Source organism: Hordeum vulgare, chromosome 3H, assembly GCF_904849725.1.
Source record: "Hordeum vulgare subsp. vulgare chromosome 3H, MorexV3_pseudomolecules_assembly, whole genome shotgun sequence".
NCBI classification, from domain to species: domain Eukaryota; kingdom Viridiplantae; phylum Streptophyta; class Magnoliopsida; order Poales; family Poaceae; genus Hordeum; species Hordeum vulgare.
In genome coordinates, this window is record NC_058520.1 from 60257331 (window position 1) to 60329419 (window position 72089).

General features: G+C 44.7%; 2 protein-coding genes and 1 pseudogene across 2 annotated transcripts; 1 reads left to right on the forward strand and 2 right to left on the reverse strand.

The window, feature by feature from the left end:
• Positions 1-9754: 9754 nt before the first annotated feature.
• Positions 9755-10407, reverse strand: LOC123441482 (annotated as a pseudogene).
• Positions 10408-20937: 10530 nt separating this feature from the next.
• On the reverse strand, positions 20938-29661 carry LOC123442968. The gene is made up of 19 exons (XM_045119164.1): positions 29576-29661; positions 26876-27026; positions 26540-26611; positions 26253-26468; positions 25985-26169; positions 25820-25904; positions 25535-25703; positions 25283-25426; positions 24925-25190; positions 24488-24657; positions 23615-24395; positions 23335-23521; positions 23131-23244; positions 22898-23044; positions 22374-22784; positions 21823-22264; positions 21612-21743; positions 21276-21515; positions 20938-21116 (listed from the first exon to the last, which is right to left on the reverse strand). The coding sequence occupies exons 5-15, from the start codon at positions 26043-26045 to the stop codon at positions 22749-22751; spliced, it is 2160 nt and encodes a 719-aa protein (XP_044975099.1). The 5' UTR covers positions 26046-26169; positions 26253-26468; positions 26540-26611; positions 26876-27026; positions 29576-29661; the 3' UTR covers positions 20938-21116; positions 21276-21515; positions 21612-21743; positions 21823-22264; positions 22374-22748.
• On the forward strand, positions 28212-38081 carry LOC123442967 (DNA mismatch repair protein MSH7). The gene is made up of 17 exons (XM_045119163.1): positions 28212-28570; positions 29532-30624; positions 31119-31214; positions 31869-31924; positions 32706-32772; positions 33198-33293; positions 33838-33966; positions 34045-34078; positions 34145-34192; positions 34273-34469; positions 34981-35107; positions 35230-35507; positions 35690-35875; positions 35996-36382; positions 36476-36572; positions 36995-37122; positions 37401-38081. The coding sequence occupies exons 1-17, from the start codon at positions 28398-28400 to the stop codon at positions 37869-37871; spliced, it is 3663 nt and encodes a 1220-aa protein (XP_044975098.1). The 5' UTR covers positions 28212-28397; the 3' UTR covers positions 37872-38081.
• The last annotated feature ends 34008 nt before the right edge of the window (positions 38082-72089 follow it).

Genomic DNA, 72089 nt, shown 5'->3' on the forward strand with positions numbered 1-72089 from the left:
CTCCTCCGCCTGCATCTGCCGTATAACTCGTCGGTTGGCCTCCACTTCAGCCTCATCCTGGATGGGCTCCATGATGGCTTGTTGCTCCACAATCATCTCGACTACGGTGAATGACTCCTCCATTTCGTCCTCTTCCTCATCTTGTGTCTGCTCCTCCTCCTCATCTTTCGTCTGCTCCTCCTCCTCATCTTCCTTCATTAGATCCGGCAGGTGCCCTCCTTCCTCGTCTTCTGTCTGCTCCTCCTCCTCATCTTTCGTCTGCTCCTGCTCCTCCTCCTCGTCTTCCGTTTGCTCCTCCTCCTCCTCCTTGTCTTCCGGTAGCTGCCTTTCTTCCTCGTCTTCCTTGGACTATTTCGTCTGATCCTTCTCATCCTCCTCGTGCTCCGACAAGTCCGGAGGCAAGCCGGCAGTGATCCGGGCGGCGCGCCTAGATTGGATATCCGCCTCAATCTGCATCCGACGCTCAGGGGTAAGCATGGTGTAGGTGGTGATCTTACGCGGACCATGACGATGCTCGGGGGGGTGGCCGGAGAGGAAACGAAATCTTAGATATAGAAGATTTTAGGAAGGGCTTGGGTGGAGGGGCGGAGAGGAAACAGGTAGGCTTAAATAACGGGACTTGCTTTTGGTCGGCGAGCCAGACGGGTGACACGCGGCGTTCGCACCACGGCGACGAGGGTGGCGGCGCATAGATGCATTTTTTAAAGGGTCGTGTACATGAACAGTCACAAGAAACAAAAACTGCCTCTCCACGCATTTACACAGAGTTACTGTTAACCTACTTAAATGTGGCAACCCCACCCCCACCCCTCCACACACCCTCACTACCACTCCACCGCTCCACGCACCCCACTACCCCACTACTCACGGTTCAGAGTCCCTTGTAATTCCAACTGTTTCTCCTTTCCTCGGCTTCTCCTAACCTCCATTCCCAATCTCTGTGCTCGGCGTCTCCTCTCATACTCTTTTATAATTCACTTGGTCTGTAGGATATTTCGACTGGGTCTGATCCTTTTTTTTATTCATTGGGTTGTTTTGTTCCGTCACTTCATTGAGGTCTGCGGTGGTTTCATCTTCCTTTGTATTTATTGTTATTTGTTTACACATTTTTTATGAAAGGTTTCATGCGTCACTGGTGTAAATCTTCATTTTCTATACCATTAATATGATTCTCTGTGCGATAAATTTCATGTGGTGATTCATTTGCTGTACACTAGTTTGGTTTTTCTGACTGAAACCCTGAAATAACCATTTGTTCATGATTTTTTTTCTTTTTATCTTTGTGTTGTTTTCCTGTGTAGTTGTTATGCCTTCAATTAGAGAAAGCGTCCCTTTAGATCCTGATAGTCTTTTTGTAGAAACCGTTATCAATCAAATAGACGTTGTTATTTTTCTATATGTGATTTATTTTGGATTCTCAATTCTTGTAGATGGACACATATGGTTCTGCATCATCAAAGAAAGAAGGGGATCTGGTTAAGGTCAGAAATTTGCTTTATAATAACTGTACCAATATGCTTATGTTTTCATATTATTTGTCTACTGTAGGCCAAGAGGCCCAGGGTTGATTGTGATGAAGTTGATGCTGACACTCGTGTTGTAAGTTGATTTTTTATTTATTTTTTTGCCACTCAAGTTTGTAATAGCTTTCTTGATACTATAGACTATTAATAGCTTTATGTAATAATACTATTTATATGTTTAAAACTTACATACTATTAGTTACTACTTTTTTGTTCATATTTTTAACTGTTTATGTGCTTAAAAACGATTGTTTAATTGTCTTCTTCATTATCTATTTGTCAAGTTAATAATTTATTTATTTATTTTATCATTTTCGTAGTTGTATGATCGAGCACCAAAGGTCCTAGAGATTGCCCTTTCAACGAAGGAGCAGCTAGGCCTAGAATACGGTCTGGTTGACAATGTTGTTGTATTCTCAGTGTCCCGCAGCTTGTTCTCAGCATCATTCTGTGTTGCTTATGCACTTCATGACTATCTTGGCGATTGGTCATTTAAGGTAGCAGACCATTACATCAAAGATGAGGTTGTTGTCAAGTTTGACAACATGTTCTCTGTGAATGTTGTGCATGAAAAAAAATTCAAGCAAGGTGCAACCTCCAACAATTATGCAGTTATGATGGCTACCAAAGTTGTGGAGCTGAAGCCTTGCAAGCCTGATTGGTTTGGTCTTACAAAGACTCAGATCATTCGACCTGCCACTTGCTCAGACGGTGCCTCTACTGTCAATGCTGGTGCTGCTGAAGCTGCCAAACCTGGTGGAAGTGGGTCTGTTTGAGGAAAGACAACACTTTATATGTTTTATGACTAATTATCTATCTATTTGTAAGGTTTATAAATTAGTGAACTACGAGCTACCTCTTGTTTTCTTGTTATTAAATGTAATGACAGATGTTCCGAGCCTTGTTTGAATGGAGTGTGTGTAAACTATGTTTTCATCAACATGGTCTTTTGAAGTTTGTAATGTTCCTGATTTCTTTCTTATTTTTAGTTATTTTTTTCAAACATGAAACACATGTGTGTTCGTAGGAACTAATGAGTCATCTAATGTGACCAGTTTACTTATCTAATGTGCTTCGTGGATGAAAGTTATCTAATGTGACCAGTTTACTTATCTAATGTGACCAGTCTACTTATCTAAAGTGCTCCTACCTCGCACGCAGCCGTGCATCTATCTGGAGTACATCCGTGGTTTTCGTTTGATGGTTGCACTCCCGTGGTTGTACAGGTTAGGGGCTGGACTCCTGTGCATATAAGGGATGCACTCCCGTGCCTGTTAGTGGCTGCACTCCCGTAGTTGTACAGGTTGTCCTCCCGTGCCTATAGTGGTTGTGGCTCCGTGCCTGTAGGGGCTGGACTCCCGTGCCTATAAGGGATGCACTCCCGTGCCTGTTAGCGCCTGCACTGCCGTGGCTATAGAGGTTGTCCTCCCGTGCCTATAGGGGCTGCACTTCGGTGCCTGTTAGCGGTTGCACTCCCATGCCTATAAGGGATGCACTGTCGTGCGTGTTAGTGGCTGCACTCCCGTGGCTGTAGAGGTTGTCCTCCCGTGCCTATAGGGGTTGTGGCTCCGTGCCTGTAGGGACAGGACTCCCGTGCCTATAAGGGATGCACTCCCGTGTCTGTTAGCGGCTGCACTCCCGTGGATGTAGAGGCTGTCCTCCCGAGCCTATAGGGGTTGTACTCCCGTGCCTGTTAGCGGCTGCACACCCGTGCCTATAAAGGATGCACTGTCGTGCCTGTTAGTCGCCGCACTCCCGTGGCTGTAGAGGCTGTCCTCCCGTGCCTATAGGGGTTGTGGCTCCGCGCCTGTAGGGGCTGGACTCCCGTACCTATAGGGGCTGCACTCCCGTGCCTGTTAGCGGCTGCACTGTCGTGCCTGTAGAGGTTGCACTCCCGTGGCTGTACAGGCTGCACTCCAGTGCTTATAGGGGCTGCGGCTCCGTGCCTATAAGGGATGCACTCCCGTGCTTGTTAGTGGATGCACTCCCGTGGCTGTAGAGGTTGTCCTCCCGTGCCTATAGGGGTTGTGGCTCCATGCCTGTAGGGGCTGGACTCCCGTGCCTGTTAGGGGCTTAACTCCCATGCCTGTTAGCGGCTGCACTGTTGTGCTTGTAGAGGCTGCACTCCCGTGGTTGTACAGGCTGCACTCCAGTGCCTACAGGGGCTATGGCTCCGTGCCTGTAGGGGTAGGACTCCCGTTCCTATAAGGGATGCACTCTCGTGCCTGTTAGCGGCTGCACTCCCGTGGTTGTACAGGCTGTCCTCTCGTGCCTATAGGGGCTGCACTATCGTGCTTATAGGGGGCTGCACTCCCATGCCTGTTAGCGGCTGCACTGCCGTGGCTGTAGAGGGATGAAAATTAATGATGTAAGTAGAAACCAAATAAAATAAAATAAAATTTAATAAAACAAGAACTCTAGAGTTGTAATAAGTTATTAAAAATAGAATAGAGGTGCAATGCTAACATGCACGTTGCTTAGCTTCAGGACTTGAGGAAGCTAAGCAACACATAGCTCCGTGCAGTCTACACCACTTCCTCAAGGCCTGAAGCTAAGCAACGTGCAGGTGAGCAATGCGCCTCTTCGTTCATTGTCTCTACACTCAGGGCTTATAAACCGCTGCGAGTGCCTCTCGCTTGGCGAGGTGGGACTAAAAACAGTTGTAGAAAGAATCAACTAAAAAACTCTTTTACCGGTTCAGGCCACGAACCGATACTAAAAGGTGCTCGTGGGGCTGTAGAGGCTATCCTCCCGTGCCTATAGGGGTTATGGCTCCGTGCCTGTAGGGGGCTGGACTCCCGTGCCTATAAGGGATGCACTCCCGTGCCTGTTAGCGGCTCCACTACCGTGGCTATAGAGGCTGTCCTCCCGTGCCTATAGGGGCTGCACTCCCGTGCCTATTAGCGGCTGCACTGCCGTGGGTGTAGAAGCACGACTCCCGTGGCTGTACAGGCTGCACTCCAGTGCCTATAGGGGTTGTGGCTCCGTGCATGTAGGGGCAGGACTCCCGTGGCTATACAGGCTGTCCTCCCGTGCCTATAGGGGCTGCACTATCGTGCTTATAGGGGGTTGCACTCCCGTGCCTGTTAGTGGCTGCACTGCCGTGGCTGTAGAGGTTGCACTCCAGTGCCTATCGGGGCTGCACTCACATGCCTGTTAGTCGCTGCACTCCCGTGGCTGTTGTGTTATCTTTATTTTGTGTACTTTGTGTACTTGTTATGAATGATAAAGATTACATAGTTCAAATGATGAAGATTAACACAGTTCAAGTGATGAAAATTACATAGTTCAAATGATCCAGATTACATAGTTCAAATGATAAATATTAGATAACAGGCTGATGGATACATGACCTTGTAGTTCCAAATGATGAAGATTACATAGTTCAAATGATCCAGATTACATAGTTCAAATGATAAAGATTAGATAGCAGGCTGATGGATACATGATGACATTGTAATGCCAAATGACAAAAATTACATAGCCTCATTGTCGTTAGGTCCAGGGTTGCAGCAAATGACATCATTTCTTTCTTTGACCCATGCCCAACGAGAAGCCTGCTTTGGCAGTGGCGAAAAAGGTTACTTTACTAACCAATCAATGACCTGACCATGGTTGTGAATGTTAAACTGTTCATGTTCTTCCCGTGTTGCACAGAGCGCAACTTGTATTGCAAGATCACGTCGACAACCTTTTTCCCTCTTCTTCAGCTTGGTGATCTCCCTCTCCTTTTTGTCGATTATTCTTTTCCCAACGTCTTATAAAAATAGTAGTTTGAAAAGGCTCTACGGGCCGCATTCAAAGCATCATTCGCTCCCACCTAGTCGTTCATTTTTTCATCAATAAATTCACGTGCACGTTTCGCCGCCGACTCAGTAGAAACCTCGACGTAAACGAACGATGTCATCCTGCATTTCAGAGAATGACTATTCAATACGCACTAACTATTCAATACACAAGTTTGAGCTAGGGTTTCTCTAAGAATAAAATAATCTAAGATGTAAAAATTGTAGCATAATAAGAAGATTTAACAAAAAAAATTGGATGAATCGGATGAGAATACTACAGGGAACAAAGTTATGGAAAGATTTTTGTTAGGGAATCACCTTTTCACGAGGATTCGATTGGGATATTTGAGGGCAACGAGATAGGAGGAGAGCAGAATAGAAGCAGCAAGCTTGGGGTGAATGAATGGGGAAAGTGAGTGTGGTGAGACCCGCACAACCACTCCAGAATATATCGATGCAGGGTTCAGGACCCAGACGCCATTTCGCACCCTGTGGTTTTGAAGCTGACACGTGGATTCGTCGGGAAGCTGACCCACATGTAAGTAGGAGAGCCTTCGCAAGAAGTTTTCGCATGGTCCCACTCCACCACCAAACGTCCGAAAGCATGTACTTACCACCGCACTCACTTTACTCCAATAATTACTCCGTCAATGCGAGCCTCTCTATATCCCCTAAATAGAGTTACTTGCTCTTCCGCTTTATCAACAGATCTGGTTCTTTCAGTTTAACACGTTCCCCTCTTTCTGTCTGCGGTTCGTATGTCTTACTTAGATCTCCACTCTTTTTTGCAGTGTGATTTAGCTAGCGTATGTCGGATTCCTGCATATGTTACCTGTTATATATCTGTACGTATGATTTTGTGTGGCGAGACGACATCTCCGTTTCTACATTTACCTCTCTCTTTTCTCGAATAATTACTCCGTTAATACGAGCCACTTTGTATCTCGTAAACAGAGTTACTTGCTCTTCCGCTTTATCATCAGATCTGGTTCTTTTAGTTTAGCGCGTTCCCCTGTTTCTGTCTACGGTTCATATGTCTTACTTAGATCTCCACTCTTTTTTGCAGTGTGAATTAGCTAGCGTACGTGGGATTCCTGCATATGTTACCTGTTTTAAATATCCAATCTCTGCCACTAGTGGTAGATGTGTGAATTTTTCTACATATAAAAATTAACATCAAAGGATGTACATAACTATGTCCTCTTTTCAGATTAAATTGAGTATACAACACTAGGCATAAATGGTTACACATGTTGCCAAAGATCTATATAATTTTTTTCCAATTCTGTTGCAACTCAGTCTTATATATTGTTTTATTCACACATATTGTCATAAATATGCTGCATCTCAGTCTTATATATTGTTTTGTATTCGCAAACAGCGATGAACTGCAATGTTTGCTGGAGCATCGGTTGTCATGGTGGTGAATCAGCTGTTGACACTCATTCATGATTGTCCCTTTGCCTCGTTGTTATGAGTCGTACCTGGTAAACTTTGGGTACCGGTAACAAGAACATTTTGTTTTGTGGCTTTGCTACTATCGTTCTTACATAAGCAATAATATTAATCTTGCAATATAAGAGATATAAATAGTGACACAAAATCATTCTTGTTAGTAGCTTTTTTGCATGGTTGTTTCGCTATATGATTCATTACTTTTTTTTCTTATTTGGCAGTATGTTCCTTGCTATTACCGGAAGCAGGTCCTCTCTTTGATTTCATTTTGGCAAGATGAAGTTTTAGATGAGGGTTTTGAAAATGATGGTTTTAACCTTGTGTTTGGCACCGACGAGGAGTTGTCATACAATATTAAGTTTACCGATAGCGCTGACGGGTCGAAGTTTCATGGTCCTGGGTGGGAAAAGTTGATACACGACTATGATCTTTGTTACGGTGATATTATTAAACTGGATTTGCAAGGCGAAGATTTCTTCTTTCACATTGAAATGGAGTTGAATGAAGCTCGAGGTAGTCACAAAGTCGTTCCCAATCCTTCTGTTGGTATGTTACAATCGCCTATAAAAATACCATGCCATCTGAATCTCGACGAAGATTGTAGGACTGAATATTTATTTTTACTGTTTTGCCGACATTTTTTTTATTGTTTCAGCTCTTGAAGACCTCAGTAATCCCAGAGAAACTACCTAGACAAGACTCTCTACACCCGAGGCATAAAACTTTCATATACTGAAATGGTGTACGTGACCAGCCTTGTTTTAAGTGCTAAAGACACCCCTCTGATTGCCTTCGTGCACTGTCTAAATTTTAGCAATGTTCACCGAGGCCGTTTGATTAGTCATTTGTTTTTTCTCCAAATGTCATTCCCCTTGATACAATTTCACAACTTATAACGATTTGTCTTTGTACAGAAAATACCCACTATTGTTGCCCGTGCTCTAAGGATGAAGGTTGGATATTTTCCTCTAAAGGGCAGCATCAGACTTGTTGAACTTTCTAGTTCCGTCAAATTCCCTGGCACGTACTGCTTGCACAAAGATGGAAGGTTGGAAATATTTGGGTTTTTTGCTTTGACAAATGCAGCTGAATTGACAATACACTCGGTTGTGCTCTTCACAATCAACAAGGGGGTTGTGGCCGACAAGGAGTTGCTCTCACTTGTAGTTGCTGATCTCTACAGGAAAACTGTGTGAAGTTTGGCACTTGCAATAGTTGCACAAATAAAAATTGTTCAACTTTTGCGTCGTATCTTAGCTAGGCTAAAAACCAGTGTGTACTCTTAATGAACATTTTGAACAAGGCTCAGGCGACGTGCGTTTTCCACACGTATAGACGTGCCTCTAATAATCAGCCGCCTTACTCGTGTACTGTTTTCAAATGGAGTAACTCTCTAGTAACAGCACGGCCGTGCCTCTACAAGCCACATTTCACTGGTGTCATTTGTAGGGTGAACTGATGGGTTACGCGTCATAGACATAGAGGCAGTGAAGAAAAAATCGTGCCTCTGGTCGGGTGCCTGTACCGCTTGGCTGTGCATCCCCCGATTAAAAAACCGTGCCTCTGGTGGAGGCACGGTCGTGCCTCTCATTGATATTAGGCACTTATCTCATTGCAGTGTTGTTTTTTCCATTCACATCATGAACCTTCAGAACGTGGTAGTCCAACTTGGAAACCCGTGTGTATCCTTAATGAAAAGGCGTGATTCTTCTATCCTGATGGCGTTGCACCTCTGATATTTTATATTCTGGTATTTGTTTCAGAACAAGCGGAGCGACAGAAAACATTTTGAACAAGGCTCAGGTGATGCACGTTTTCTACACGTATAGACGTGCCTCTAATAACACCTCTGATACTCGCATACCGTTTTCACATGGAGTGCCTCTCCAGTAACACCACAGCCATGCCTCTACAAGCAACATGTCACTGGTGACATTTGTAGGGTGAACATATGCGTTACGCGTCATTGACATAGAGACAGTGAATGAAAAACCGTGCCTCTAGCCGGGTGACTGTCCCGCAAGGCCGTGCATCTCCCGATAGAAACACCGTGCCTATGGCGGAAGCACAACCGTGCTTCTCGAAGAAAAAAGAGAGGCACTACCGTGTCTCTAGAGTTAGCACAACATGCCTCTCGCGGAAGGAAAAACGTGCACTATGATTTGGTAAGTAATTGGCGCCTCAAAAATAACAATCATATATGAACTTATCTCATTGCAGTGCTGTTTTTGGTTTCACATCATGTACATTATAGACTACCGCTAGTCTAACTTGGTCTATCTGCCATAATTACCACCTAAAAAACCTACAGCTGTGGCACGTAATTTCAGAATAGCATTGCCATTTGACGCGATAGGTATGGCAACAATTAAATTAGGCCATGGAAAAACCCACTCACGGTTGAGGAACCGAGGAGTCTACCACTGCCACTCCCGCTAGGCCGTTGCCACTCGGACGAACTGCCTTCCGCTACACTACGAATCAACCACAGAGAAAATACCTCCAGCACACTACACCATTTTCTCTCCAACTTCCGCAAAAAAAAACCACGCAAGACCACTGTCATGAATGCCCGTGCGTTTTCTTAATCACAAGGCGTGCTTATTTTTGGGCGTGCAGCCGTGATTCTGTGTGTGAACGTGTCATCCAATTTTTCATGTTACACGGGCACGACTGTCCAAGGGGGTACAATTCAGCGGAAATGTTTGCAAAACTATAACTGAAAATGAAGGTGTGGCCCGAAACATTCGCAAAACTATAAGTGAAAATGACATATTAACTCTTAATACGTTTAAACTTGTTCATACTTGTTGTACCATAGAAATGAAATGAACTTGTTTAATCCATAAGCAAATGCATGATTACAATGGAAACTACAACGACAAGAAAATCTGTGTTTTGAAAAAGCAAACAAGCTACTTGATGTAATGTAAAGCAAATGTGATCAGCAATCTAATATAACTAGAAAGCAGTCAATCTAAATCTTCACTAGTTGTCATCTCCGCAGGTCCTGCCATGCTTCTTGGACTTCTCCAGCATTGCGCAACGAAGTCCATCCTGAGTGACGGTGATGCGACTCCATATCTCGTACGCGGCGTAAGTGTCCTTTGCTCCGTACTGGACATGCTTCATGGACAAGGGCATGCACGCCCATCGCTTGTGATCTTCGTTTGTAAGCTTCTGCTTCATGCTCATGTAGTAGTCATCAATAAGCATGCTCGAGATGTCACCAAGCGAGTCCATATGCTTGGTGCTTCTGGGAACCTTCCATTCCTTCTGGATGTCGACAAAGTGCGCGATATGCAGGTCCACGTGGTGGAGCTTCTCGATATCCTGATCGATGGAAAAGCCAACAAAAGTGTACCTTTGGTCAAGGAGGAAATTGTCGAACACCTTGCACCTCTGTTGGGTGGCGCTCAATTGGAATAGCAGCATCGGCTGGGTGAGGACGGCCTTCTGCTTGTGCGCTACCTCGTAGGTGTACTCACATCAACTCCGACGATCTTGTTGCGTTGTATCTGCAGGTGCTGCTCGTACTGATCGATGATGGCCTCCACCTTCCGCAAGTCGTTGGTGTGGACTATGTGTAGCTTGGTGGTGCCGTGAGCCTGAACCTCCTTGAGTTCTCTGATGAACCCCATAGCCTGCACAAGGGTTTTTGTGGAAAACGATCAGCGGGCACACGAGCGTTGTCGATTGTATGTGGAGGAGGTTCCATGCCATGCGAGAACACATCAATTTATGGCGTCGCATGGTGATAATCGATGAGGGCACGATCTCTCTTCAGATGTATTCGTGCACATCGTGAGTTTGCGACGCAACCGCTCGAATTCTGATGCACAATCTCTCTTCAGGTGCATTCATGCAGATCGTGAGTTTTCGACACAACCGCTCGAATTCTAATGGGATTTTTTTGATCCATGTGAATTTACTAATTGTAAACTTTCCATGGCAATTTTTCCGTCAACACCAAAAAAAAGTTACTAGCCTTAAGTGGGGAGGGAGCAGATGAGGGGTCAGACGCACGGCTGTGTATGCAATAAATACACGAGTGAGCATCTGGGTGTAACGAAATATGAATCACGGTTTAATTGAATAGGCACGGGTGTATATGCAGCAGATCCACGAGTGAACGTACGACAGGCACGACTGGTGCACTAACACGAAGCATGCCTTTAGATGGGAAAAATATGAAATCACTGGATTTAGGAAGGAACGTGCATGACGGAAAACAGGAATACAGAATTATTATTAGGCAGAAGCACGGATGTGCACAGGCGCGTCCACGCTTTGGCGACGGTTGTTTCATATATAAAACAAAATTGTAGACACGATCTACCTCACAAAGTTGTGCTCCGACCTCGGATGCACCGCCACACCCCCGACAAACGGAATTGCAGATAGAGACGACAATGAAACTCGTTGGTCGTTATCCTCTACGAGATAACTCAGGAGAGAGTAGAATGTTTTTGTTTACTACGCATAGCTGGAGAATATAAAATGTTGTTTCACCAAGATAAAAGGAGAGTAAGTAGTTTGGTTTTGGCAGCTGCGAGCTTCTTCGTGGGTAAACAACACAATAACAATGTTGTTAACAAGGTTACAGTTTCGAGCAAAAAAAGTACAAGCATTGTTTGAACACAATAACAATACTGTTAACCAGGTTACAGACCGAGCAAAAGATGCATGCAACGTTTCAGTACCTAGACAACAAAGAGGCGGCAACATCTAGCCCCAACGTTGTTTTCAGCACTTACAAGTGAATGGATCCGTTGAATCCAGGTGCTCGGCACGTGCTTCTCTTAGATCCAGGGACTCGTGGTCGCAACTTGGCGACAACCTAAGGCAAGCATGTCTAGAAGCCTTTTTGTCCCACTAAAGCACCTCTCGTTGCTGTTTGTAAAATCCTTCCGTGAAGTCTCCATGAGAAAGAAACTTAAGCCTGATAGTCTCCAACTGCCTTGCGTTGAGGATAAAAAATGTTGCAAATTGAATGCTTTTCTCACATTGTTTATAGCCTAAAAGCGTCACTGACTTCAAATGAATGTCGTAATGGTGCTCAAAAGAACGATCGTCCGTAAGGCTTTCATCGTCAGAGACTCCTCCCTAAACAGGAACAAAGATTTATTATGTTGAAGGTCTACAATGAAAAATTCTGTTGAAACAACAAATCAATCATTAATCATAATAAACTATGTTCTGATGAAAGCTTACTATTTTTTTAGACACAGATGTGGGTAATACATACATATTTGTACATGGCTTACAGACCTAAGACAAGAATTTTTACACGAATGGAGTAGTACATAATGCATGTTATGCTTTTTAATTGTGCGTGAGAATAATCACCTCGATATACAAGGTTTCCAAGCTTCTGAAGCATTGCACCAAGGCAACGGCTATGCCGACATTATAATCCATATTGATAAGCAACGTCTTCACAGATTGTACTGCTGTGGATGAGCAGACTGTCGGAAAACACTTCATGAAAAATAAAACATAATATTAATATAGAGTAAAGATTGGATTACATGGAACTTGCTTTATTCGAATGAATCCAACTGAAAATATTGTCCAAAGTCAGTAACTGAACAACTATACGGTCTCGTGCGATGCTGGATTCATCAAAAAAATCATATATTTTTCCCAAGACATCCAGTCTAGGTGCAGAGATGATATCTATCTGCAAATTACTCCTATGATCACCACAAATCAACCGCTGTAGTGAGCAGGCATCCTCTATAACTAGTTTGCCACAAAAAGCACAGATGCCAATGGTTATAAGGATACGTGACTTTATTCTGATGCAATATCCCTCGGATGTCCAAACAAGCATCAGGCAATCGAGTGCAGGGCAAATGCTACACTCGATTATGCTTTGTAGTGAGACTTCAGATATATCGACATCCACAACCGAGAGTCTCCTGACCAGTGGTAGTTTAAGCGAACGTACATGATTTTGTGTTAACGTGAAGTGAGCAAAGGTGATGGTGTGGAGAGAAGAGGAAATTTGGGGGTTCAATGCCGGTGGTGATGGGAAAACCGAAGGTGATGAGATTGATATTAAGTCACCTTGTACCAACCTTTGTGGTAACATGTAGTAAAACTCAAGCACCTGGAGATTGTTCGATCTGGGGGATTCAAGCCAGGCATCGACGGTTGAGGGTCTGCACTAGAGGTAGCTCGCCGGGATGCATAGGCTGTGAATTGCGCTCTCACGGCGGGAAAAGATGGCCTCTGGAATGTTCCCGTCAAATTCAACAACAGTGTATTCATTAAAAGCAGTTCCAGTGTACGTTACGCGGTGGAGCTCCTCCGGTGTGGACACGTTACTACAAATGATCTCGTGATCTGCTTTATCAAAGGCATTAAAAACTCCAGAGAAAGGGATATCACGACAGTCCAGATTGAGAGGAGCGGTGCACCAAAGAGGGCGCCACCGGGTTGAGAGGATTTGAGTGCGGATGCCTTCCTTAGTGGAGATACGGGAGATGATCTCACCGAGGATGGAGTGCGGGAGGTCGTTGATGCGGTCCGGACCAGAGCAGGGCGTCGCCGGTGGCGCGAGCCTCGCCATCTTGGTGCTCGGAGTACCAGGCTGGATATCCATCTCCGTCCCAATTGGTTGGTTCGCGGTGTGGATCGGACAGACGGCTAGGTCTTCAATCTTCACAGTGTGCGCTGCGCGATGTGGATCTGGACAGACGGTTAGGTCTTCACTCTTCACTGCGCGCTCTGTGCGATGTGGATCTGTACAGACGGTTAGGTCTTCACTCTTCACTGCACGCAGATCCACGTAGTGTGTTGCCACACGCGTGCCCGTGTGAGTTTCCATGTGCGTACCGGCCCCCCCATGTGTTGCCACGCGCGTGACCCTGTGTGTTGCCACGTGAGTGCCGGGGCCCCATGTGTTTCCACGCGCTTGACCCTGTGTGTTGCCGAACGTTGCGATGTCACACCGTTGCCTTGAGTGCGCTACTTGTTCGTATTTCGTCACAAAAACTCAACAGGGGCATTGGGACACGCCTGTTCAATGGGAAGGGCCACGGGCGTGCCCTTGTTTGTTGCCAATCGTCACGATGTCACACCGTTTCCGTGAGTGCGCTGGTTGTTCGGCTTTCTTCAGCAAAACTCAACGGGGGCATTCGGACACGCTTGGTCAATAGGAAGGGCCACGCGCGTGCCCATGTCTGTTGTCGGTCGTTGCGATGTCACACCGTTGCCGTGAGTGCGCTGGTAGTTCAGGCACGGTTCCATGTGTACCAAAGCCACACACTGCCGTGTAATATGAACATTTGTAATTCACCACAGTTATATGTACTAAAGTGATGAAGGTAATAAACATTAGATCGTTCTTAACTCTCAATTCAGACCACTCTCTAGTTGGACATGATAATATATTTAGTATATACGACCACCTACTGTCATATAATTATAAAATAAAACACACCACACAGTGTGCTCAGTAAGACACTACGAGAACACTATTTCAAGAGAGATCATTAATTGTAAGGCGCAACAAGCTCATATCTCGCATTCTTGGCCAGTGCTTTTCAATCGTGATAAGCACTATTGAGCCAACCTTCAGCTTTGACTCTTCTGCAAACCCCGAAAACCCCGTCACTTCCATTGTACCGTCAGCTCTTATCGAGTAAGTAGTCTTAACATCAATTTCATCAGAGTTCTGTACAAGCCTTACGGTGCCTCTTGGCGGAAGGTACACGAACCTGGCATTCATTGTCTTTAGAACAACTAACGGAATTCTCTGCAGATTGTTATGATGGAGAAGGATCAAATTTTTAGCACGCACATAAAACAAATTAATAAGTAGTGAAATTAGAAGTATGTCAAAATAAATAAATAAATAAACACTTACTAGCCTGCCAGTCTTGATATTTGTGACGTTCACACGATGGACAAATGGTATTGTTGGCAAGTCATGGGCGTTGAAGAGGTAGTAAACAAGGTGTCCCATTTGCCTGTAAGACAGTTGTAACCCTGGTGTATGGTCTATCTTGTTGACATATTCTTTCTCCGAAGCACTAATTTCATCCAGAGCTAAATAAATAAAAACTTGTTATGCCAATTTGCTTGAAGTATAGTGGCAATTATACTGAGACAGAATCTTTGATTCAGTTAGTGTTGTTAATGGTTAATTTAAAAAGTCAAGTACCTTTGAATAGTTGTCTGAATAGTTTTGTGTATATAAAATTTAAACAAAGAGGTAGCATCATTACTATTAATTGAAACAAGGGTACATTGCCAAAAGAAAAATGATAACGCAAATCAGTAGTTGTTCTACGGGTAGACGAAAACCATACCAACTGATGGTATCGGTTGTGCTCTGAGACCTCCTCGGCATTCACTCAACCTCAGATCAATTCGAATGCATAGACCTCACCATCTAACTTCATGATGATGATATCTTGCTGCCGAAGTTCATAATCACTCATTAACTTTCTCCAGCCAGGTCCATGAATTTTAGACCTGAGAGTTTCATCAATCATGTTTACTTCATAAGAGAGATCTTCATTTGTTAGAAGCACGGGGTTCTTAATTTCGCCCTCCTCTTCCAGAGCTCGTTGCTTCCATTGGTTCACCAACGAAACAACATGTTGCCTACAGTAGCATGGCAGATACTGCAAAGAAATTAAAATGCTTCAATCAGCAAGTAGGAATTCTTCAATCACTTAAAATGTAGGGTTTTCCAGACTACTAAAAAATGCTTCACGCAGTAGTCCAGCATTTGGTAAAAGGTGTGCTTTAAAAAACACAATCATTTCATTGATTATGCACATCTAGTTCTTCCCATAAGAAATGGAACATGGCATTAATTTATATGCATGTGGTGCCAAAACTTTTCTACTTACAGCGCATGTCTCGCAACACAGCGGCAGCTGAAGTGCTAATGTAGTACAATGAACGCATGTCTCTAGTCCAACACAATTCACGTTCTTACATGTTCTGCAACTCATAATTCTACTGCAAAAAATATATAGACAACGTACAAGAAGTTACATGTGAACTTTGGTATACACGAAATTATCAACACAAGCATGTTCGAGTAAAGAGATGTTTACATGCAAAGAGCTGAAAAAGCAATGTGCAACTTGATTTTCGACAGCTCAGATCGTGCAACAATTATAACAGGAAAGTAGTGTTCACTTCGTTGCCAATGCAAAAATGTATGCCCAGCTACTTATGTATAATATTAGCCAGTTGCATTGTATTACACACAACTGTATCTAATAATACGACAGTTTTCCGCCCAGAGGCTCTGATCTCCTTTATAATTCTGGCATCTTCCCCAACCAATGATCTATAAGGGCCATCCACGCCCCCAGAGCAGTTCTCACCACACCATTTGTCAGTAAGGAACGCAACACAACGCCTCATCCACATTCCCCTTTAACCTTCGCTCACACCGGTTTTTAGGCATAGAGTTTCTAGGTTTTCTCTAACCTTCACCTTTAACCTCTGCACCCACAATGATGCAATTTATTTGTCTCCTAGGTCCGCGATGTCGTACCTCACCATCGGTTGTAGAGCTTTCTTCTACTCGAAGTAGCTCGTTGATGTTGAAAATCGACGGAGCGGAAACCTTCCCCCGGGGATATAGCGGATCTGTATGAGATCATCGCAAAATTCTAATCATAATACCGTAGATCTATCGATTTGCAGCACGAAGAATCAAAAATCTCCAAGATGGAACATGCAAAAAAAATATTGCGGAAATGGAGAGATAACGTACGAATCATAGAGTGAATTTCACGTAAGAAAGAGAACAGAGGGCGACAGAGGAAAACTGAGTGTTGTACATCGGGTTAGTCCGATATTCTTTTAAAGTGTAGAGATAGTTGTACTTGGGGCCACCAAAGCGGATGCTAAGATTTTAGATTTCCACATTCAAAGTTGAGCTTCCGTTGTGTCAAGAATCACAATAGTGCCTGGAAACTTCGAAATATTACGGTTGAACATTCACTTAAACAATCACGTGGCTTCAATCACGTGCCTTTACAGTCTGAATACAGTGGCTCTGGATCTTGCCTGCCAGTACCTCTAACGGCTTCACTCCCCTGGCTATAGACGCTGCCATCCCATGCCCGTAGGGCCTGCAATGCCATGGTTCTCGAGGCTTTACACCCGTGTTTCCCTGCCTGCACAGGCTTCACTCCCGTGGATGTGGAGGCTTTCCTCCCGTGCCTCTACGTGCTCCCCTCCCGTGGCTATAGAGACTTAAATTCCATGGTTGTGCGGTCTCAGTATCGTGCCTCTGTAGGATTCAACTACGTGCCTCTGGAGGCATCACTCCCGTGGCTATAGACGCTGTCATCACATGCCCGTAGGGCCTGCAATGTCGTGCATCTCGAGGCTTTACAGCCGTGTCTCCCTGCCTGGACATGCTTCACTATCGTGGATGTGGAGGCTGTCCTCCCGTGCCTCTACGTGCTGCCCTTCCGTGGCTATAGACTTAAATTCCGTGGATGTGCGGTCTCATTACCGTGCCTCTGTAGGATTCAACTACGTGCCTCTAGAGGCATCACTCACGTGGCTATAGACGCTGTCATCACGTGCCCGTAGGGCCTGCAATGTCGTGCATCTTGAGGCTTTACAGTCGTGTCTCCCTGCCAGCACATGCTTCACTACCGTGGATGTGGAGGCTTTCCTCCTGTGCCTCTACGTGCTCCCCTCCCGTGGCTATAGAGAATTAAATGTTGTGGCTGCGCGGTCTCATTACCGTGCCTCTGTAGGATTCAACTACGTGCCTCTAGAGGCATCACTCACGTGGTTATAGACGTTGTCATCCCGTGCCCGTAGGGCCTGCAATGTCATGCATCTCGAGGTTTTATACCCCTGTCTCCCTGCCTGCACATGCTTCACTCCCGTGCCTCTACGTGCTGCCCTCCCGTGGCTATAGGGACTTAAATTCCGTGGTTGTGCGGTCTCATTACCGTGCCTCTGTAGGATTCAACTACGTGCCTCTGGACGCATCACTCCCGTGGCTATAGACGTTGTCATCCCGTGCCCGTAGGGCCTGCAATGTCGTGCATCTCGAGGCTTTACAATCGTGTCTCCCTGCCTGCACATGCTTCACTACCGTGGATGTGGAGGCTTTCCTCCCGTGCCTCTACGTGCTCCCCTCCTGTGGCTATAGAGACTTAAATTCCATGGCTGTGCGGTCTCAGTACCGTGCCTCTGTAGGATTCAACTACGTGCCTCTCGAGGCATCACTCCCGTGGCTATAGACGCTGTCATCCCGTGCCCATAGGGCGTGCAATGCCGTGCATCTCGAGGCTTTACATCCGTGTCTCCCTGCCTGCACATGCTTCACTACCGTGGACGTGAAGGCTTCCCTCCCGTGCCTCTAGATGCTCCCCTCCCGTGGCTATAGAGACTTAAATTCCGTGGTTGTACGGTCTCAATACCATGCCTCTGTAGGATTCAACTACGTGCCTCTAGAGACATCACTCCCGTGGCTATAGACGTTGTCATCCCGTGCCCGTAGGGCGTGCATCTCGAGGCTTTACTCCCGTGTCTCCCTGCCTGCACATGCTTCACTCCTATGGACGTGGAGGCTTTCCTCCCGTGCCTCTACGTGCTCCCCTCCCGTGGCTATAGAGACTTAAATGCCGTGGCTGTGCGGTCTTAGTACCGTGCCTCTGTAGGATTCAACTGCGTGCCTCTAGAGGCATCACTCCCGTGGCTATAGACGATGTCATCCCGTGCCCGTAGGGCCTGCAATGTCGTGCATCTCGAGGCTTTACAGCCGTGTCTCCTTGCCTGCACATGCTTCAATCCCGTGGATGTGCAGGCTTTCCTCCCGTGCCTCTACGTGCTCCCCTCCCGTGGCTAGAAACTTAAATTCCGTGGCTGTGCGGTCTCAGTATCGTGCCGCTGTAGGATTCAACTACGTGCCTCTAGAGGCATCACTCCTGTGGCTATAGACGCTATGATCCCGTGCCCGTAGGGCCTGCAATGTCGTGCATCTCAAGGCTTTACAACCGTGTCTCCCTGCCTGCACAGGCTTCACTCCCATGGATGTGGATGCTTTCCTCCCGTGCCTCTACGTGCTCCCCTCCCATGGCTATAGAGACTTAAATTCCGTGGTTGTGCGGTCTCAGTACCGTGACTCTGTAGGAATCAACTACGTGCCTCTGGAGGCATCACTCCCGTGCCTATAGACGTTGTCATCCCATGCCCGTAGGGCCTGCAATGTCGTGTATCTCGAGGCTTTACAGCCATGTCTCCCTGCCTGCACATGCTTCACTACCGTGGATGTGGGCGCTTTCCTCCCGTGCCTCTAGATGCTCCCCTCCCGTGGCTATAGAGACTTAAATGTCGTGGCTATGCGCTCTGAGTACCGTGCCTCTGTAGGATTCAACTATGTGCCTCTGGAGGCATCACTCCCGTGGCTATAGACGTTGTCATCCCGTGCCCGTAGGGCCTGCAATGCCGTGCATCTCGAGGATTTACAGCCGTGTCTCCCTGCCTGCACAGGCTTCACTCCCGTGGATGTGGAGGCTTTCCTCCCGTGCCTATACGTGCTCCCCTCCCGTGCCTATAGAGACTTAAATTCTGTGGCTGTGCGGTCTCAGTACCGTGCCTCTATAGGATTCAACTACGTGCCTCTGGAGGCATCACTCACGTGGCTATAGACGCTGTCATCACGTGCCCGTAGGGCCTGCAATGCCGTGCATCTCGAGGCTTTACATCCGTGTCTCCCTGCCTACACATGCTTAAGTACCGTGGATGTGGAGGCTTTCCTCCCGTGCCTCTAGATGCTCCCCTCCCGTGGCTATAGAGACTTAAATGCCTTGGCTGTGCGGTCTCTGTACCGTGCCTTTGTAGGATTCAACTACGTGCCTCTGGAGGCATCACTCACGTGGCTATACTGGCTGTCAACACGTGCCCGTAGGGCCTGCAATGTCATAGATCTCGAGGCTTTATAGCCGTGTCTCCCTGCCTGCACATGCTTCAATCCCGTGGTTGTGCAGGCTTTCCTCCCGTGCCTCTACGTGCTCCCGTCCCATGGCTATAGAGACTTAAATTCCGTGGATCTCGAGGCATTACTCTCATGTCTCCCTGTGTGCACATGCTTCAATTGCGTGGCTGTGGAGGCTTTCCTCCCGTGCCTCTAGGTGCTTCCCTCCCGTGCCCCCTACAATACATCGAGAAATCTCACTCCCCCATGTCTGTAGAGGCCTCAATACCGTGCCTATAGGTGTTGCACAACCGTGCCGCTAGAAGCATCTCTATACGGGTTAAACAGTCGTGGTTGTACGCGCGTTACTCCCGTGTATATAGAGGCTTCCACCCCGTGACTTTAAGGGCTGACAGACTCTAAAACTCTTTAACTGAGTATTCCGATGCATGTGTCATTGATACGAGTGTCTAGAGAACTCCACGTGTGTGACTATAGAGGCCTCACTACGTGCCTGTAGAGGGATCAGACATGAGCATGTAGATGATTCACACCCGTGGCTGTAGAGTCTGTACTGTCGTGCCTGACACCCGTAGCAGTTGAGTGAGGCCTTCACACAACTTCACAGACTGTACTGTCATGCCTATATAGGCTACCCTGTGTAAGCCATGGGTGTGTTGGTCGTGTAGCATGTAATCTCCTAGACGTACAGTCTATGAGTGGACAGAGACATGTGTATGAATTTTCTAGACACATGATTTCATCAGTCTTTTAAGGCATGTGTGTGAATATTTCAGATGAAGATTCTCGCAGAGAGTCATGGGATCAAACCATAAATAGATCCAAATGTCTGAAATTTCTAGACTAACGATTCACGAGTCTTCGTATACATATACAGATGGACGTAGTCTTCATATATATGCTTTCAGTTACACGTTAACAAGTTTACATTGGGGAAAGCAGCGAAGGTGACACTTTCACCGTGCCATTTCACAAGCATTACTCTTCATCCACATGTAAAACCTTTAGAATCTCTTGACCCATCGCATGAGGTTTCACTTCATTTACTTCACTTAGAAGCAGGATGTATAGTGTTTCCGCCTTCCAGATTTCCAGATCATCCTACGAAAATTCACCAAAGAATAATTAAATAATATGTATCTTGGTACTAGTGCGTAAGTAAAAGATTTTCCAGTTTTTTTTTATATTGTCCTAGCAGTGTGAGGGAAAACATACATCAAAATTATCTATGTCTTCGACGAATTTTATGCCATTCTACAGCAATGCAAGCTTCAGAGCAACATACGTTGATTCACCCTTGTTAACCATTGGCATATCTTCTAGAACATTTACTTGCCAATTACCCTTCCGCTTGGTTTCCATTTCTGTGCCATGTACCACTTCGTGAACCACTTTAAACCTAGGTACCTCCAAGAAGAGTTATTTTTTTTGTATTTAGGATACTTACAACCTAGGTACCTGCAAATTATTTACTTGCCAATTACCCTTACCATATGGGGGATGTTTCTAGAAAATAGCAAGTTGATTTTTTTTTGAATTGGATATTTTTGTATTTAGGATACTTACAACTTTCAATTTGTGGTTGTGGTAGAGATTAGACTCTTTAAGCCTTTTATTTTTTCTTCCTTCAAAGAAATCCATAAACTTATTTGCTTCCACATCGTTCAAACTGCTATAGTCTAGATTGTTTTCTTCATCTATTTCTTGGTGAGGTACTTCAACAGGATCAATGACGTGGACTTTATTCGTGTATCTGTCGAGCATATATACGGCGTAATGGCTATTCTTCAACATTATTAAGAATATCTGCGAACAAAGAAGTTTTTTTCGTTATTTAACAATATATGAATGAATTTGATGAAACACATATTTTGATTGTGTCTTGGAGAGAACGCTTTTTACCATATTTGCTGTTAAGAGCTTCTTCTGCTGTTTTTCGCTCAGGTACATGGGAATCAATTTTTCCTTCTGGTCAAGCAATTCCATTTTAAAGTTAGCAACACCTTGATTGGGATTATCTATTTTCAGTATATGCTGCACCAAAAAGAAATAAACTGTTATCAACATGAAACTTGCAAATTTAGAAGGATGTCCATGCTTTTTTAAAATTTACCTCTGCAAAACACGGGCCTAATATTAGTCTGTCTTCATCACTATCTTGTGCAGGCTGTTTGCTCTCCCATATATATGCTATTTCATTCAGCACCCTCTTTTCAAAGCGACCTCTAAGGAGTCCTGGTGTTGGTCCAAATGCTGCCTTCAGATGCGCTCCAGTTAAAATTGTTTCTGACTATCCATACCTCCGCTTATATAGATTTTTGTTGTGAAAAGGAAAAAAGGAATTATTGATGCGGAGCGGAATATGAAAAGTATCTTGAGGTATTATTTTGCATTCATGAGTAAAACATGTCACTTTTTGAATTCATTTTGCCATTTGTCGCTCATGATTAGTTGCAGGAGCTTGATTGTGTCGTCTGTGTGCTCAAAGCGTGGTGCTTCATGCTTTGGATACGTCACGCTGCTTTGTTGTTTGCCCTTATGTTTGCTCATCGTCTCTGACAGAGCAGCAAAAATTAATGGTCATTGTTTCTATGCTAGAAAATATATGTCAAACTGTCTGGTCATAGATTGTGAGCGTGCACTGCTCCGGAAAAGTCATCTCACCTTCCTTGCGAGAAAAAAGATTTGAATTCATTGGCCTGAATTGTTGAATTGTTGCAGGCAGCTGGTGCCACTTTACTTGATTAGTTTTACTGAATGTCGCTGTGAATAGGAACTCTGGTTTCCATTCGTCATCCACCTCAGTATACTGCAGACATGATATCCGAATACTTACTACTTTCATGGAAACTTTGATTCTCGAAGAAATTTAAAAAAATCTATTGTTAACTTACACGGAGTTCGTCATCATCCTTCTCTAGTGATTAGCCGTTCGAGTATTTTGCAAATTGCACCATGAATTGTCCACATTGCACATCCTTTTGTTTTGGTGTGTTAACTCTTCTAGGCCTGGCTGCCAATTGTCCCCAATTAGGTCCATCATGGGCTTTTAGTGCTACTTCCCCGTAGTGCCGCCTGAGCAGTACATACATCCTTTCAATCCGTGATTTCGTTTTTCTCTCAATGTGAAGGAGAGTAATGATACCGTGTTACCAACAGAGAGATAACAAGTCTTAAGACCCACATACCAGTTCTTTACAGCTTCTATGCTGATGTCTCCATGTCTTCTTAATACACTTCTTGTAATCTAGTGAGTCCAGAATGTCAAGTCTATTCTCATACTTGTTAAGGACATACAACATGTGGTGTGAAGTGGTGTTGTGAGGTATCATGATCTGCATTGAGTCACACAAAGAGAGTCAAAATGTCACGACAACATGCGGGCTTAAGGAGAACAATAACTTATGTGAGGTGGTATTACCAGCTTCTTATCTAGAAGGTTTATTCCTTTCATGGTTGCTTCAAACTGTTGTAGTGAATCATCCTCGTTGAATTCTTTTAGCCCTCCATCTTCATATTCGAGGCCGGGTACAAGCTGCAAGAAAAAAGAAGTATTCGTTTAACCAAACATTTTTTCTATCGATTGTGTGATTGAAGTGCATTCATGGAACAGGGTTCTACGGACATTAGCAAATTCTGCTGTCAGTATAGCTTTATCACTTGTATTGTACCATTTCTGTTCTGTCCATTCTTCGAACAATGCATTACACATGGTCGCCTCCATTTGCCCCTTTCCTCCTTTCTGGAGCTGGTCCAGCATGATTTGTCCAATAATACATTCTTCACAAACTGCGCTTTTATACAAGTTTGCACTGCAACAGCAAAAAAGTTTACACAAAAAAATAGAGTCAATGCTTACATAGGTTCGCTTGTTTTTCTTTTTTAAGGTCACAGAGGCTACTTACTTTCTGCATTCCTTCTGCCCTTCGTTGCTCATTAGGTAGTCATGAATAGCTTTGGCTTTGTCCATGTGAATGAAGTGTTGATGCTCAAATGTAGGAATGTTAGTTACATCGTAGACCTTGGTTGACCGCTTTAACGGCCTCTTGATAGATATTATGTTTGCCGTCGTGATCTCAGATGACTGACGTGCTGACGTATCTGGGGAATCCGACTGCAACCTTGCCAGGCGCTCATACGCTTTGTCCATCACTAACGTTGTTTTGAAATGTTGAAAATCCATTTGTCCTTTAACTACAAGCTCATTGTAGGTGTCTACTTGAGCCGGTGACACGCTCTCAAGAAAGAGTGTCACTTCTTCTTCAGAGGCTAGCGTTTTTGGACGTAAGAACTCCAAAGACTCGCCTGTGCATGATGTGCTTCTTACTGCTCGGTTTCTCTCCACTGTTCTCTTCACGCCTTTGCTTGTTTCTCTAGGAACAGAAATCGCAGCATCGCGTTTGCGCTCGTCAATTATCCTCTGTTCATATATCTTTATATTCTCTTTGCTTGGGCCGGGAGGTCGATCTGATTTTATTGGAGGATCCTTCCGTTCATGCTCCCACTGCAAATCTTGACTGTCGTCCTTGCGTTCATCTTCACTGTCTTCTAACACTTCAACTGCTTGTGTATCTCGAGCGCTCGTATCAATTTCCTCGGCAAATTGAGGAATTTCTACTTCAACCATGTCGCATTGTACTTCTTTCATTTCTTCATCTTCAATTACAACCTTATGTTTCAACATATCTATCCGACAAGAACAAAGAGACAAGAATTGTTAGCCTTTGCTTGTAGAAAATACATCTTAGAACATAATTAGTTTTTTTTGAAAGACGAACCTCTCGTACAGTTTAGCAATACTAAGTTTGCATTGCTGATGTGCTCGCTCAATAAATGATACATAATTCTCTTCCTCAACTCAGGGGCTTGTTCTTCAGTCAATGACATGGTTGTTCCTTCTTCGGAATAGTGCTTGACGTTCATGTACATGTAAAACGCACTGTCCAGCCTGCGAGTTGGGACAATTATTCGTTACTATTGCGCGCTCCCCTTGGTATGAAAATACTTTATATGTTTTCATGTAAAACTGCCTCAACAACGAGCTATTTTTAGGACCACAAGAATTAAATGTTACTCCATCCTCCGTCCCAAAATAAGTGGAAGTGACTCAAAAGTGGCTCAACTATGTACTAAAGTTAGTGCAAAGTTGAGTCACTTATTATGGGATGGAGGCCATAGATTAAACATAAAGAACAAGGATGTTAGTAGTGTTTACGTGTCTGGTCCCTGAAGTGGCACATGCACATCGAACTCCTTGAAATGGTCAATGTTACTTGGAGAAAGTTGAATCTTTGATCCTATTTCTCTCCAAAACTTCTTGAATTTTCTTGCTACAACACTCAAGAATTTTTTTGCCTCACTATAATCCTTTATAGAGTCAAGCAGCTCGAAGCGCTGTTTTTTCATATTGACTGATATGGCCACAAAGTGGCCGATAGTCTTCTGATTCACGAACCCCCCTAAAGCAGTTGGCAAAAGAAACTGCAAAAAGAAAAATATTGAAACATAAACATTTGTAACATAAACGTAAACATTTGTAGTCATTCTCAGATATGGTAGTTTGTTCAGTTTACCATCTCATAATCTTGCAGATCCTCTCCTACTTCGATATCAAAAAACCTCATAAGCTGCTTGGGTATAACTCTTTCTCTAATTTTATTGTCATCGTAGTCTCTAAAGTTCAAGGGATCTTTGTCATCAGCACCGTGTATTGAATGCTGTTTGTTTTGTAATGCGTACAAATAAAGAATTTTGTCAGTCCACATGTGCACAGGATGATATTCATTTTACTTAAAACATGAAATTGTGCCGTGGTTTTTACTTACAGTGTTGTGTAGCGTTAGGATCTTCCTCTGTGAGCCCTTGAATTCATTTTGTAGCATCAGTAACAAAGGCTCGATGTTTGTACTGTGCACCGCATTACCAATTTGGAAGCTTCTGAAAGCGTTTCCGATGTTGGTAGTCACGTCACACGTTATTATGAAATCACCATTTCTGCAACATATATATATATGTATATGTATATATATACAAAGATACATACAGATGAAGGATATATTAGTTAACAGGTAAAAAACATTGAAATAAATTATTCTGTGGAAGTAACATACTTTTCTTCGTCCGTCCATTCCCTGCGACATACAACGTTGAATATTTTCCCGATGAATTCTTTCGTGGGCTCAGTATCTATGCTGCCTGAAGAGGACAAGATTACAGATTTAATTGGCATCGTAGAAGTTGATACTTTGTTTTATGCTATTAGAGGTGTTCTATACCTTGTATTTCTTTCGTCACTTTCGTGTCTTGCTGTGTCATGAGGTGCCTCAACTTGTGCATGTGTCATCTCTGTAAGCTCTGAAGATTTGTCCTGCGCACTTTCGATTGCACTATCGTTTTTGTCGAGAACACTCTGAAGATTTGCTTCAATATGTATATGCGTGGGATCTTCTTCATCCACTTCCTGTGTTATAAACTACATGTGTAATTAAATCAAAGTAAAACTGCAAATATTTAATTTCGTATAATCAGCTTGTGGAATACCACCTCTTGTGATGTTGTCACCGTTGCCGTGTCCTGCGGTCCTGTTGTTTGGTTCGTTTTGTTGACCTCTTCGGTAATTTTGAGAAGAGCTTCGCCTTGTAATCTTACTTCGTGCTCCTTGTCTACTGAACTTACTTGTTCAGTTTTTTCCAAATCTCGTTGTTTGTCTCTGGTGAAAGGGCTGCTGCCTTGCTGTTCTGTGACGATCGTTCCTTTTTCCTGTTTTTGTGAACCAAAAAATGTAAATATCAATGGATATTTAATTTTTGAAAAATTGGATTGAGGAATACCGCATCTTTGGTTGTTGTCGCCGGTGCCGCCTCCTGATATCCTGTTGTTTGTTGCTCTTCTTTATCATGCGGCTGTTCAAAGAAAGAGTTAATTTTAAATACCAGTGATAGATACATCTTTATTGATGTGTGAATGTTTTCGTAGTGATATGTTTTGTTTGTTGACCTCTTCTGATTGTTCACCTATGACTAAGACGTCAGTACTATCATTTGTTTCAAGCTGTTGTTCAAACTAAAAATAAATCATTAGGGACTGTATTTTCTTCTTTGTGCACTAATTATAATTCTTTTAAAAGAAATTATTAGGAACTGTAATTCTTGGCTGGTATTGTTCACCTTTACAGTGAATTTGACATGAGCTGCGCCTTGAAATCTTCCTTCTTCCTCCTCGTCTACTGAACTTCCTGATCCTATTTTTTCCAAGTATTGTTCTTGGTCTCCGGTGATAGGACTGCCTTTGCTGTTCTACGACGATGCTTTCTTTTTCCTGCTTTTTATGAACAAAAAATGTAAATAACAATGGAACTAAAGGATGAGACGATAGGGTCATTAGAGACACCGAGCCTAATATTCAGATTATGCTCAGCGAGAGGAAAATTACTCTTAAAGGATGGCGACTTGTTGACATAAAGCTTCCTGAGCCTATTAGGAACTAAAGTATGTGTACAACAACATCGGTCCCCGTTTTGTTTCTTACTTTTTGGATACCATTTTTGATTTATTTTTTAAAGAAAACTTCATTTGGAACATACGATCTTTTATAACTAGTGTCGCGCCGCCGGAGGCGCCATCTGCACGCGGGAACGACGAAAAAGGGAGGAACGCCAAAAAATGCGCTGCGACCTAGGACCCCCTTCAATATTTATATGAATGCTAACCGAGCCGAAAACGAGCTAGTGTCGTGCCGTCGGAGGCGCCGTCTGCACGCGGGAACGACGAAAAAGGGAGGAACGACGAAAAAGTAATGAACCGTGCCTTTAATTTTTGATGAACCGTGCATCTATTTTATTCATGGGGCGTGCCTCTATTATGAGTGCTTCTAAATTTTGATGAACCATGCCTCTAAATTTTGATGAACCGTGCCTCTATTTATTCATTAGACGTGCCTCTATTATCCGTGTCTCTATTTATTCATGGGCGTGCTTCTAAAGATTAATGAACCGTGCCTTTATTTATTCATGCGGCGTGGCCTTGAAATAATTTTGATATGTAAATCTTGGATTATATCCTTAATTTGATAGTTTTATGTTGTACAGGCTAGTTTAAAATTAAAATTTGATCGTGTTGAAAGCTCTCACAAGTAACTTTTCCTGAAATCTCAATTTTTCGGAAATATAATGGAAGAAACGAAAAGGAAAACAAGGAAAACACGAAACAAGGCTGAACTGAAAACACAAAAAGTTCAAAGGATTAGTTAAAAAATGTCTAAAACCGAAAACGGAATCGGGCTCCATGGGTGACGCGCGCGCGCCAATTAGTTGCTCCCAACAAAACCTCTAAGCTTATTGGACGGCGCTCTATGCAGGCCATACCGTCCAAACAAACCCAGTGGCCCATCGCGTGCGGAAGCGAGCTGGAAGTAAGTCCAGGCCGCCGCTTTGGCACAACGCTTTCAGGCCCAGGCCCAAACCACTCTTCTTCCCTGCACCGCAGGGCGCGAGACGCGAGACGGCGGGGAAAACGCAGCGGAAATCCCCCCGCCCCCCTCTCCACCGCGCTTGCATTTCCCGCTCGGAAATTCCCCCAAATAATTTCATCTCCCTCCCATCCCATTCCCCTATCCGCTCCCACCTCCCGGAGAACCCCGCTTCTCCCGCCCGGACGGAGAGCCACCTCGAATCGAATCCCGGCCACCGCGATGCAGCCGCGGCGGCAGCAGCAGTCCATCCTCTCCTTCCTCCACCCGCGCCAGAGCCCGGGGCAGGAGGCGCTCGGCGCCGGCGCGACCCCCGAGAGGCCCCCGCGCCCTCCCGCCCCGTCGTCGGTCGACGGCATCATGGAGAGGCTCGTGCGGCCGCCGTCGCAGGGGAGGTACGTGCGTGCGTACTGACGCGACCGACGCAGCTCCCGCCGTCCTAGGGTTTTGTCTGGGTTTGGGCGTCGTTTCATTGGGCCAGCTAGCTGCCGCAGTATCTAGCTAACGGTTCCGCGCGCGCATTTCTTAGGTGGTTGCCCGCTTGATAGTGAGTGCCGATTCGGTCGATTTAGTTGGATAGCTGTTCGAATGGCTTGAACTCAAATTCTGGCGTGGCTTCATTTGTTGTGGTGGCGCTATTGTGTGGCCAGTAGCAGCAGAGATGAGATGAATGCGAGTTTGCAGTTGCGCTGTTTTTTGACGGGCTTAGCTCTTTTGACTGCGCCTGGTGTTTGGCCACTGCATGTGTTGTGCCTGATAGTTTACGGCCCGCATTGTCATCCTCAGTTAGTCAGTTTGTTTTTGCTATTGCATTGTCCTCATCAGTCGCCATGCTGGCCGTGTTAAATCCGTTTCTCTTAACTTCAATGTTCTTGCTGTCTGTGTCTATAGGCTGTTGGATGGTGATTTATGTGATCTATCTATGTTTTAATTCACATGTTTGTAGTTTTTGAGCATGGATAGATGATGCACCATAAAGTAAACTTAAGATTGGGCTGTTCCATACAATCAAAAGGAAGAATCTGGGCTAATATGCATTATCAGCGATTGCCGATTCGTATTTTGCATGTGGTTCACTCTATCTACATTGCAACTAGCCTTAAGGTTATTGGAGTTACTGTGCTAATTGTCCTAAACTTTAGCGCAAGCTTGGATTGCTGTAATAGACTATGGATTGTTTGGATTGAATGTATTTGTCTCTGTGTTATTGGCATATGCCAGGTGTATGTTCTTGCCTTATTGGTCCATAGTGTCTTGTTTGTTGGTTTGCATCAGCATAGTTTGCGCTCAATTTGGAAAACACTGTCTTGTTTCTTTGATTTGCCATCACAATGATGCTCTCTGTGCTTGTCACAGAAACAAAGATGCTGCCCAGATTAGAAATGCTGAGAGAGCCTTACCTGGTAAAAATGAAGATACCTCAAATGAGCGCTCAAGTGCAGTATTCCCTGTACCGTACAACGGCAACTATAGCAGAGGAACTATGCTATTTGCAGAACATAGCATGGATACCACTCCGCCACAGGAGCCGTTGAAGTTCACCGCAAGGTCTTCCACAGATGAATTTGTTAGAGCAAGCACACTGTTCCCTGAACTTGGTTCAGATCAAACTCCGCTTCATGTGTGTCCGAAGAAGTTATCATCAGAGCGCCCAAACAATCAGTATGCTCAAGATAATTCAGTTTTTGAAGCATTTGATGTACAAACTCCGTCCCAGGAACCCTTGAAGAGAATCTTTTCTGGCCCTTTTCATGGAGCAGATACACCTTTATCAGAGTATCGTTCATATCCAATTCCTTTGCAGCATCCATCGAAGAAGTTGTCACTGGGCTCTTCTAGTGGTGAATACGTTAGAGCAGTGACACCGCTTAGACTTGATTCGAATGATACCCCTACAGTGAAACACTCAAAGAAGCTATTCTCTGGGTCTTCAGACCATTCGTACATTAAAGCAACTAATTTGTTTGCGGAATTCGATTCAAATGGAACTCCGCTGCAGAACCACTCGAATAAGTTCTCAGTATCTATGAATGGTATTGGAGCACCTGCTACACTGTTTCCGGAACTTGATTCTGTTCTTCTAAAACCAGAAACTCCAGTGACACGAGCAGCGGCTCCTCGTGGGAAGAGAGTTCAACAGGATCAATGCATGACTGCCAATAACAGCCACTCTCCTTTGTGGGGTTCAAATAAGAAGGTGAAATCAGCTCATTGTTCTCCAGCTGGGAAGATGGTTAATGATGAAATGGCTGAAAGTGCACGTAGTAAATTTGAATGGCTGAATCCTTTGAATATCAGGGATGCAAATAAAAGGCGACCAGGTGACCCACTTTATGACAAGAGAACTCTTTTTATTCCACCTGATGCACTGAGAAAGATGTCAACATCTCAAAAGCAATACTGGACTATTAAGTGCAAATTTATGGATGTTCTCCTCTTCTTCAAAGTGGTAAATGCCATCATCATTGACTCATACACTGCATATGTGCAGTATACTATACTATCTGCAAGATTATCACGTGAAAGATTACTGCAATGCTAACCAGTATCTCTCATACCTTGGTGTCATACTGAGCTATTGCCTAACCCTATTATTATGAACTAGATGCATTTTGCTCATGGGACTACTGCACAATTCTTTGTTTACTGGTCATCCTTAAACAGTTTTACCCAATTACTCCATGCATGTTGAAATATGCATCAGAAGTTAGACATTTATGAATGATGTTTGTTCTGGTTAATAATCCAAAATGTTATTTGCTTTTTTATTTTGGGTTCCTTCATTTGTTCTTATCCTCTCAGACTGCTTACACCTCACTGTTTTGAATGCTGCTTTGATCCCTCTCCTAGACTCCCATGACCTCCAAAATTATCTAAGTCGACCAGTTCTTTTCTGGTACTTGAGATATATAACCCACAGAAATATTTTTCCTGTATGTGTAGGGGAAATTTTACGAGCTGTATGAAGTTGATGCTGAGATCGGTCAAAAGGAACTTGATTGGAAAATGACTATTAGTGGGGTGGGAAAATGCCGACAGGTACCCAAAGTCATAACTAGACGATTCCTATTTTGCCACTGGAATGCTTGGTTCTGACATCTGAATGTCTGCTGTACTGACCCTGCTAAATTATACTCCTTCCGTCCCAAAATTCTTGTCTTAAGTTTGTCTAGAAATGGATGTATCTAAATACTAAAATGTGACTAGATACATTCATATCTAGACAAATCTAAGACAAGAATTTTCGGATGGAGGGAGTACATCATTTCCTGTACTACCCATGGTTACTTGTTGCTTGAGTAATAAGTACTCCCTCCGTCCCAAAATAAGTGTCTTAATCTTAGTACAACTTTGTACTAGCTCTAGTATAAAGTTGAGACAGTTATTTTGGGACAGAGGGAGTATCATTCATTTGCCAGATCATTTGTCCTATAATATTATGCGTACGCTATATTATTTGTACTGGTATTTAGACAATACTCTCGGTAATGTAGTTCTATTGGCATTTTGGAGATGATTGGCTAAATTGTATTTTTCATATTTTGCCAGCCACTATAGTAGCACTTCATGCTTTGTTTCAACTAATGCTTTTGTAGTAAACACTCAGGAAGAGAAGAGAGTTTTATACAGCCTTTTAGTAGCTTTATTATCACATTGTGGTACATGAGACTGACTTGTTCATCTTATGTGAAGGTTGGTATTTCAGAGAGTGGGATTGACAATGCTGTTGAAAAGCTTTTAGCTCGGGGGTAAACTTCTTCGTCTCCTTATGCCTTGCTCATTTTCAGCATTTTGATCTTAACATTATCTTGAACATCAGCAAGTTGATGCTCAGTTCTTCCGGTTGGTATTGACAGGCCATATGTTTGTTTCTATCGGTATTGTTGTTGATTATAATATGAGAAAGGTACTCAAGATTGATTCCTTATTGGTTTCTGTGCCAGTGTAGTTGTGGAAAAAAAAAACTATAATCAGCTGCACAATGCATTTAGTTTCCTTCTGAAAGCTATATGAGTACTCCCTCCATTTCTGTATACAAGGCCACTTTGTTTTTTGTCCAACTTTGACTTATAATTTTGGTCAACAAAACATGGGTTATATGTCATAAGAAAATATACCACCCGGAAGTTCTTTCCAGTGTGCATCTAATGACATACTCCCTCCGTTCCTAAATATAAGACCTTTTAGAAATTTTACTATGGACTACATACAAAGCAAAATGAATGAATTTATACTTTAAAATATGTCTATGTACATCCGTATGTAGTTTATAGTGCAATATCTAAAAGGTCTTATATTTAGGAACGGAGGGAGTACTTTTTGTGGCATATAACTCAATTTTGTTGGTAAAATTAACGGTGGAAGTTAGGCATAAAAATATGAAGTGGCCTTGTATACTGAAATGGAGGGAGTATATGATATGATTTTGTGATGTGACACATCCATTATGGTACTGTATATAAATTACTTCCGCTCTATTTTATTTCTTTTGGTGGTTTGATTGCTCATCTATCTAGCATTTCCCTCCAGATATAAAGTTGGAAGGATAGAACAAATGGAATCTGCAGCACAGGCGAAAGTTAGAGGACCAAATTCAGTAAGTTTTCCACTCCCATTCCTTTTTGGATGCCCTTACAGATGTGTTTAGTTAACACTTTGAAACTTTGACCACTAATATGTTATATACTCAATGGTATTTTGATTAATCTTGTGCAAATGTTATTACTAGATTGTCATAAAAAAACTTAGAGGTCAGTACAGTTTTAAGAACTTACATTGACATGTGACTGCAAAACTAATGGGTTGTGAAGTACACACATTGGACACTCTCATGGTCTAAAACATGTAGTAGAATTGAATCAAGGTAGTAGGTACATAACCTGTGGTGTGTGCAGCAGCACTTGAATGCATATATTAAATATGTACCCCAACATCTCCGTTGACTGATGCATAAAGCTTGCCCTTTCAAGTTACAAGAGATTGATTGTATATAAGTGTGACATTTTTTCTTACTTCTGCAAGGTTATCGAAAGAAAGTTAGCTCATGTATCCACTCCGTCAACTGCAGCTGACAGCAACATAGGTCCTGATGCTGTTCATCTTCTTGCATTGAAAGAGGTTTGCTTTTGCTAACAAAGCAATACATTGCATTTGGATGATATGATTTGGTATAATGTTTTGTATGTTCATCTGACACACATGAGAAGGCACGATACTAACACACAAGCTAACCATCTGATAATAGAAATAACGCTATTTCCTCAAAAGGCAGGAAAGAACTACAACCTCGTGGCCGTTGGACACAATAACCAAATAAATTTACATAGAAACATAGTGATAAATCTAAATCTGGTTGGTCACTATGTATAAATATGTAAAATATTGTGGCAAGGATGTAGAAATGTTAAATGTATGGAACTTGCTGAAGACAATCTTGATACTTAATTGATCTATTGTTTTATTCACTAATAAAATGTCATTTTCAGTATCCCTGTGAGCCATGTAGTGTTATGTATCCTAGTTTTTACCTAGTCAGTTTTGTCCTGCAATTTGTTCATAAATTCTGTAATTCATCTTGAATTAGTTTATGAACATTTTTCATAGGTGATGTTGATCTAATGTAGCCTGTCCTCTTTTTTTTTTTTTTTTTTTGAATTTTCAGGTTACTCTAGCTTCTAATGGTTCTCGGGTCTATGGATTTGCTTTTCTAGATTATGCTGCCCTTAAAATCTGGGTTGGTTCACTTCAAGATGATGATTCGTCTGCAGCTTTGGGGGCTTTGCTGGTGCAGGTAGGCTCTTTGCTGTAGCGATTTATTTGCTTTGGTTCAACAGATCAGAAGTGATCATTCATCAGTATACTTTTTCAGGTTGCCCCGAGGGAGATAATCCATGAATTCTCAGGTCAGTACATCTTTTATCTTGTAATCTTGATGTATATAAGAACTAATATTTGTTTTCTTTTGTCAGGCCTCTCAAGAGAAAGTCGTAAATCAATGATAAAATATGCCTCAGCAGGTAAAGCGTCGTAATCTTTTGCTCTTTTAGTTACTATTTTCATCTGGTTTCTCTATTAAACATCTTTCTTCTAACTGCAGGCTCTGTGAAAATGCAATTGACCCCACTACCTGGGACAGATTTCTCTGACGCTTCACAAATTCAAATGCTAGTACATTCTAAAGGATACTTTAAAGCATCAACAGATTCTTGGTCATCTGCATTGGATTATTTGGAGAATCGAGATGCAGTTATCTGTGCACTTGGTGGACTTATTGGTCATTTGACTAGACTTATGGTATACTTATGTTAATCCAACTCTCTCTCTCTTTGAGTGCCTATGTTGCACACTTTTAAGATTTATCAATCAGTTATGCCATTGCAACATTTTCCTTTTCAGCAAAACTTACAAATATTGCTTCAGAACACTATCATTAGAGTATTAGACATCGTTTTCCAGTTTCCTAGATACAGCTAATTACTATGTGTTTTTTTTAATATATAAAACCTTTTCATTTTCTATGCTAACCACATCAACTTTACAAATTATATGTGCAAAGGTGTTCTAGTTATAAACAAGTACTCCCTCCGTCTCAAAATAAGTGTCTTAAGCTTAGTATAACTTTGTACTAGAGCTAGTACAAAGTTGAGACAGTTATTTTGGGACGGAGGGAGTATTACGTAAAAAATTGCTTGCACAAATCATAGAGTAAATGATGTGCTTGCCTTTCTTTTTTTATTTGCCTGGGAAACGATTGTTTTCATAAGACTGCCTGTTCACGTTCTGATAAGCTACAATCTGAAAACAGCTAGACGATGCTCTAAAAAATGGGGAAGTCTTACCTTACAATGTGTACCAAACTTGTTTGAGGATGGATGGTCAGACTCTTGTGAACCTGGAAATTTTCAGCAATAACTTTGATGGTGGCTCATCAGGTAGGAGTGTACCTTCTACCTATTTTTTGCTCTACTTATTTTGCAGCCTGCTGTAACAATTTCCTAATATATCCAAACATATACACACACATAAACTTTGTATGATCTTTATTTTGTTTTAGGTACTCTCTACAAGCACCTCAATCACTGCATAACCGCATCTGGTAAGCGGCTTTTAAGAAGATGGATATGCCATCCACTAAAAGATGTCGATGCTATAAATAGAAGGCTTGATATTGTTGAGGGTTTCATTCAACATTGTGGGGTAGGCTCTATCACACTTGAGCATCTCCGTAAAATTCCTGACCTTGAGAGGTTACTTGGACGAGTCAGATCCACTATTGGGCTAACATCAGCTGTTCTCTTGCCCTTTGTTGGAGATAAAATATTAAAGCGACGGGTTAGTGGTTGTTCTTTCCTTTTTCAGTCCCAGTTTCTTAAGCTTATTGCAGCTTAAAACTCTCTTTTGTATGGATTAGATTCAATGAATGAGATGCCCATTTTTTTGCAAATTATGAAGTTTGCCTTCTTTCTTATATCTATGCTACTGGCTAATGACATACAATTTTCTGCATTTTCCAGATTAAAACGTTTGGCATGCTTATCAAGGGCCTCCGGGTTGGAATTGACTTATTAAGCGCCTTACGTAAAGATGACCATGGCATCCCAGCCCTGTCAAAATCAGTTGATATTCCAACCCTGAGCTCTCTTGATGAATTAGTTCATCAATTTGAAGAGGCTATACGGAATGACTTTGAACAGTTCCAGGTATGAATATGTTGGGAATTTCTTTGGACGCTGTCAATCTAAGAAGCGGTTGTTACTTTTTCTAGTATTTGCTCTCCGTGTTTCGGATATCCACAGTACTGATCTTGTGTGTTTTGACAGGATCATGATATCAAAGATGATGATGCTATTACCTTGGCTATTTTAGTGGAGCTTTTTGTTGGAAAAGCTTCTGAATGGTCTTTGGTAATCAATGCCATCAGTACTGTTGATGTCCTTAGGTCCTTTGCATCAATGGCATTGTCGTCATTTGGCACCATGTGCAGACCCCGTATTCTGTTGAAAGACAAATCGCCTATACTTCGGATGAAGGGTCTATGGCATCCCTATGCTTTTGCAGAAAGTGGAACTGGGCTTGTACCAAATGATTTGTCTCTCGGTCAGGATTTATCGGGTCATAATCGCTTTGCATTGTTGTTGACTGGTCCAAATATGGGAGGAAAATCTACAATAATGCGTGCCACCTGCTTGGCAATTGTACTTGCCCAGGTACGTATTACTAAATCTGGTTATACCCTTTTGCTTGTTAACTCTTGTGCTCCCTATTTTGGATATATAAATGGAATTTCTTCTTGTCTGCAGCTTGGCTGTTATGTCCCCTGCATATCATGCGAATTGACCCTTGCAGACTCCATCTTCACACGACTAGGTGCAACGGATCGGATTATGTCTGGAGAAAGTAAGTGATCAGTGTAGCAAATCCTATCCCCCCGCCCCTCCCACACACACACACACAAAAAAGCTCCACTGAGTATGGGAACAATCCTATTGCCTTTGGCGCAAAATAGGCGTTAAAAATGGATAAGGTCTTTATATGGGTTGTCCTACAACTGGATCTGGTCAGACGTTGGTTTATTTTTATTTTTTCTGCATAAATATTGGTCCCCAGTAAAATGATAATTGTATAGTCAAATACGTGTTTGCACGTAAATTATATAGCTATTTTCACATGATATATCTGTTTAGTAAATCCATTGGGTCTCAATAGGGAACTTGTAAAGCACTTATCATTTTATTTGGCTGTATCATGAATCGTGAACTGGATATGAGATGACAACGACCCTAGCTTGGATTGTTACAACATTACTTGCGGTCTTGCAGGTACCTTTCTTGTCGAATGTAGTGAGACCGCATCTGTTCTTCAGAATGCAACAGAGGATTCTCTTGTCTTGCTTGATGAGCTTGGCAGAGGAACTAGCACATTTGACGGATATGCGATTGCATATGCTGTAAGTCTTCCTTCAAGCCATTACATCACCACGCTTGCCATATCCTTCCTTCAGCATGCCTTCATGGTAGATGCAGTTACCGTGGCCTTTAAGGTCATGTGCTGCGTGGTACACTGTCTGTACAAGTAAGCAACTTGATAGGACAGTTGGAAAACCGATCAATTTCGTACGTTCAACATGGCATACTTAATGTGTGCTTTCTCACTGTTTTCACAGTACTCGTCGTGTCCATTATCTGACAAACATTTCGTGCTTCTGATAACTGTATTTGTCGTCAGGTATTCCGGCACCTTGTGGAGCAGGTGCGATGCCGTCTGCTCTTCGCCACGCACTACCACCCTCTCACGAAGGAATTCGCCTCCCACCCCCACGTGAGCCTCCAGCACATGGCCTGCATGCTGAGGCCAAGGAGCGGCGGCAATGGCGAGATGGAGCTCACCTTCCTATACCGGCTTGCGTCAGGCTCCTCCCCGGAGAGCTACGGCCTGCAGGTCGCCACGATGGCGGGGATCCCAAAGTCCATAGTGGAGAAGGCGGCGGTCGCGGGCGAGATGATGAAGTCGAGGATCGCGGGGAACTTCAGGTCGAGCGAAGGGCGAGCGGAGTTCTCCACCCTCCACGAGGACTGGCTGCAGACGATCCTGGCCATCGGCGGCGTCAAGGACGCGCACCTGGACGAGGACACCTTGGACACGATGTTCTGTGTCGCCCAGGAGCTCAAGTCTCATTTCAGGAAAGAAGGAAAGTGAGTACTGAGGAGTTGCCACCAGTAATTATGTGTGGCATCATTAGATGTAGCTAGTCTGCAGGAGGAAGATGAGCTCCGAGAAAATCACCGCTAACCACTACGTAGTAATCATCAGTGTTTTAATCCGTCCGAGTTGACGGCCTTATATATATATATATATATATATATATATATATATATATATATATATATATTCACCTCTGGTTTGTAATCACGCAAGCCCACCTGGGCCTGAGTTCGTCTGAACTGTCAAAAAGTTCATCCCGTAGTTTGTTATCTCATGCACATTCCTAGTGATTACTCCCTCCGTTTCTAAATATAAGTTTTTTAAGGGATTTCACTAGGTGTTTACATATGAAACAAAATAAATGAATCTACACTCTAAAATATGTCTATATACATCCGTATGTAGTTTAATAGTGGAACCTCTAGAAAGACTTATATTAGAAACGGAGGGAGTAGTTGAGAGCTTTTGCAAGGTTGCCAAAATGCTCTCAACTAATCACCAGGAATGCTGCCTGCACCTCAAGTATCTATCAAACAGCATTTGCGTGGATGGACAACTACACAGCCCACTTGCAGAGAAAAGGTCTTACCGCACACAAGCATCCCCATGCACGCCGAGTTGTCCGTCCTCTCTTCCTACTACCCACATCGCTTCTTTGCGAGCTCCTCGCCATTAATGAACAGCTGCACCATGCACTGCATCATCGTGCATGCACAGTTGCACAACACACAGAGAGAAAGACACAACTGTACAAATCACAGGCTAAAAGAAGTAAAGAAGGCAAGTAGGCAACCGATCAAGGAGAACAGCTAGACACGCATGCGTAGCTTCTCGCTCACGGCCTCGAAAGTGCGTAATGCGGCGCTGGGCTGCGCAAACCAAAGCCTCCCGCCACAGCTAGCCCACAGGGATTGCATTATAGAAAGACGTTCGTTGTCCAGCCATGCATGTCAACGCTCCCTCGCCCTCATCCATCCGCCACCAAACCGAAAGCGGGCAGGCCTGCGCCCCCATTGAATTCATAGCCAGCGTGCTCCTGCCGTTTATAAATACCCCGCGCGGCGCCTCCCGCTTCGCAGCACATGTACGTACGTACACCCAGCGAGTAGCATAGCACACCCCTCTTACTAGCACGTACGTACGTGCGAAACGCGAAGGTACTGGCTGAAAGGCGATCGAGGTTCCGATGGGGAGCCGGGCAATGGCGTGCGTGCTGCTGCTGGCGCTTGCGTGGGCGGCGAGCGCTGCGGCGTGGGACAAGCCTGTGGTGTGGACCACGGGCATGGTTGGGCCGGAGGTGGAGGGCTGCGATAAGAAGAAGCACGGCAAGGGTGCTGGCGTTGGCGTAGGCGGTGGGATCGGAGGCGGCGTTGGTGCTGGAGGTGGAGCGGGCGGTGGTGTGGGCGGAGGTGTGGGAGGCGGCGGTGGGTTTGGGGGAGGAGGTGGTGCAGGCGGCGGCATGGGCAGCGGTGCCGGTGCAGGGTTTGGAAGCGGAGGAGGTGTGGGAGCGGGCGGTGGACTCGGAGGTGGAGCGGGCGCAGGTGGTGGTGGTGGTGTTGGCGCTGGTGGTGGAGGTGGGTTTGGAGGAGGAGCTGGCGGAGGAATGGGTGCTGGCGGTGGACTTGGAGGAGGAGCCGGAGCTGGAGATGGTGGAGGAATTGGTGGTGGCGGGGGACTTGGAGGAGGAGCTGGCGCAGGTGGTGGTGGAGGATTTGGCAGCGGCGGTGGATTCGGTGCTGGTGGTGGCTCAGGAGGAGGTGTTGGTAGCGGCGCAGGTCTTGGTGGTGGCCTTGGAGGCGGCGCCGGTGGTGGTTCTGGTGGTGGCATTGGTGGAGGTTTTGGAGCCGGCGGTGGCATGGGTGGTGGTTCCGGTGGCGGGAGCGGTGGAGGTTTTGGAGCCGGCGGTGGCATGGGTGGTGGTTCCGGTGGCGGGAGCGGTGGAGGCTTTGGTGCCGGCGGGGGTATGGGCGGTGGAGGCATAGGCGGCGGGAGCGGCGGAGGCTTTGGTGCCGGCGGCGGTATGGGTGGTGGTTTTGGGGGAGGCCTAGGCGATGACACCAGTGGAGGCCTTGGAGGTGGCAGCGGTGTAGGTGGAGGGAAGGGCGGTGGTTTTGGAGGTGGTGTTGGAGCCGGTTCTGGTGCTGGAATGGGAGGCGGCTTTGGAAGCGGTGGAGGAAAAGGTGGTGGTTTTGGAGGTGGTGCCGGCGGAGGCAGCGGGGGTGGATTTGGTGTCGGAGCAGGTTCTGGTGCTGGAATGGGTGGCGGCTTTGGAGGCGGTGGTGGTGCAGGCAGCGGTTTTGGAGGCGGCCTTGGAGCTGGCAATGGTGTAGGTGGCGGTTTTGGAGGTGGAGGTGGCTTTGGAGCCGGCGGAGGTGCAGGGGGAGGCTTTGGAAGTGGTGGTGGTGCGGGTGGAGGCATGGGAGCTGGTGTCGGAGGCGGCAGTGGTAGCGGTATTGGTGGAGGTAGTGGATTGGGCAAGGGCGTTGGTGCTGGTGCTGGAGGCGGCATCGGAGTTGGCAGTGGCAGCGGTATTGGTGGAGGTAGTGGATTGGGCAAGGGCGTTGGTGTTGGGGCTGGAGGCGGCCTCGGAGCTGGCAATGGCGACAATGTTGGTGGAGGTAGTGGATCGGGTAAGGGTGTTGGTGCTGGAGAAGTCGGCGGAGGTGCTGGTGCCGGCAAGGGCCTTGGCGCTAGAGGAGGCCCTGGAGCTGGTCATGGCACTAGTGGAGGCGGTGGAATGGGCCACAATGTTGGTGCCGGAGTTGGTGGTGGCGAGAGAAAACGTGGCGGGAAACACCACGGTGGAAGCAACAATGGCAGAAAAAACAAGCAAGGGTGTTTAAACTGAATTGTTGACGCCATGTCCGTCCGTAGGTACATTGTGGTACAATGTGTGATGTCGTGGCCAACTCCTTGTAATTCGAACTACTTACCTGGTTTATTTTTTGTGAAACTACTTATATTTGATTGGTTATTATTCAAAGGAGGCCAATTAACAATGTCTAATAAAAGATTCTTTTAGCGATTTCTCAATCAAGTTCTGAATGTATGATGTTTGTAAATTGTATGAGAAATTCTTATTTTAATCAGGTTATATCACGAAGCCTATAAAGTTGAAAAACAAAGCTTGGCATGTATGCATGTTCTTGTTCCTCGCACACTAAAATTGGGTCTACTTATCGTGAGAGACTATGTATGCTCAAGTGAGAATGTGTGATAGACTTTCGGATTTATGCATGTTCCCTATCAAAAGCTTGAGATTTTTTATACAAGTATTCTAATTGTCATGTCTGGCCTTAATTCTAATTGTCAGGTTTTGCCTTATTAATTCTAATTTCCTGGTCTTGCTTTGAGAAACTCTACCAAGGTAGAGAAAAGCATTGGTCCGAAATGAAAAGGCAAAGTAATATCGGAATATTTACTAGAAAATAGGACAACCAATACAAAGCTAACGGGGCATAGAGTTCGTCAATAAAGATTTATGGTCGAATATGAAGCACATCGAAGTTTCTGTTCATTAAATTTGAACATATAAGACCAATCATGTTTGTCTTTTTACATCCATTCGCATGCATGAAATGACCAACTCTCTTGTGTAGTTGGAATGACAACATGAGTCATTTTACTCGATATAGAGACATAAGAGAAGGTCCATAGCTCACTTAGAGTATCTCCAACAATAAACCATAAAATGCCATTGTGACAAAAAACAACAACCAATTTTGGTCCTTTGAAGTGAATTTTTTTCCTTCAACGATAGCTCCACATATATATGACCAATTTTTTGAGTCATGACCAAAAAATTACTACAAGTAATGCATATTTGCATCACCACTACCATCCTACCAAAAACCAAATCGTCTGGCATAGGAGGCCCAACGCCCCGAACTGAAACTTCACTATAGATGACCCATCCCACCTCGATGCCAACCAATTCTCGTTTTCGGTCACCGCTGCCGCCACCTTGTCGACAGTCCCTAGCCCCGCTGCCACCCCACCACCCATTCCAACAACTTTAGAGGACTTCCAGGAAATCTTGGGATGTCAGCACTCGTTGTTACCAATTCCGTCCATAACACTGTCCCTCCGCCAGACAGAATGCCTGCGCAATATCATCATGGCCCCATCGAGGTGATTAATGGTCGGGCGAGCTCCATTAAACCTATGCAACCACCTCTGAGTTGCACGCGTGTCTTGGTCATGATGAGCTCCGCTGTCCGGATTTGAGTTTAGTGCGACTAGGTATTTGATGCAATTCCTCTAATGCATTTTTTTTTCTGTCATGTGTTGCGGCCTAGGACTTGTTTGTGATAGCATATGGTGTGTTGTGTATATGAATTGGCATGAATCCTCCTCGTAGTGTGTGTATGATGCTTTCTCCTTTGATGAGGAATATGAGTGGCATGAAGGTGAGGATATTGTCATGATCATGTTGCTTGACATGGAGAATAACAATTAGGTGAAGCATGGCGGTTCCGTTGTTGTCCATGAGGTTATTCACAAGAGGAGGCTAGATGGGCACAACAGGCTCATGCTTGATTATTTTTGTGCAAATATGGTGTATTCAGAGTGGTATATTCAATGCCAGTTCAAAATAGCTCTGGATTTGTTCCTTCACATTGCCTACTCCATCAAAGAGCATGGACGATTCTTCGTGGATATGAGGAACTGTGTTGGAGATATTGGACATAACACCATTTGAAGATGACTTCGGCATTGCACATCATGAAGTGTTTAAGATGGGGTATTCCTCAAAGAGCATGAAGTTTTCTCTCCCATTGCCATGATAATCATCAATCAAAGGGGAATTCACACACGCTTTGCCCGGTTAGCCAATGGGGAATCACAACTAGTGGAGTTTCAAGCAAATGGACGAAAATACAACATGGGCTATTACCTAGCGGATGAGATTTATCCAAAGTAGATAATTTTTTTGAAGCCAATTACAAGACCTCAACGATTTCACAATGCTCAATCAAGAACTACGAATAATGTGGACCGTACATTGGGATTCTGCAAGCCCATGTTGCTATTGTGCGAGGACCGACTCAATTATGGGATCAATGGATCCTTTGGAACATCATGATATGTGATGACACACAAGTATATGGGATCAACCGTAGTCCTTTCGATAAGTAAGAGCGTCGAACCCAATGAGGAGCAGAAGGAAATGGCAAGTGGTTTTCAGCAAGGTGATTCCTGCAGGAAATGAGAGTACGAGTAACACATAGTTTTATAGTAGTGCAATTCACAACGAGTGACAAGTAATAATTGTAACTAAGGTGCAACAAGGTGGCCCAATCCTTTTTATAGCCAAGGACAAGTCTGAAATTTCTCTTATATGAAGTAGAACGCTCTTGAGGATACATGAGAATTGTTGTCTAGTCACGTTCATAATGTTTAGTTGATTCACATTCAGTACTTTGATAATTTGATATGTGGGTGGACCGGTGCTAGGGTGTTGTTCTTACTTGAACAAACAACCCTCTTATGATTACCCCCTCTCGCAAGCATCCACAACTACGAAAGAAGTATTAAGATAAATCTAACCATAACATGAAACATATGGATCCAAATCATCCGCTAAAGGAAGGGCAACATACACATCATCAAAATATCAAACGAATACCAACATCACATGATTACTTATAACAAGCCTTATCCCATGTCCTCAAGAACAAAAGTAACTACTCACGCATCATTATCATGTTCAAGATCAGAGGTATAATTAATATGCTTAAGGATCTGAACATATAATCTTCCACCAAGTAAACAAACTAGCATAAACTACAATGTGTAATCAACACTACTAGCAACTCACAAATACCAATCCGAGATTTTGAGACAAAGATTGGATACAGGAGGTGAACTAGGGTTTGAGATGAGATGGTGCTGGTGAAGATGTTGATGAAGATTGGTCCTCCCACGATGGAGGAAGCATTGGTGATGTCGATGGCTTCGATTTCCCCCTCCTAGAGGGAAGTTTCCCCGATGGAATCGCCTCGCTAGAGAGCAAAAGTGCTCCTGCCCAGGTCCCGCCTTGAGACGGCGGCACTCCATCCTGAAAGTAATCTTATAATTTCTTCTAGGATAAATGACACCATATAGGAGAAGATGGGCCCCGGAGGGCTTCCAGGGCCCTCACAAGCTCGATGGGCGCACCCTAGGGCTTGTGGCCACCTGGTGGGTCCCACTCTAATGATTCTTTTGCCAATAATTTTTATATGTTTCAAAATAAATAGCCATAAATTTTCACATCATTTGGAGTTCCTGAAAATATCCAACTCTTCTATAGCCCTTGCCGGTCCAGAATTCCAGCTGTCGATAATTTCCCTCTTTGTATAAACCTTGTAAAGTAAGAGAAAAAATGCATTAGGATTGCATCATAAAATGAAATAACGACTAAAATCATAATAAACATCAATAATAAAACATGTTGCAAAATGGAAATATCAACTCCCCCAAGCTTAGACCTCACTTGTCCTCAAGTGAAAGCCGAACTCAATAATCGTGGCCACATATTTTAGAGAGAGAGGTGTCAATAAAAGTAAAATACGGACATGCATGCATCATGATTATTATCATATCAACAATATATCATCATAAAACTTCTCATGAACAAGTTGTAATCTATTCACAAGCTAAAGTATGCATCAAAAGTCTTATTGAAAACTAACAAACTATGTTCTCAGTCATTGAAACAATTGCAAATCCATCATATTTTCAGAAAGAGTCTATGTCAGAGCTTTGTTTAGCAAGTTGACATACTCAACTATCATTTAGTATTCTATGATTGCTAACACTCACGATATATTTGTGAAACAAAAAGTACCACTCAAACACATAGGAATATAGGGGTTTATAGTTTTCACCACCCAACTACTTATGTCGAGGATAATGTCAACTATAATAACTCATGATCACCTACATCCAACTGGATATATATGCCTGGATCTTTCCCCACCACATGATGCTTGCCAAGTAGAGAATAAATATGGATGGAACAGGGATGCACATTAATGGATATTGCATAAAAGTAAATACATAAAAGTAAAAGATAGGCCCTTCGCAAAGGTTGTCATGTCCTTTTTGTTTGGATGTGCAAGATCTTAATGGAGAGGAGTGTAACTTTATATTGCCCCTTACGATAGCAACCTTTATTATGCAGTCTATCACTTTTATTTCTTTGCCATCACAAGTTCGTACAAAGCTTATTTTCCCTTACAATAAAAGATCATACATATTTAGGAGCATTTTTTTATTGCTTTTGCACCGATGAAAACTTACTTGAAGGATCTTATTCAATTCGTAGGTAGATATGGTGGACTCGTATGACAAGAAATTGGGTTTAAGGGTCCTTGGACGCACAATTAGTATATCTACTTGGTGCGAAGTTTTGGTTAGCCAAGGTTATGAGCAAGCATCACATGTTGGAGGATCCATACCAATATAACTTCTATGTAAATTTAAGCAAACATAACTCATTATGTTGTCTTCCTTGTCCAACATCAACTAGTTGATGATGCATAGAATATTTAATGGGGGCTCACAATCATAAAAGATGTCCAACATAGTATATTTATATGTGAGGTCTCTCTTTCGTTATTACTTTTTCATGAATTGCATTAACGACTTATACTATGTTTGCCAACTTCCAACAAGTTTTATCAATTATACTCTTTTTGTGTGAAGTCACCACTCCCCATGGGATTAGCATATGATCTTTTATTTATTCTTTTCATTGCTAGGAATGATGCATTGTGTTATAGCAAACAAACTCAAACTACTCTTATTATATAACTCTCAAACTCGATTACATCGATAGATAGATCATGAAATAAATACTCAAAACTAAATCATACTAAAACTTTATTATTCTAGATCATAGGATAAATAAGGATCAAATTTAAATAGGCGATGATGGTAAAAGTGATGGTGATACGATAGCGGGGCATATCCCCTAAGCTTGGAGCAAGACAAGGGTGGTGCCCATACCCGTGTACTCAAGTTTCCTTCTTGGGTGATGGTGGTGATGCATTTGTAGGCTTGTCCTCCATGTTCCAAGGCATAGGTTCATAAAAAAAGTAAGAGCGAGTCTCTGGGATCCTGAAATCTGCAACTATGCTCATCCTTTTGAAATAGAATTCACACTCACAATTTTGGTTTTGTACATCATAGATTTGATCTTAAAGGTCTTGAAGCCGGGTATGGAGCTTAAAGGTTGCCTCTGCAATCTCCTTCTTGTTCATCTTATGCTCACGGATAAAGTCCATGACCCTAGAGTGATTATCAGTTAGCCCACACTCAACCATCCCTTGGCACTTTAAGATTTCCGGCTCCACAACTGCAAGCCTGTCCTTCTCGCTCCCCTCCGACGACCCACAAGTATAGGGGATCAATCCTAGTCCTTTCGATAAGTAATAGTGTCAAACCCAATGTGGAGAAGAAGGAAATGATAAGCAATTTTCACTAGGGTATTCTCTACAAGTGCTATAAGTAACAATGATAGATAATTTTGTAGCAAGATAATTCGTAACAAGTGACAAGTAACAATAGTAGCAAGTGTGCAGCAAGGTAGCCCAATCCTTTTTATAGCAATGGATAGGCTGGAAAGTTCTCTTATATAAAGTAAATGCTCCCGAGGACACATGGGAATTACTGTCAAGTCATGTTCATCATGTTGAGTTGATTCACACTTGTTACTTTGATAATATGATATGTGGGTGGACCGATGGTAATGTGATGTTCTTACTTTAATAAGCAACCCATTTATGATTACCCTCTCTCGCAAGCATCCACAAATACGAAAGAAGAATTAAGATAAATCTAACCATAACATGAAACATATGGATCCAAATCAGCCCCTTACGAAGCAACACATAAACTGGGGTTTAAGCTTCTATCACTTTCGCAACCCATCATCTACTTGTTACTCCACAATGCCTTCCCTTAGGTCCATAACATGGTGACGTGTCGTGTAGTCGACGTTCACACGAAACCACTAAGAGAAGCAACAACATACACATAATCAAAATATCGAACGAATGCAAACTTCACATGATTACTTACAACAATACTTCTCCCATGTCCTCAGGAACAATAGTAACTACTCACACCTCATGAACATGTTCAAGATCAGAGGTATAATAATAGTAATTAAGGATTTGAACATAATATCTTCCACCAAGTAATCCCACAAGCATCAACTACGAGATGTAAACAACACTACTAGTAACCCACATGTACCAATATGAGGTTTTGAGGCAAATATTGAATACACGAGATGAACTAGCGTTTGGAGATGAGATGGTGCTGCTGAAGTTGTTGATGAATATTGGTCCTCCCATGAAGGAGGAAGTGTTGGTGATGACTATGGCTTCGATTTTCCCCTCCCAGAGAGGAATTCCCCCAGCAAAATCTCTTTGTCGGAGAGCAAAAGTGCCTCTGCCTAGGTTTTTGCCTCGAGACGGTGATGCTTCATCCCGAAAGTATCCTTATGATTTTTTCTAGGTTAGAACACACCATATAGGAGAAGACGGGGGTCGAGAGACCTGCTGGTGGACCACGAGGCAATAGGGCGCACCCAAGTGGGTGGGCGTCCCCTGTTGGCTCGTGGCCCACAGGTGGCCCCCCTCTGGTATATTTTTGTCTAATAATTCTTATATATTCCATAAAAATTTTCCGTGAAATTTCACGCGATTTGGAGTCCAGTGATTTTCACCCTTTTTCTTGGTTTTCACGTCCAGAATTCCAGTTTCGAGTAATTTCCCTCTTTATGGTGTATATTGCATATTCAGAGAGAAAAGACATAAGAATTGTATAATAATAAGGAATAATGGATAAGAATATCATAAATTTCAATAAGAATTCATGATTCATAATTGACGTATCAACTCCCCAAGCTTAGACCTTGCTTGCCCTCAAGCGAAAATCGAGCTCGATAATTATGACCACATGATTTGAGAGAGAGGTGTTAGTAAAAATATAATATGTACATGAGAGAATCATGAATATTAACATAACAACACATTTTTTCATCATATAGCTTCTCATAAACAAGTAACGATCTATCCACAATTGTTGAAGTATGAAGCATAAACTTTATTAGCAAACAACAAACCATGTTCTTAGTCATCGAGACAATCATAATTCATCATATTTCAGAGGAGAGCCCATGTAAGAGCTTTTCTATATAAGCAAGTTCACATACTCAACTACCATTTAATCTTCTATGATTGCTACCACTCATTGCATATTTTTGGAGTTAATGTTTTCATCAGACGCATATAAAGATATGGGCTTGATTGTTGTGCCACCCAACTTATTTACCTCAACGATAATGTCAATAATAATGGTTCATGATTTACTACATTCAGCCGGATATATATGTGGTTCAATAACCAACACATGATGCTTGCCAACTAGAGAGTTAAGAGGCTGGGGTAGGGATACTTTATCGACTCTTGCACAAAAGTAAACTCATGAAGATACAAGAAAGGACCTTTGCAAAGGGAAGCAGAGGTTGTCATGCACTTTTATATTGGATGTACAAAGTATTAATGCAAAGGAACACCACTTTATATTGCCCCTTATGATAGCAAACTTTATTATGCACTCTGCGCTTTTATTTCTTTGCCATCGTAAGATCATACAAAGCTTATTTCCCCTTATAATAAAATATCATACATGTTTAGGAGCAATTTTTATTGCCTCGTGCACCGATGAAAACTTACTTGAATGATCTTACTCAATCCATAGGTAGGTATGGTGGACTCTTATGGTAAGAAACTAGGTTTCAGGGTTATGGATGCACAAGTAGTATCTCTACTTAGCGCGGAACATTTTTGGCGAACAAATGATCTAAAGCAAGCACCACATGTTAGAGGATCCAAGACAAAATAACTTCTATGTGAATGCAAACTATCATGATCATTATGTTGTCTTCCATGTACAACATCAACACCCGCTCATTATTTAATATTTGGTGCGGGTTTATAATCACAAAATATGTCCAAAATAGTGTATTTATATGCGAGTCTGTTCTCCTCCATCATAGTATTGCATAGATTGTAACAATAACTAATGCCATGTTTTGTTATTTCCAACAACTTTTATCACTAATACTTTTCCTATGTGAAGTCATTACTCTTCACAAAGCACATACCTTGATAAACTTTTGAAGAATTTCAAAATGGAACAGTCCAAGAAAGGGTTCTTGCCAGTATTACAAGGTATAAAATTGAGTAAGACTCAGTGTCCAGTAACTGCGGAAGATAGAGAAAAGATGAGTACCGTCCCCTATGCTTCAGCCATAGGTTCTATCATGTGTGCAATGCTGTGCACTAGACCGGACGTCAGCCTGGCCATAAGTATGGCAGGCAGGTTTCAAAGTAATCTAGGAGTTGATCACTGGACGATAGTCAAGAATATTCTGAAGTACGAGAAAAGTACTAAGGAAATGTTTCTCGTTTATGGAGGTGATGAAGAGCTCCTCGTAAAGGGTTACGTCGACGCAAGCTTTGAAACTGATCCGGATGACTCTAAGTCTCAAATCGGATACGTATTTATTCTTAATGGGGGTGCGGTAAGCTGGTGTAGTTCCAAGCAAAGCGTCGTAGCAGATTCTACATGTGAAGCGGAGTACATGGCTGCCTCAGAGGCAGGTAAGGAGGGTGTCTGGATGAAGCAGTTCATGAAGGATCTTGGAGTTGTGGAGAGCACACTAAATCCAATAACTCTTTTCTGTGACAACACTGGTGCCACTGCTTTAGGAAAGAACCAAGGTGTCACAAGAAGACCAGCCACATCAAATGACGCTTCAACCTCATCCGCGACTATGTCGAAGGAGAGGACGTAAATATTTGCAAAGTGCACACAGATCTGAATGTAGAAGATCCGCTGACTAAACCTCTTCCACGAGCGAAGCATGAACAATACCAGAACTGTATGGGTGTTAGAATCACAACAATGTAAATCGCAAAGAGATGTGAGGACTAGATTATTGACTCTAGTGCAAGTGGGAGACTGTTGGAATTATGCCCTAGAGGCAATGATAAAATAGTTATTATTATATTTCATGTTTCAAGATAATATTTTATTATCCATGGTATAATTATATTGAATGAAAACATAGATACATGTGTGAATACATAGACAAAACAATGTCGCTAGCAAACCTCTAGTTGTCTAGCCAGTTGATCAAGGATGGTCAAGGTTTTCTGACCATATGCAAGTGTTGTCACTTGATAATTGGACCACATCATTAGGAGAATCATGTGATGGACTAGACCCAAACTATGAACGTAGCATGTGACCGTGTCATTTTATTGCTATTGTTTTCTACGTGTCAAGTATTTATTCCTATGACCATGAGATCATATAACTCACTGACACCGGAGGAATACCTTGTGTGTATCAAACGTCGCAACGTAACTGGGTGAATATAAAGGTGCTCTACAGGTATCTCCGAAGGTGTTCGTCGAGTTAGTATGGATCAAGACTGGGATTTGTCACTCTGTGTGACAGAGAGGTATCTCGGGGCCCACTCGGTAATACAACATCACAAACAAGCCTTGCGAGCAATGTGACTCAAGTATAAGTCACGAGATCTTGTATTACAGAACGAGTAAAGAGACTTGCCGGTAACAAGATTGAAATAGGTATACCGATACCGACGATCGAATCTCGGGCAAGTAACATACCGAAGGACAAAGGGAATGACATACGAGATTATATGAATCCTTGGCATAGAGGTTCAACCGATAAGATCTTCGTAGAATATGTAGGATCTAATATGGACATCCAAGTCCCACTATTGGATATTCACCGAGGAGTGTCTCGGATCATGTCTACATAGTTCTCGAACCCGCAAGGTCTGCATACTTATGGTTCGATGATGTTTTAGTATAGTTGAGTTATATGTGTGGTTACCGAGTGTTGTTCGGAGTCCCGGATGAGATCACGGACGTCACGAGGGTTTCCGGAATGGTCCGAAAATGAATATTGATATATAGGATGGTTTCATTTGGTCACCGAAAAGTTCTGGGCATTACCGGCAGTGTACCGGGAGTGACGAATGGGTTCCGGGTATTTACCGGGAGGGGCCTATCCACCCGGGAGTGAGCCCAGTGACCCTTGGGTGGCGCACCAGCCCTTAGTGGGATGGTGAGGCCAGCCCAATAGGGCCATGGCGCCACAAGAGAAAAATACCAAAGGAAAGAAAAAAAGGAAAGAGGGAGGTGGGAAGGATGGAGTGGACTCCTTCCCCCAAACCAAATTGGGGTGGGAGTCCACCTCCTCCCTTCGGCCGGCGCCCTTGGGGCTGCCTTGAGCCCTAAGGATAGCCCCTCCCCTCCTCCTATATATACTGGTGGTTTTAGGGCTTTTGAGATACAACTTTGCCATGTGCAACTCAAACCTATACCACGTAGTTCTTCCTCTAGATCGGATTTCTGCGGAGCTCGGGCGGAGCCCTGCAGGAGTAGATCATCACCACCACCGGAGTGCCGTCACGCTGCCGGAGAACTCATCTACTTCTCCATCTCTCTTGCTGGATCAGGAAGGCCGATATTGTCATCGAGCTGTACGTGTGCTGAATGCGGAGGTGGCGTTCGTTCAGCGCTAGATTGGAACGGATCATGGGACTACGGTGATTTGAATCACGAAGCTGTACCACTACATCAACCGTGTTTCTTAACGCTTCCCGCTTAGCGATCTAGACGGGTATGTGGATCTAATCTCCTCTCGTAGATGGACATCACCATGATAGGTCTTCGTGTGCGTAGGATAATTTTTGTTTCCCATGTAACATTCCCCAACAACTCCTCGCTTCCCCCTCTCTCGCAGTGAGCTCGGAGGTCCAAAACCACGTCCCGAGACCATGGTTTTGACCTCATCCTCTCTGTGTGCCCCCATGCATGCTGCAGTGAAACCACTGGAGCTTCCCGCCCGGTGCACCATCGCAGGCCTATTTAAGGTCACCCCCCTCGCTCCAGCACCCCTCACTCCACTCCACCTAGACCCCAATCACCTCCCTAGGCACCCCATTGAGCAAGTAGAGCCCCGGTGCTCGAGATCGACCGAGGACCCTCCGCCTTGGAGCTCCGGTTGATCTCCGGCTACACGTCGATTCTCGCGTCCCTCTGCCCACCTATGCACTCCTCGTGACCCCAGGATCATTTCCCCCTCTTCCCCGAGCGATTCCGTGCCCGCAGCCACCACCTCCACCGTTGACCGAAACCTCCCTGCCGCAACCACCTCGTTGCTGGTGAACCAGGACCCCCCGTCGTCGACTCGACCCCTAGCAGGTAGGCGACAACGAGCCGGACCCATTCCCGCCGTTGTTAGGGACTGAGGATGTCGGTAGCCACGCCGACGTGCTCTCCTCCTCTCTGTCCAGAGGTAGGAGACGACCCCGACAGGTGTGCCCCACCTGTCGGTGGCCCATCCTCCTCTCCCTCGCTCCCCGCAGCCGCTGACCACAGGGGCCCGCGCGTCAGGTTCAAACCTGATGGCGCGCGCGCCTGGGCAGGCTAGCTGGCTGGCCACTGAGCCGACCCAGCCCCAGGCCGAGCCAGGCCAGGGCTGTTGCCCTTTTTATTTTTTATTTTAAACTTTGTTTTACAAGATTTTTATAAAAAGATTTAACAAGTGAAAATTAATGATTCTTCCACTATTATTTTTCTAAAAATGAGGAGTATTTAATAGAAATGTTACACAAATTTTTAGGACAACTTATCGGTTTAATAATAATTAAAAAGGCTAATTTGGAATAGTTTTGCTTCTGTTAAATTGATTTTAAAAATATTCCTTTCACTAAAACCAGAGACAAATATTTTAAAATAACAATATGGATTTATCAGAATTAAACAACATTTTTAAAGTGACTTTGTGATCTGTTTTGGAGTGAGCTACTTATTGCTTTTATTTTATTACGACGATAGAAACCCCGTTTGAGGAAGGAGTTGGACTTGAAGACCTCGAAGACCCCAGATACTTAGCAGACCAAGGCAAGCAGCCCTTTGACCATGTTTGAGCATATGTTATATTGCATGCTAGTGTAGCAAACATTTCCATTGCATGTGATCATAAGCATCGGCAAATCATTGAAGTGATGTTACCGATGGCTCCTCCGGAGCACTTGCATTTTGAGCATGATCTTACCACCTATGAGGGTCACGCTAATATCATGTTGACAAGTAGAGCTAAGCATAGTAGCATGAGCATGATGATGGTATGAAATCAAAGGTTATGAAAACCCCGTCGGCTGCCACTAATGCCCGAGGGTGATGATGAGTTGGGTGGCCAATTTTGGTGAAGTGGTGCACCAGGTATTTTTGAGTGAGTGGTTTCGGAAATGGGATTAGATTTATGATGTGTCGACCGTTCCAACCTTACATGTACGATCACGTTACCCCTTTGTGGGACGGGGCTTTGTTGATTACTCTGGTCGGTGCTAGCAAAGAGCCACATTACTAGTGGCGGGAGTGATGTGTGGTCACTCTCGTGACAGGGTCGTGCCAGGTAGGGCGACTATGCCATTTTTACGTGTTCCAGGCACACCATTGGTCCTCACATGGATGATACTATCCAGAGTCGGTGCTCGTAAGACGTACATCATGTGGGCCGAGTACCAATTGAGTGGACCTCTTTGTCTAGTATCGTGAGGGGAAAGGCATTGATCAGGTACTTCCCTCAGGTATGTTATATACCGTGAGTCGTGGATGACACGAAAGTTTCTCGGATCTCGTGGGTCCAGCGTACTACCTCTGTAGAGTGTAAAACTATTCGAATAGCCGTGTCCACGGTCAAGGAAAATTGGGTAATCCTGCTTAAACTACGTTGAGTCGTTTCTGCATAAACCAAGTGTGTGTGAGTGTGCGGTAAATGGTGTTAATATAAAAAAGTTGATATGACCAAGTTTGGTGACTTGGCATATCGGCTGAACCCGAAGTGTTCAACCCTTGACAGATATATTGATATCTGTAACCTGTTCTTCTAATTACCATCTAGCTTATGTTGCACATCCATGATCATGTTTATTTACAGTCAAGTTGTTATCCACCAAACTGCATATACTTGTTATTCTACGAACTACGTTGTTCATATCATGGGCTGTTTGTGAGTACATTCAAAGTACTCATTGGCTTGCCACTGGTTATATTATTGACCAGACATGGAAGGACCGGAGTTTGGAGAAGAGTACGTCTTTGGAGACGGCCATGCGAACAAGGATGCTTCCCAGTCAGAATGCCTGTTCGTGTAGGCTGATGGCATGGGCACCCGCTTAGCCCTAAGATTTCCGCTACTAGTTGTATCCGTGTGATTTGGCCTTATAGGCCCTACCTTGTGAACTTAACCCTTCGGTCATGTGCTGTAATAATTTGGTACTTGGATGTAAGACTCTTAATATTCAACATCTGTTTGTTCTGTGAGCATTGATCTCTAGGATCACTGAGCACGTTCATTCGGCGATCTCGAGTCATAAGTCGGGGTCCCCACAAAGCGTGTTCCCGCGACCGACCTCGTGAACCCAGGGCGGGGCCGGGAGATGAAGCAAGCTGTCGGGTGGTTCCTCGGTCGCGCGCCGACGCACGTGTGCTCCTGGCACTACAAGACCCGCGCCGCGAGCATGACCCGCCCGAAGCAGACCTAGTGGAGCTCTAGGACCAGGTCGCCCCCGCGCCCGTTGCACCCGTCGGGCCGGCGGGGTGCCTCGCCATCGCTCTTGAGATCTACCCAACTGCATGGCCATGCAAGTTCAAGCCTGACCTACCCTCGCGCTACGACGGCACCATGGACCCAACCGAGTTCCTGCAACTCTACACGCTGAGCATCAGGGCGGCAGGAGGAGGCGACAAGGTCATGGCGTGATGGTTCCCCATGGCGCTCAAGCGATGCACGCTCTCTTGGCTCCTCAACCTCCCAAAGGCGTCCATCACCTCCTGGGATGGTCTGCACGAACGCTTCACCGCCAACTTCCAGGGCACCCGCGACCGCGCTCCCACCGTGAATGACCTGCGGCGCATCAAGCAGCAAGAGGGGGAGACCCTGCACAAGTTCATACTACGCTTCACGATCATGCGCCTCAAGATACCCAAGACGTCGAACGAGGCCATCATCTCGGCCTTCTCCGACGGAGTCACCGACCTCATGATGAAGGAGGAGCTCACCATGAGTGATGAAATGAGCGATGCACTGGAGATGTTCAACCTGGCAAACAAATACGCCAGGGCTGAAGAAGGTCGCCTGTCACTCCTCGGGCCTCAGGCGATGAAACCAGAAGAGAAGAAGGCCAATGCCAAGGAGGCGAAGCGCAAGGCTCCGATGGTGCTCGCAGCCGAGCCTGAGACGAAGTATGGTCGAGGAGGAGAGCGTTTGTCAGGAGGGGGGCCCATGTGCACCTTCATGGCACCAGCGGCCACGATACCTCTGAGTGCCAAGAGCTCCAACTGGCCCGTGCTGAGCACTTCAGCAGGTGCCCTGGACAGGGAAACAGAGGCCCCGCGTGTGGCGGTGGTCGTAGTGGAGGCCGCTGGGATGACCGGGAGCCGCTCAGGGGTGGCGTGAACAACCTCATGAAGACCGTTGGCGCTGCCAGGCTCAGGAGGACCGCTAGCGCGACGATCCTCAGGAGGGGCAACGAAGCGGTCAGCCTCGTGAGGTTCGCCCTCGTGAGGCTGGACTGCCCCCGCTGCCTCTGCCACCCAGAAGGAGGGATGAAGACATGCACGATGATGGGGCTGGGGGCTTCCAGGAGGTCAGAGCGGTGGCCTGGGCGGCGCCCAGACCTCGGCCTCCAATTGCGCCTTCAAGCAGTTCACACGGGACATGAATGCCGCTCTCCCGAAGCCTAAAGCAATGCGCCCCCTCAACTGGTCCCATACCACCATCACCTTCGACCCAAGTGATCAGCTCAGGTGCTTGTTCACGGCCGGCAAGCTCCCCATGATGTGCACCCCGACCATAAGCAACGTCCTCGTCACCAAGACCCTTATCGACAATGGAGCGGGGCTCAACATCCTCTCGGTCGAGACCTTCGAGAAAACTCCAGCTGCAGTACGAACAACTCACGCCGACCAAGCCCTTCTCACGAGTTACGAAGGGGTCCACCATGCCCATCGAGCAGGTGCATCTGCCAGTCACCTTCGGCGAGCGCAAGAACCACCACACTGAGATCATCGTCTTCGATGTCACACACATCCACCTGTCGTATAACGCGATCCTTGGGTACCCGGCTCTCACCAAGTTCATGGCAGTGACCCACCATGTCTACAACGCCCTCAAGATGCCAGGGAGTGGCGACGTCATCACCATCGCCTGCGACGAGAAGGACGCCGTCTGTACATTCGAGCGCACCTACCGTGCAGCGGTGGCAGAGCACAGAGACGATGAAGAAGACGAGCTACCTCGTGAGGACCCACGCAAGAAGAAGAAGCAGCTCCTCCCCACGGAGCGCCCCGGAGCTTCGGGCTCCATGCCCGGGGACGGGATCATGCCTCCCATCGCATAGGAAGGCGCGCTTGGCGCCCCCTTGGGTCGAGGCTGGTGGCTCCTGATACGTCTCAAATGTATCTATAATTTTTGATGGTTTCATGCTGTTATCTTGTCATCTTTGGATGTTATATGCACCTTTTATATCTTTTTTGGGACTAACTTATTAATTCAGTGCCAAGTGCCAGTTCCTGTTTTTTCTGTGTTTTTGGCTCTTTTCAGATCTGATTTTGGAACGGAGTCCAAACGGAATAAAATCCCCGAAATAAATTTTTCCCGAACGGAAGAAGATCAGGGGGCTTGTGGGCCAAGATAGGGGAGCTACAGGGAGCCCACAAGCCCTGTAGCCGCCACCAGGAGGGGGGGGGGGGGCGGCTAGCAGGCTTGTGGCCTCCCTGGAGCCCCCCTTACCTAGCTCCTTCGCCTATATATTCCCTAAAATACAGAAAAAAATCAGGGAATCCTCGAAAACACTTTTCCGCCGCCGCAAGCTTCCGTTTCCGCGAGATCTCATCTGGAGACCGTTCCCGGTGCCGTGCCGGAGGGGTCTTTGGAGTTGGAGGGCTTCTACATCAACATCATCGCCCCTCCAATGACTCGTGAGTAGTTCACTTCAGACCTACGGGTCCGTAGTTAGTAGCTAGATGGCTTCTTCTCTCTCTTGGATCTTCAATACAAAGTTCTCCATGATCTTCATGGAGATCTATCCGATGTAATCCTCTTTGGTGGTGTGTTTGTCGAGATGCTATGAATTGTGGATTTGTGATCAGATTATCTATGATATATATTTGAGTCTTTGCTGATTTCTTATATGCATGCTTTGATATCCTTGTAAGTCTCTTCGAGTCTTGGATTTTGTTTGGCCAACTAGATCTATGATTCTTGCAATGGGAGAAGTGCTTGGTTTTGGGTTCTTACCGTGTGGTGACCTTTCCCAGTGACAGTAGGGCAGCAAGGCACACATCGTGTAGTTGCCATCAAGGGTAACAAGGTGGGCTTTGTCGTAGATATGAGATTGTCCATCTACATCATGTCATCTTGCTTAAGGCGTTACTCTGTTCTTTTGGACTTAATACACTAGATGCATGCTGGATAGCGGTCGCGTGTGGAGTAATAGTAGTAGATGCAGAAAGTATCGGTCTACTTGTTTTGGACGTGATGCCTATAGATATAATCATTGCCATAGATGACGTCACGACTTTGCACGGTTCTATCAATTGCTCGACAGTAATTTGTTCACCCACCGTCTACTTGCTTTCATGAGAGAAGCCACTAGTGAACACTACGGCCCCCGGGTCTATTCACACCTATCGTTTCCACTTTCGCTTTTACTTTGCTTTGTTACTTTGTTGCTTTTAGTTCTCACTTGGCGAACAATCTATAAGGGATTGACAACCCCTTCATAGCGTTGGGAGCAAGCTTTTTGTGTTTGTGCAGGCACTTGAGATACTCCTTCACTGGATCGATACCTTGGTTCTCAAACTGAGGGAAATACTTACCACTACTGCGCTACATCACCCTTTCCGCTTTGAGGGAACACCAACGCAAGGCTCCAAGGCCACGGGGGAAATCCTTTGCATATTTGCCTAGGAAGTCCCTTAAGGCGTAGCCGTAGCAGAAGGATTCCGGGTGCCATTGCTGAGGAGTATCAGGACAAGAACAGTCTCCCGTCAGCACGTTTCTGGTGCCGTTGGAAGGTCTTTTGTTGCAGTAGCAGAAGTATTTCTGGCGCCGTTGCCGGGGAAGGAGAGATCTATCCAAGTAGGTCTCACAAACTCATCTCTTGCATTTACTTTTTTTCCAGTTGCCTCTCGTTTTCCTCTCCCCCACTTCACATTTGCCGTTTTCATTTGCCTTTCTCCTTTGCCTTTTTCTTTTGCCTTTTGCCTTTTTGCCGTTTTCCTTTGCCGGTTTTCTTGCTTGCCTGTGTGCTTGTTTGTTTGTTGAAGTCATCATGGCTGAAAACACCAAACTTTGTGACTTCTCGAGTACCAATAATAATGATTTTATTAGTACTCCGATTGCTCCCGCCACTAGTGCGGAATCGTATGAAATCAACGCAACTTTGCTGAATCTTGTTATGAAAGAGCAATTCTCTGGCCTTCCTAGTGAAGATGCCGCATCCCATCTCAATACCTTCATTGAGCTTTGTGATATGCAAAAGAAAAGAGATGTGGATAATGACATGATTAAGTTGAAACTTTTTTCCTTTCTCGTTGCGAGATCGCGCAAAAACTTGGTTTTCTTCTTTGCCTAAAAATAGTATCGATTCTTGGGATAAGTGCAAAGATGCTTACATATCCAAGTATTTTCCTCCGGCTAAGATCATCTCCTTACGTAACGATATCATGAATTTCAAGAAACTTGATCATGAACACGTTGCACAATCTTGGGAGAGGATGAAGCTTATGATTAGAAATTGTCCCGCTCATGGCTTGAGTTTGTGGATGATTATACAAATCTTTTACGCTCGCTTGAATTTCGCTTCTCGCAATATCTTGGACTCCGCCTCAGGTGGAACGTTCATGGAAATCACGTTAGGAGATGCTACAAAACTGCTAGACAATATCATGACCAACTACTCTCAGTGGCACACTGAAAGGTCGCCTGCTAGCAAAAAGGTACACGCTATAGAAGAAATTAACTCGCTTAGTGCTAAGATGGACGAGTTGATGAATTTGGTTGCTAGTAGAAACACTACCGTAGATCCTAATGACATGCCACTATCTTCTTTGATTGAGAGTAGGAACGCTAGTTTGGACGTGAATTTTGTTGGTAGGAACAATTTTGGCAACAACAATGCTTTTAGAGGAAACTATGTTCCTAGGACTTTTCCTAGTAACTCCTCTAACAATTATGGCAATTCCTACAACAACACTTATGGAAATCACAACAAATTACCCTCTGATTTAGAGAGTAATATCAAAGAGTTCATCAACTCTCAAAAGATTTTCAATGCGTCCATAGAGGAAAAACTACTCAAAATAGACGATTTGGCTAAGAGCGTTGATAGGATGTCTTGTGATATTGATGCTTTGAAAGTTAGATGCGCTCCTCCCAAGGTCAATTTGGATGAAACTCTGAAAGCTATGCGTGTCTCCATGAATGATAGCAAAGAAAGAACCGCCCAAATTCGCGCTAGGCATGAATGGTTTAAAAGGGTGCGTTCTAGTGATGCAAATCACAAAGATCTTAAAGTGCTTGGTGTGACTCCTCTTGAATCTTTGTTTTCGCGTGTCAAACCTATTGATGAACCTATTTACCGCCTCTGTCTCTTAGGCCAAGGCTCTCTGTTTCAATAAGAAAAATAAGCCATTTTATTCGATTTTGCCTCTGCTGATCCTGCTCATGCTTTTTTTATCAATTGGTAAAGTCTCTCAGCCTTGCAAGCTGGATATGAATCCACTTTGATTGAAAAACGCCCCAATGATTCGGAGTCCACCAATCTTGATGATAAAGGTGTGGAGAGTGGAGTAGAAGAAATCAAAATTTTGGGTAGTAATGAAACTCGCACTTTGGATTTCAAGGAATTCAATTATGCTAATTGCTCCTTGTTTGAATGCATTTCTTTGATGCAATCCATTGCAAACTCTCCACATGCTTATAGACAAAGCAAAGCCTTTACCGTGCATATCTGTCACGCCCAAGATGCGACCCTATCCTCAATTTGGCACGAAGGCCTCGTCAGGGATAGAAGCGCATCTCGTCGTGTCGCAAGAATGGATATCGTTACAAGTACATGTACTGAAAAGAAGAGATATATAATAGAATTGGTTTACACTCGCCACAAGCTACATTAGAGTCACATCAGTACATTACATAATCATTAAGTGTAAGAGCAGGGTTCGACTACGGACGAAAACAAACGAGAAAAGAAGAACGACGTCCATCCTTGCTATCCCAGGCTGCCGGCCTGGAACCCATCCTAGATCGATGAAGAAGAAGAAGAAGGAACTCCAAATGAACAATCAACACGCTCGCGTCATATAACCTTTACCCGTACCTGCAACTGGTGTTGTAGTAATCTGTGAGTCACAGGGGACTCATCAATCTCATTTCCAAAGGTATCAAGACTAGCAAAGCTTAATGGGAGAGGTATGGTTAAGTGGTGAGGTTGCAGCAGCGGCTAAGCATATATTTGGTGGCTAAACTTACGAGTACAAGAATTAAGAGGGGGAATATCTATGCATATCGGACGTGAATTACGGTTGATCAAATGAATGATCCTGTACACCTACCTACGTCAGAGGTAACCCCACCGTGTCCTCGATCGGAGAAGGAACTCACGAAAGAGACAGTCACGGTTACGCACACAGTTGGCATATTTTAATTAAGTTAACTTCAAGTTATCTAGAACCAGTGTTAAACAAAGCTTCCACGCTGCCACATAATCGCGGGCACGGCTTTCCGAAAGATTTAACCCGGCAGGGGTGCTCCAACTAGTCCATCACAAATTACCACAAGCCGCATAGAAATCCTCCATCACGAAGCTCGCGATCTCGTCGGATTCCCTAGTGGAAAACCTCAACTCTGAGATTACCCAAAGCATCACCGGAATCCCGATGCACAAGATATTCCGTCAAAGGTAAAACTAATCCAGCAAGGCCACCCGGTGTGTCGACGAACCCGATAGGAGCCGCGTATCTCGTTCTCAGGACACACCGTCTGTGCAAAGTGGACGGGAACCAAACCTTGAGTTGCCCCGTGGTGGCACCGCCGACTGCTAGGTGGGTGGACCAACACTCATGAGGAGCACTGGCCCGGGGTTGATTAAATTATCCTCGGGTTAATTACTCCCTATGCAGTTCATTAGTTGTTAAGCAAATGTAGTACCAAAGTTGGGCCTTGCCAGACCAGCTTTAATCTAAAACGAATTATCAAGGGGGTCCCCATAACAACCCCGATCGTGTTAGGAGCGCTCAATTATGGAACATAACACCGGTAGCCGAAAACTAAGGGGGCAAAGGTGGAACAAAACACCAGGCTAGAAAGGTCGGGCTTCCACCTTTTACCAAGTATATAGGTCCATTAAATTAAATAGCATTTAAATATGGTGATATGACAAGGAACCCATGTTATCACATGGAAGAAACTACACCTGCAACTAGCAACGCTAACAACAGGATAAGCAAGCGGTAACATAGCCAATCAGTGGTTTGCTAGGTCGAACAGGTTGAAGGTAATCATGGCATTGTTGAGAGGCTGATATTTAACATGTGGTAGGCATCGAGACATAAACGATAGAAGCGATAAAACTAGCATGGCAATGATAGTAATGATATCTGGGGAAATGGTCATCTTGCCTGAGATCCCGCTTGAAAGAAGAACAATTCTGTGAAGCAGTCGAACCGACGTAGCCGAACGGGTCCTCACATTCCGACACGCTTGCGGAACTCTATCGAGATGGAGCAAACCGGAAACAAACATCAACACAAATATTCACCACACGATGCACAACATGATGCACAACCTAATATGATGCATGATCAGTTCAGTGATGCAAGGGATGGCATGGCAATTCACCTCACGCAAACACTACACATTACGTGAAGCTCGATATGCAACGGGTTGCATATCGACGGAACTCCACGATTAATTATTTAATTCACTCCCGATTATTTAACACACAATATTAAATGTTGTTAACATGGCAAGGGGTGAAGCGATGATCCTAAGTGTCATCCTAGTCAGTTTACCTTGCGGAACGTAGATCGGAGCTACGGCACAAGAGGCATGCAACACAATATTTATATGCCCTGAATGCGTCATGCATGAGAGTTCACGACAACACGGGGAAGGAGAGAAAGAAACAAGTGTCGCCACGGCGAGCGAGAGGGAACCATGGCGGCAAGATGGAAACGATGCCACGACAACGTTCCTACCACGATACTCGTCGCGATATCGTGCCAACGTACTGGGAACGCGTGCGGGAACGGTAAATAAAGATGGGGTGATCCCGATTATGGGGTTCCCATGCGTCGAGGCACGACGAAAGAAGACAACGTGCAATGGGCATACATACGATGAAACATACATTCGACTCATACATCACATGTATATGGTTCACGCCACGTTTCCTCGGTATACCTTTGAAGCGTGCATATCGTAGCGGTTCGGTTCGGTGAAGGGGAACAACGGTCGTCGTGGACGTCGTGGAAGTCGTGGTATCGGTCTCGTCGACGGTAGTCGTTCGCTCGACGTCGTGGCTCTTGGGTCTTCAGTGTCGGTAGTCGAACTCGTTTTCCGAAGATGTCCGGGGTGTTGGGGAACGTCGCATGGGAAACAAAAATTTTCCTACGCGCACGAAGACCTATCACGGTGATGTCCATCTACGAGAGGGGATGAGTGATCTACGTACCCTTGTAGATCGTACATCAGAAGCGTTAGTGAACGCGGTTGATGTAGTGGAACGTCCTCACGTCCCTCGATCCGCCCCGCGAACAATCCCGCGATCAGTCCCACGATCTAGTACCGAACGAACGACACCTCCGCGTTCAGCACACGTACAACTCGACGATGATCTCGGCCTTCTTGATCCAGCAAGAGAGACAGAGAGGTAGAAGAGTTCTCCGGCAGCGTGACGGCGCTCCGGAGGTTGGTGATGACCTTGTCTCGGCAGGGCTCCGCCCGAGCTCCGCAGAAACGCGATCTAGAGGAAAAACCGTGGAGGTATGTGGTCGGGCTGCCGTGGAAAAGTCGTCTCAAATCAGCCCTAAAACCTCCGTATATATAGGTGGGAGGGAGGGGACCTTGCCTTGGGGCTCAAGGAGCCCCAAGGTGTCGTCCGAGTCCAAGGGGGGAGGACTCCCCCCCCGAAACCGAGTTGGACTTGGTTTGGTGGGAGGGAGTCCCCCTTCCTTCCCACCTCCTCCTTTTTTTTTCTTTTCTCTCTTGATTTTCTCTTCTTGGCGCATAGAGCCCTTTTGGGCTGTCCCACCAGCCCACTAAGGGCTGGTGTGCCACCCTCAAGGCCTATGGGCTTCCCCGGGGTGGGTTGCCCCCCCGGTGAACTTCCGGAACCCATTCGTCATTCCCGGTACATTCCCGGTAACTCCGAAAACCTTCCGGTAATCAAATGAGGTCATCCTATATATCAATCTTCGTTTCCGGACTATTCCGGAAACCCTCGTGACGTCCGTGATCTCATCCGGGACTCCGAACAACATTCGGTAACCAACCATATAACTCAAATACGCATAAAACAACGTCGAACCTTAAGTGTGCAGACCCTGCGGGTTCGAGAACTATGTAGACATGACCCGAGAGACTCCTCGGTCAATATCCAATAGCGGGACCTGGATGCCCATATTGGATCCTACATATTCTACGAAGATCTTATCGGTTGAACCTCAGTGCCAAGGATTCATATAATCCCGTATGTCATTCCCTTTGTCCTTCGGTATGTTACTTGCCCGAGATTCGATCGTCAGTATCCGTATACCTATTTCAATCTCGTTTACCGGCAAGTCTCTTTACTCGTTCCGTAATACAAGATCCCGCAACTTACACTAAGTTACATTGCTTGCAAGGCTTGTGTGTGATGTTGTATTACCGAGTGGGCCCCGAGATACCTCTCCGTCACACGGAGTGACAAATCCCAGTCTTGATCCATACTAACTCAACTAACACCTTCGGAGATACCTGTAGAGCATCTTTATAGTCACCCAGTTACGTTGCAACGTTTGATACACACAAAGCATTCCTCCGGTGTCAGTGAGTTATATGATCTCATGGTCATAGGAATAAATACTTGACACGCAGAAAACAATAGCAACAAAATGACACGATCAACATGCTACGTCTATTAGTTTGGGTCTAGTCCATCACGTGATTCTCCTAATGACGTGATCCAGTTATCAAACAACAACACCTTGTTCATAATCAGAAGACACTGACTATCTTTGATCAACTGGCTAGCCAACTAGAGGCTTGCTAGGGACGGTGTTTTGTCTATGTATCCACACATGTAAATGAGTCTTCATTCAATACAATTATAGCATGGATAATAAACGATTATCTTGATACAGGAATTATAATAATAACCATATTTATTATTGCCTCTAGGGCATAATTCCAATAGTCTCCCACTTGCACTAGAGTCAATAATCTAGCCCTCACATCACCATGTGAATTACATTGTAATAAATCTAACACCCATACAGTTCTGGTGTTGATCATGTTTTGGCCGTGGAAGAGGTTTAGTCAGCGGGTCTGCTACATTCAGATCCGTGTGCACTTTGCATATATTCACGTCCTCTCCCTCGACGTAGTCGCGGATGAGGTTGAAGCGTCGTTTGATGTGTCTGGTCTTCTTGTGAAACCGTGGTTCCTTTGCTAAGGCAATGGCACCAGTGTTGTCACAGAACAAGGTTATTGGATTTAGTGCGCTTGGCACCACTCCAAGATCCGTCATGAACTGCTTCATCCAGACACCCTCCTTAGCCGCCTCGGAGGCAGCCATGTACTCCGCTTCACATGTAGAATCTGCTACGACGCTTTGCTTGGAACTGCACCAGCTTACTGCACCCCCATTAAGAATAAATACGTATCCGGTTTGCGACTTAGAGTCGTCCGGATCTGTGTCAAAGCTTGCATCGACGTAACCTTTTACGGCGAGCTCTTCGTCACCTCCATACACGAGAAACATCTCCTTAGTCCTTTTCAGGTACTTCAGGATATTCTTGACCGCTGTCCAGTGATCCACTCCTGGATTACTCTAGAACCTACCTGCCATACTTATGGCCAGGCCAACATCCGGTCTAGTGCACAGCATCGCATACATGATAGAACCTATGGCTGAAGCATAGGTGACGGAGCGCATATGCTCTCTATCTTCATCAGTTGCTGGGCACTGAGTCTTACTCAATCTCGTACCTTGTAGAACTGGCAAGAACCCTTTCTTGGACTGTTCCATTTTGAACCTCTTCAAAACTTTATCAAGGTATGTGCTTTGTGAAAATCCTATCAGGCGTTTTGATCTATCCTTATAGATCTTAATGCCTAGAATGTAAGCAGCTTCTCCTAGGTCCTTCATAGAGAAACTTTTATTCAAGTAATCCTTTATGCTCTCTAAAAACTCTACGTTGTTTCCAATCAGTAATATGTCATCCACATATAATATTAGAAACGCCACAGAGCTCCCACTCACTTTCTTGTAAATACAAGATTCTCCAACCACTTGTATAAACCCAAATGCTTTGATCACCTCATCAAAGCATTTGTTCCAACTCCGAGATGCTTGCACCAGTCCATAAATGGATCGCTGGAGCTTGCACACCTTGTTAGCATTCTTAGGATCGACAAAACCTTCGGGTTGTATCATATACAACTCTTCCTTAAGGAAACCGTTAAGGAACGCCGTTTTGACATCCATCTGCCAGATTTCATAATCGAAAAATGCAGCTATTGCTAACATGATTCTGACGGACTTAAGCATCGCTACGGGTGAGAAAGTCTCATCGTAGTCAACTCCTTGAACTTGTGAAAAACCCTTTGCCACAAGTCGAGCTTTATAAACGGTCACATTACCGTCAGCGTCCGTATTCCTCTTAAAGATCCATTTGTTCTGAATGGCCTTGCGGCCCTCAGGCAGTACCTCCAAAGTCCACACTTTGTTCTCATACATGGATCCTATCTCGGACTTCATGGCTTCCAGCCATTTGTTGGAATCTGGGCCCACCATTGCTTCTTCATAATTCGCAGGTTCATTGTTGTCTAACAACATGATTGATAAGACGGGATTACCGTACCACTCTGGAGCAGCACGTGGTCTCGTCGACCTGCGTGGTTCGACAGAAACTTGAACTGGAGTTTCATGATCATCATCATTAACTTCCTCCTCAACCGACGTTGCAATGGCAGAGGTTTCCCCTTGCCCTGCGCCACCATCCAGAGGGATGAGAGGTTCGACAACCTCGTCAAGTTCTATCTTCCTCCCACTCAATTCTCTCGAGAGAAACTCCTTCTCGAGAAAAGCTCCGTTTTTAGCAAAAAACACTTTGCCCTCGGATTTGAGATAGAAGGTGTACCCAACTGTCTCTTTTGGGTAACCTATGAAGACGCACTTTTCCGCTTTGGGTTCCAGCTTTTCAGGATGAAGCTTTTTGACATAAGCATCACATCCCCAAACTTTAAGAAACGACAACTTTGGCCTTTTGCCATACCACAATTCGTATGGTTTCGTCTCAACGGATTTTGATGGTGCCCTATTTAAAGTGAATGCAGCTGTTTCTAATGCATAGCCCCAAAAAGATAACGGCAAATCAGTAAGAGACATCATAGATTGCACCATCTCTAATAGAGTACGATTACGACGTTCGGACACACCATTACGTTGTGGTGTTCCAGGCGGTGTTAACTGTGAAACAATTCCACATTGTCTTAAGTGAGCACAAAACTCGAAACTCAGATATTCACCCCCACGATCAGACCGTAGGAACTTGATCTTCTTGTTACGATGATTTTCCACTTCACTCTAAAATTGCTTGAACTTTTCAAATGTTTCAGACTTGTGCTTCATCAAGTAGACATAACCATATCTACTTAAATCGTCAGTGAAAGTGAGAAAATAACGATATCCGCCGCGTGCCTCCATGCTCATCGGACAACACACATCGGTATGTATGATTTCCAACAAGTCACTTGCACGCTCCATTGTTCCGGAGAACGGAGTCTTAGTCATCTTGCCCATTAGGCATGGTTCGCACGTGTCAAGTGAATCAAAGTCAAGTGACTCCAAAAGTCCATCAGCATGGAGTTTCTTCATGCGCTTTACACCAATATGACCTAAACGGCAGTGCCACAAAAATATGGCGCTATCATTGTTAACTCTAACTCTTTTGGTCTCAGTGTTATGTATATGCGTATCGCTATCAAGATTCAATATGAACAATCCTCTCACATTCGGTGCATGACCATAAAAGATGTTACTCATAGAAATAGAACAACCATTATTCTCTGACTTAAAAGAGTAACCGTCTCACAATAAACAAGATCCAGATATAATGTTCATGCTCAACGCAGGCACTAAATAACAATGATTTAAGTTCATCACTAATCCTGACGGTAACTGAAGTGACACTGTGCCGACGGCGATTGCATCAACCTTGGAACCATTTCCTACGCGCATCGTCACTTCATCTTTCGCCAGCCTTCGCCTATTCCGCAGTTCCTGTTTCGAGTTGCAAATATGAGCAACAGAACCGGTATCGAATACCCAGGCACTACTACGAGAGCCGGTTAAGTACACATCAATAACATGTATATCAAATATACCTGATTTTTCTTTGCCCGCCTTCTTATCTGCCAGATACTTGGGGCAATTGCGCTTCCAGTGACCCATACCCTTGCAATAGTAACACTCCGTTTCCGGCTTAGGTCCAGCCTTGGGTTTCTTTGTCGGATTGGCAACAGGCTTGCCGCTCTTCTTCGAATTTCCCTTCTTGCCTTTGCCGTTTCTCTTGAAACTAGTGGTCTTATTCACCATCAACACTTTATGCTCTTTACGGAGTTCAGACTCTGCGACTTTCCGCATCGCAAACAACTCGCCGGGAGACTTGTTCATCCCTTGCATGTTGTAGTTCAACACAAAGCCTTTATAGCTTGGCGGCAGTGATTGAAGGGTTCTGTCAGTGATAGCTTCTTGCGGGATTTCAATCCCCATCTCAGCTAGACGGTTTGAGTACCCAGACATTTTGAGCACATGTTCACTGACAGATGAGTTTTCCTCCATCTTGCAAGCATAGAATTTATCGGAGGTCTCATACCTCTTGATCCGGGCGTTCTTCTGAAAGATAAACTCCAACTCCTGGAACATCTCGAATGCTCCATGACGCTCAAAGCGACGTTGAAGTCCCGGTTCTAAGCCATACAAGACTGCACATTGAACTATTGAGTAGTCCTCCTTACGTGCTAACCAAGCGTTCTTAACATCCCGATCAGCCGTAGCGGGTGGTTCATCTCCTAACGCAGCATTAAGGACATAATCCTTCTTCCCAGCTTGTAAGATTAGCTTAAGATTACGAGCCCAGTCTACAAAGTTGCTTCCATCATCTTTCAACTTAGCTTTCTCTAGGAACGTATTAAAATTCAGGATGACTGTCGCGTGAGCCATGATCTACAACACATATTCAAAGTGGACTTAGACTATGTTCAAGATAATTAGAGTTTAACTTAATCAAATTATTCGCTAAACTCCCACTCAAAAAGTACATCTCTCTAGTCATTTGAGTGGTTCATGATCCACTTACGCTAGCTCAAGTCCGATCATCACGTGAGTTGAGTATAGTTTCAGTGGTAAGCATCCCTATGCTAATCATATCATCTATATGATTCATGATCGACCTTTCGGTCTCATGTGTTCCGAGGCCATGTCTGCACATGCTAGGCTCGTCAAGCTTAACCCGAGTGTTCCGCGTGCGCAACTGTTTTGCACCCATTGTATGTGAACGTTGAGTCTATCACACCCGATCATCACGTGGTGTCTCAAAAGGACGAACTGTAGCAACGGTGCACAGTCGGGGAGAACACAATTTCGTCTTGAAATTTTAGTGAGAGATCACCTCATAATGCTACCGTCGTTCTAAGCAAAATAAGGTGCATAAAAGGATTAACATCAGATGCAATTCATAAGTGACATGATATGGCCATCATCACGTGCTTCTTGATCTCCATCACCAAAGCACCGGCACGATCTTCTTGTCACCGGCGCCACGCCATGATCTCCATAAACGTGTTGCCATCGGGGTTGTCGTGCTACTCATGCTATTACTACTAAAGCTACATCCTAGCAAAATAGTAAACGCATCTACAAGCACAAACGTTAGTATAAAGACAACCCTATGGCTCCTGCCGGTTGCCGTACCATCGACGTGCAAGTCGATATTTCTATTACAACATGATCATCTCATACATCCAATATATCACATCACATCATTGGCCATATCACATCACAAGCATACCCTGCAAAAACAAGTTAGACGTCCTCTAATTTTGTTGTTGCATGTTTTACGTGGTGACCATGGGTATCTAGTAGGATCGCATCTTACTAACGCAAACACCACAACGGAGATATATGAGTTGCTATTTAACCTCATCCAAGGACCTCCTCGGTCAAATCCGATTCAACTAAAGTTGGAGAAACCGACACTTGCCAGTCATCTTTGAGCAACGGAGTTACTCGTAACGATGAAACCAGTCTCTCGTAAGCGTACGAGTAATGTCGGTCCAAGCCGCTTCAATCCAACAATACCGCGGAATCAAGAAAATACTAAGGAGGGCAGCAAAACGCACATCACCGCCCACAAAAACTTTTGTGTTCTACTCGAGAAGACATCTACGCATGAACCTAGCTCTTGATGCCACTGTTGGGGAACGTCGCATGGGAAACAAAATTTTTTCCTACGCGCACGAAGACCTATCACGGTGATGTCCATCTACGAGAGGGGATGAGTGATCTACGTACCCTTCTAGATCGTACAGCAGAAGCGTTAGAGAACGCGGTTGATGTAGTGGAACGTCCTCACGTCCCTCGATCCGCCCCGCGAACAATCCCGCGATTAGTCCCACGATCTAGTACCGAACGGACGGCACCTCCACGTTCAGCACACGTACAGCTCGATGATGATCTCGGCCTTCTTGATCCAGCAAGAGAGACGGAGAGGTAGAAGAGTTCTCCGGCAGCGTGACGGCGCTCCGGAGGTTGGTGATGACCTTGTCTCGACAGGGCTCCGCCCGAGCTCCGCAGAAACGCGATCTAGAGGAAAAACCGTGGAGGTATGTGGTCGGGCTGCCGTGGAGAAGTCGTCTCAAATCAGCCCTAAAACCTCCGTATATATAGGTGGGAGGGAGGGGACCTTGCCTTGGGGCTCAAGGAGCCCCAAGGGGGTCGGCCGAGTCCAAGGGGGGAGGACTCCCCCCCCCAAACCGAGCTGGACTTGGTTTGGTGGGAGGGAGTCCCCCTTCCTTCCCACCTCCTCCTTTTTTTTCTTTTCTCTCTTGATTTTCTCTTCTTGGCGCATAGATCCCTTTTGGGCTGTCCCACCAGCCCACTAAGGGCTGGTGTGCCACCCTCAAGGCCTATGGGATTCCCCGGGGTGGGTTGCCCCCCCGGTGAACTTCCGGAACCCATTCGTCATTCCCGGTACATTCCCGATAACTCCGAAAACCTTCTGGTAATCAAATGAGGTCATCCTATATATCAATCTTCGTTTACGGACTATTCCGGAAACCCTCGTGATGTCCGTGATCTCATCCGGGACTCCGAACAACATTCGGTAACCAACCATATAACTCAAATACGCATAAAACAACGTCGAACCTTAAGTGTGCAGACCCTGCGGGTTCGAGAACTATGTAGACATGACCCGAGAGACTCCTCGGTCAATATCCAATAGCGGGACCTGGATGCCCATATTGGATCCTACATATACTACGAAGATCTTATCGTTTGAACCTCAGTGCCAAGAATTCATATAATCCCGTATGTCATTCCCTTTGTCCTTCGGTATGTTACTTGCCCGAGATTCGATCGTCAGTATCCGTATACCTATTTCAATCTCGTTTACCGGCAAGTCTCTTTACTCGTTCCGTAATACAAGATCCCGCAACTTACACTAAGTTACATTGCTTGCAAGGCTTGTGTGTGATGTTGTATTACTGAGTGGGCCCCGAGATACCTCTCCGTCACACGGAGTGACAAATCCCAGTCTTGATCCATACTAACTCAACTAACACCTTCGGAGATACCTGTAGAGCATCTTTATAGTCACCCAGTTACGTTGCAACGTTTGATACACACAAAGCATTCCTCCGGTGTCAGTGAGTTATATGATCTCATGTTCATAGGAATAAATACTTGACACGCAGAAAACAGTAGCAACAAAATGACACGATCAACATGCTACGTCTATTAGTTTGGGTCTAGTCCATCACGTGATTCTCCTAATGACGTGATCCAGTTATCAAACAACAACACCTTGTTCATAATCAGAAGACACTGACTATCTTTGATCAACTGGCTAGCCAACTAGAGGCTTGCTAGGGACGGTGTTTTGTCTATGTATCCACACATGTAAATGAGTCTTCATTCAATACAATTATAGCATGGATAATAAACGATTATCTTGATACAGGAACTATAATAATAACCATATTTATTATTGCCTCTAGGGCATAATTCCGGTGGTCGTCGCGGACGTAGTGGACTCGGCGAGCTTGTCGATTCCACGACGTCGGGGATGGTGCACATGGCGATGGCAGGCTACACACGGCAACATCTAGTAGCAACGACGGAATAGCAACATAACACGCTACGACAACTAGCAACGCTAGCAACCTACAACGCCTAACAACCAGCAGCAAAAGCATCGGTGCAAGCCTGCAACTAGCAATAGCAAGCAGCACAAACGACAATAACTAGCTATAGCAGCAGGAACAGCAAAACGACATCTACTGCACAAGCAGCAACTATGCAACTAGCCTAGCATTCACGGCAGCAGCATCTCGCGGCTACAGCAGCTAGCAATTACATCGGCTAAGCAACTTCAAAAGGCACGGCAACGCAAGATGGCAGCAACAACTACAACCCGCAGCAGCAGCTAGCAGCAAAGAAACCGGCTGCACAAGCCCCGACATGAGGAGCAACAGCAATCACAAGCTAACTGCAGCAACATCGGCGGCAGCTTCGGGCAGCAACAACGAGTGGCACCGGCAGCTAATTCA

Coding starts and splice junctions, on each gene's coding strand:
- LOC123442968 (XM_045119164.1), bottom strand. CDS start 26,045: ATGCACAAGTTGAGGCACCTCATGACACAGCAAGACACGAAAGTGACG. Junction 25,427..25,534: donor TCCTAACGCTACACAACACT/GTAAGTAAAAAC, acceptor CAAAACAAACAG/CATTCAATACACGGTGCTGA. Junction 23,045..23,130: donor ACCTTCTAGATAAGAAGCTG/GTAATACCACCT, acceptor GACTCAATGCAG/ATCATGATACCTCACAACAC.
- LOC123442967 (XM_045119163.1), top strand. CDS start 28,398: ATGCAGCCGCGGCGGCAGCAGCAGTCCATCCTCTCCTTCCTCCACCCG. Junction 30,625..31,118: donor TTCTCCTCTTCTTCAAAGTG/GTAAATGCCATC, acceptor CTGTATGTGTAG/GGGAAATTTTACGAGCTGTA. Junction 34,470..34,980: donor GTCATTTGACTAGACTTATG/GTATACTTATGT, acceptor ATCTGAAAACAG/CTAGACGATGCTCTAAAAAA.